Below are 60,948 nucleotides of genomic sequence, written 5' to 3' on the forward strand. Positions count from 1 at the left end.
TGGTAAAACCTCACTTTTCCGCTCGGAATGTGTGCGTATATTCTTTTTCCAATGTTGATTCACAATAAAGTTGGGCTTCTCAAGGCCAAAGCCAAGTCTGTTAGCATACATGCACTTTTTCTTCCCCAGACTTTGATCCCTGTTCCTCTCCATGGCTCCTTCTCCTTCCTGTGGGCTGGGCAGGTGGCAAAGACACCCAGGTGAGGCTGCGGTCCAGTGGATACACATCTCGTGCAGGCTCGTGCTGTCCAAAGTCTCTGAAAGTCCAGTTCACTCAAGCGTTGAGGACGCTTCGGGGAGCGGTGGGCACAGAGGGATGTGAGACCAGTTGTTTGCAAAATTCAGATGTGAGTGGGCTGGCAGAGAGGCGGCCTGGCAAGGGTTAACTACAGCAGCCCCTGGGCAGCTCAGCGGGTGCTCCCCTGCCCTAGGCAGCGGAGATCTTCATTGAGGTTTGGAGTACAGGGTGTCTGGAGATCCTGGTCAAAGCAGAGTTCCCTGGTGCTGCCGCAGTGCGGACACGGCGCTGCCGGGCTGATGCTGCTGGAGCCCACGCGCCATCGGCCTCGTGCGTCTGTACGTTGAGGTGCAGTGATTCTGCCTGGCCACCCTCGGCCCCCCATACCACTGGGCGTCTAGTTGGTGGGTCTCAATCTCCACCACACTGGCCCTGGGCATTTCTTGCCCCCTGCCTCTGGCTGTGGCCTCGAGGACAGGATGTCCCACGGGATGCGCCGCGGTGCCCCGCGGGTCAGGACCACTCAGCCCACACCTCAGCTTCACCCAAAGAGGTGGCAGGGACAGCCCTCGGTGCCAGGCACGGGGACACTGATGCAGCAGAGAACTATTGTTTGGGCTGTGACTTTTGTCTTGAAGTTTACTCCCCAAATCAAGCACACATCCTTCAAAGGGCACTGCCCAGTCCTGGTTATTTTTATGGCAGACAGCCTCCATCGTGCCAATGTCCTTTACAAGCCAAATGATTTCAGTCTTTTCCACTTAGTGTTTTTGACAGGAATTTCGAATAGATTGGAACGAATACGATGAACGCTGCGTGTGAACAAGTGTCAGCTCTAGCCGAGCTAAACGATCGCGTGTAAGTATTTGCTCCGTTGCATCCCTTCGTGTGGAAGCAGTCTGGGAAACTTAATTTATTTTACTTCTTATTGATTAGTTTAAAAGGTTTTTGCTTACCCTGTGATCGGGAAGAGAGATAAACCTAGTTATTTTGAAAAGCTAATGGCATTTTTCAAATTGTAATGGACACGTCTATTGCCATCGTGTTTGAGGAGTGTTTGTCTCCCATCAAATTGTCCAAGTAATCACCACCCAGAGCACCCGCACTTTGATATGTTTATTATTCCAGAGGAGAGGGAAATAAAAAATGACCTCCTGCTGCCTTTTAATTACTCATTTCCTGTTTAAGACAGCAAATGCCATTTTGCTGCTATAGGCTAGATAAATGGGGGGGACTTTTTTGCACTTCATTAAGACGGCAGTGCTTTGATAATTATTGCAGAAGCAAACTGAAAAAATAATTATTAGGAAAATAAGCTAGAGGTAATATTCTTTTCTTAAGCAAGTAATAAATGCAGATGATTTCCTCCAAATGCATAGAGGTTCCAAAGTCACGTAATGTGGCACTAATTGATTCGATTCTTACGTGCTGCCTGCTGAGCAGATGGTTTATACTCGTGCTCCAGACCAGAGCCTGGTGACTAAGTGGATAAAAGCTCTGGCCTTTCACCTCAGGTGCAGCTTTGGTTTAGCAGCGACGCGGGGCTTGTCTTTCTCAACAGTTCTCCTGACTCTTTATGGATGGAAGTTCATTCCTGGCTTGTTATTTACATTTTGTCTATTCTAAACTCGCTTTAAAAAAAATTGTTTCTCTACAGTTTTCACGGGCTTGTTAAATGCCTGAGATTTGACTGAGGGCAACACATCAAATCTCGACTCTTTGCGAGATTTCAGCTCCAGGAGGGTGCAAACACCACGTAGAAAGACCGGTGATGTGGCACAGCTGCGAGAGCAGAATCCTCTCGCCGGGGCAGACGGAGGCTGGAGCAGTGGAGGAGCAGGACCGTGGATCCCAGCGGGACCTGTTGTGGAAGGAGCTGCGGTGGTGCTCGGGGAGCCAGCACCCAGGAGCACCCAGCACTGCAGATTCACCTGCTGGGCATGGATCCGAGTGTGTCAGAGCAGGAGGCGTGGGGAGGGGGTGTCTGCGGTGTGTGGTCCCCCAGTGATGGAGCCCCGCTGCTGCGCAGGGGGTGGGGCAGGGGTGCAGCCCCCCTTTCCCACCTGGGAGAAGAGCAGACACCAGTGTCTGCATCAGCGAGAACAAACCTATCTGGGAATTTCCCTATCAAAGGTGAAACTCAACTTTGAACAGCTAAGCCACCCCTTCCCGGGGAGGGAGAAGCAAAGAAACCCAATTTTCACTGACCTGTGACCTGTAGGTATCTATGCAAAGCTCCAGCTGCAGAACTGCTGTGGTGTAAATGGTTCTCAGAGTGAAGGCGTTTGGCTCAGTTCAGCTCCTTGGCACCGAGGCGGGCGGCCGTCGGGAGGGCGCATCAGCGAGCGCTTGCGGAGCAGCGGCACCCGGCTCTGCTTACAGCTCCAGTCGTGGTCCGCCTGGAGACCGATGAACATTTTTAGGTCTCCCCGTGCTGTTTGCGGATTAGGTCACACGCACGAGAAAAATAAGGGAAGTTCTTAAAATTAATTAACGGCTGCCATTTATAAAAGTTCTTTGGGTATTAGTAAAAACTGCTGCCCCACCGGTCTCGGGGTGTAGCATTTTCACACTGCTGGGACATGTCCTGCAGGGACATTTCACTGTCAGGGCGGAGGGTGAAGCGAGTGGGAGTCGGGGGGGGAAGCTCCATCCGTGACCGCGAGCTGAACGCGGGGCTCAGCGCAGCGCTGGGTCTCACGCTCAATAAATAATTGTGACAGATGCTGAGAAATCGAAAAGCTCGTATTTTAATGCGGTGCTAAATTCACGTAGGCATGTCTGCAGAATGAAAAACGAGAGTGCGCTGACTGAGCCACTAAATGTACTGAAATTTCATGATTAAGCGGCTGTTTAGGCACCTTGGAATTAATGCTTTTGGGATAAGAAGTCAGAGCTGCGTGTGTTTGGTGCTTGCACAGGCGCTGGGATGGGGTGCAATTCCATGGGATGTGGCAAGAGGCCACTGGTACCGAGCTGCTCCGAGTCCCAGGGGAAAAGGCAGAGTCTGAAACACCTCCAGCCTAACTCAGCTGCCCTTTGTCTTTTTTCTCTGCCATTATAATACCCGAGCACCGAGCTTTGTGCTTAAGCAAAGCTTATGGCTGGTGGTGTATAAGAAAAGCCAGACTCATCAGCTGTTTGCATGACAGGTCTCCTGGGATTGCGCATCCCAGCGGAGAAAGACCTGGAAGGTGCCCTGGCCCTGCAGATCGCGGGTCTCTCCTGGGGGGAGTGCTCAGCAGAGAAGGGCGGGTTGTTTCCATCACCTTCCCCGAGCAGCCGTCGTGGTTAGAGCGGGGGCACCATCCCTCGCCAGCACCCCTCGTCTCCCGTGGAGAAGATAATTAGAAAGGCAATTATTTAAATTGTTTGGAGACCTTCCAGCTCAAATACCTACCTCCGGAGAAGAGCGGAGGTGAGGGAATGTTTTCAGAAAACCAACTTCCACACTTCACACATCCAGGGGATGCAGAAGGTGTTTGCCTGAGGGCTGCTGCCTGCGGAGCCTGGTTCATGTAAGCTGCACGGCCCGGAGTCGGCGCGGTCGCTGTAACCTCAGCCCGCCAGGGGCTGGGGGACAAGAAACTTCAGATTTAGGTGAGTAAGCCAGAAGTGTAGGTAAGGTCTCAGACTGCGCTCCATTTCCCATTTCCAGCGTTAGCACAGCAGCAGTCTCCCCTCCAGAGATGTTTGGTTTTGCACTGTCTTGTCCTTGCATTTCTGGGATTGCTCAATCATGTGGAGCTAAATTTTATTTTAGTGGAAAAAGGCTCTCATTAGCTCCAGTGAATGCCTTACAAATCCAGCCCAGCTTTATTTTTGGTTTTCTTGTGCTGGGGTAAGTTCCGTGCTGATCAGCTCCTGTACAGTCACAAATACTTGAGGGGCTGCACGACAACTCCGTACGCAACTCGATCCAGTGATTTTAGCCAAAATCAAGCCAGTCTCTAGGGAGGGCAGTTGAGAGCTTGTGCAGAAGCCAATTTAAGATTCCTTGTGCTATCGTAATAGAAAAGTGTCAAAGTTCCTTGAAATCTTAAATAATTGTTTACCCCCCGCGGACAGTCGTGGGAATTTATAGTTGTTTTCCCTGGTTTTTCAGCCTCTTTCCTCCGGACCCAGGCCGGCACGGAACTGGAAAGGAGGGGGATTTCCGAGGGGGATTGAGGAGCTGCTGCTTGCCGTGCGGCGAGTGAGCCAGCCGCATCCATCCCTCCTGGGAAATGAGAATCACTTATACAGGGTATAATGGCATGAGAATCCTTAACATCTTATAAACATTTTATTCAAATGTGTGGGCCATTTTAGTGGTTTGTTAGTATCAAGCTGAGCTCCGCACGTGTTCTGTGTTTGAAGCCTCAGTGTGAACACTGATCCCCCCCCGGCCCCTCCTTAGCAGACCGGACTGCTGACAGCTCAGGACAAAGTTAAGGGAATTGCCCTAAGAGGGGTTATCCAGGGAGCGGAGCAGGAAGGCCAAATTCGGGCGGAGGTTTTACATCTCTAAACAAAAGGCTCCCCCAGCCCGGAGGGTTTGGAGCTGGGAAGGTCTGACACGTGCAGCCCTAATTCCAGCCGCTGCTTCCCAAATCGCTGCGAACACTGAGGCTCAACAGCCCATCGGGAGGTTTCAAGCACCATTTGCTACTCTTGTTTACAGTCTTGTCTGGTTTAAAATCAGTCCTCTTAGCCAAACAAGGTGACAGAAAGAGTTGGATTAACCAACAGGATTAGCCTTCGGGCACGGACGTGAGCACAGTCTGTCAAACAAAAAAAAAAGATGTCGAACATTCAAACTGGAGAACATCCAAAGAGGTGAGCCCATGCCTGCTTGCCTTCATGAGCACTGCGTTTATAGGAGGTACCTAAAACTTTCCAACCGCTACGGCAAGAGGAAAGATCACGGCTGAGAGTAGCCAAAGCGACGGCGCGGACACAGTTGGAGACCATGGAGCTGACGAGGGGCTTTAGGAGAGGCTCCCCTCTGCCATCACGCAAGGGAGCTCACATAAGGATACAACACAGACAGCTTTTCCCCTGTGCTCCTCTCCCGGGCCACCAGCCCCTACGGAGCGGGGCAGAGCGGGACAGACAGATCTGGCACAGACAGATCTGGCACAGAGCCCGGCTGCTGTGCTGCCCATGACGGGCATCCTCAGGGGGCCAAAATGCTGCAAATGGCAACATGTGAAGAAAAATATGCTACTTCTAACCACCAACGTGGGCACAAAGGAAACCTCGTACCTACTGCTGTATGTGAAATATCTCCAAGGCAACGGCGCGCGGCGCGAGGAGCTGCGTTATAGGCAGCGATACCGGTTGAACGGGCTCTCGGTGATGCGGGTACCTGGCAGGATGCTCTGGCAGGTCAGTGCTAACAGCCTGCCTAGCGCCCGCTGAATATTTTCAGCACTGCAATGCTAGGAGGGTATTTGTCTCTATTTTATACATCTCTGCCTTTCTCAAATTCAGGTTGGGTGTGGAAGTGGTTTCGGATTCAGTTATATTTAAAAATGAAAACTGCAAGGCCCCACAAAACCAGCTGCGGCTCTTCACTCAGAGCTGGAAGTTGGTGAATCAAAAATTAAGGTCCATTAAATTAAATTAAACAATATTCAAGACTCTCTGTACTCAGGAGCATAATCTGAAACAGAAAATAATTATGGTACTTTGATTACAGCTTATGAATACCTGTAAGGAGGACAATAACGTGCTGGTTTTAGGTCTCTCTACCCTACCATGCAGACATGTTTTAAGATCCAGTGACTGCAGGTTGAAGCTCTGTACTGGCAGACTGGGGCAAACGTGAAGAGCCAGGACAATCACAGTGTGGAATAGTTTCCTGAAGACTAGAAGGAGCCTTCTACCACTAGTGGGTTTTTTAAGACAAGATAATTTGTTCCTCTAGGAGATGCTGCAGCCAGGCAGGAAGGTGGCTGGGAGAGTGCTGCAGTTTATAGTATGGAGAAGGTTCTACTGGAAAATTACAGTGATTTTTTCCGGCTTTGGAGTCTTTAAGTGTAAACTGTAAGTCTACAGCAAGTAGAGCAAGTAGAGCAAGTCCAGTGGAGGGTGTCCCTGCCCATGGCAGGGGGCTGGAACCAGATGATCTTTAAGGTCCCTTCCAACCCAAACCATTCTGTGATTCTAAGCAAAGCTTGTGAAGAGCAAAACGGAATATCTGACGTATCATAGGAAAAATAAACCGAGTAGTTATTGAAAATTACAGCACAGAGTGTCATATGCTGTTTGTTGTAGCGATGAGCCATTTAACAACTTGCACCCTGCGCGGATGCGGGTGCCTTGGATCAATGTCGCTGCATCTTGTGCAAGACGTACCGAATCGTGTCCTTGGCCAGGAAGATGGTTCACCATCCTGGCAGAGAAGGCACGCTTCGGCTGGCAACGCATCCTCGAGGTGCCCAGCGACGGGTCAGAAGGGCCCATTCAGACCCAGGGAGGTGAAAAGCCTTCACCCCACCACGCTTCCCCCCCCCCCCCGCCCGACCTCCGTGCCGCCGTTTCCGTTTATCTCGGCCGGGAGGGACGATCCGGGCACCGCGGGCGCCATCTGGTGCCATCCCCGCGGTTCTGCGGCCGCCGGGGCCGCCCCGTCTGGCGGGGCCGCGGGGGGAGCCCGGGGCCGGGGGGGACCCGGGGCGGGGGGAGCCGGGACACACCGCGTGGGGCCGGGGACGACACGGGGACGCGCGGAGCGAGCTGGTGCTACACTTGGGTTGTTGGGTGTTTTTTTTGTGGTTTTTGTTGTTTTTTTTTTTTTTTGGAGGGGGGGGGAGGTAAGAGCTGTACGTGCAGCTCCGGGTGGCCTTGACTGCCCGCGGAGCCCGGGGCTGAACGGGCGTCCCACGGGGAACCATCCCACGGGGAACCGTCCCACGGTGGAACTGTCCCATGGGAACCGTCCCACGGGGAACCATCCCACGGGAATCGACCCCCTCAGGCCGGGAGCAGCCAGGTTGCTCCAAAGGCAGATGAGGAACTTGAGAAGTTTGGGGTTTTTTTGGTCTTAATCCTGCCAAGCCAATGCCGTTTAACTCCTCCATGCTGAACGTTTCCTGCTAAGCATCAGGAAGCTGAAGATGGGAAGAGCTTTTTGTTGGTGGCTTTTCCTCCCCTTCGGTGCTGCAATGACCGAAATCGCTGCCAGAGTCATGGACCTCAGTGGACTTTGCAGTGCTGATGGACCTGGGGCGGTGGGCATCGTGGCCATGTCCTCACCCAGGGACAAGCCCTGCAGGGATTTCCTGCCAGGGTTTCCTGGCTACACTGAGAGGAACATGAAAACCAGCTCCCTCTTGGAAGGGCAGAGACCCTCGTGTCCCTTTATCCTTGGCCCTGTGCTGCAATTGCCACCACGGTCTCAATAACACTAATTGTCACAGCCGGTCCTGCACCATGCCCGTTCCTCGCTGGCAGGGGACGTCTGTGACACTGTGGTCACCATCCAGCCCTGGGAGTGGGATGTCACCTCCGGGGCTGGGAAGGAGCAGAGTGAGAAAGCAGATGGGCGCCGTGTCCTGGATGGCAGCTGAGCATCGCTGTGGTCGTTGCCCCTTGTGGGTACAACTGTCCGTCCGGTGGCTGCGCACGTGCCAGCCTGTCACTTCCCGTGGGCCACCCGTCCAGTGGTGGCAGTTTCAGGATTGGCATGGTGACCTACTCCCAGCTCAGTCTTCTGCTTGCAGTTTTATTAATTATCACCAGGAGGGATGTAGGATAACGACTCAAAAAATAAAATGTCTTTCATGTAAAAGGAAAGCCGAAAACCGAGCGCAGCCCCTTGGCTTCCAGTCTGGTTTCCGATTCATCACAGTGATATGTCAGCTCATTCCTGTTCCATCATTTCCACGGGGGGCTTTGGCTTGGGCTTCGTGTGTTTCCTGAAGTCTTTTAGAAAATGTGCTCTTTCAGGCTTCCTCAGTCACCCCGCGTGCGCAGGGCCTGTAGCAAAGGCTCCCACTGGTGTTTGCTGGAGAAACTTGGTGGGGCTGGGGGGGGGGATGACATTTGAGCACGGGAACAGAGCCGATGCTCCCCTCCGCCCAGCACAGCCTGGGCTTTCCGAAACATAAAGGGGCATGAGGAGCCGCTGCACCCACGTGTGCAGGCACCGATCCCTGCCCGGCTGCCCTCCGGAGAGGGTGCTGGGAAGCAGGATTTGGCTCCAGTGGTGGGAGATGGAGGGTTCTGCACCACTAGTGCTGAGGGAGCGTGTTAATTGTCTGGAAAATGCTCTGTAGAGGCGGATTGATTGGCGTGAGCAGCACGGAGCAGCTCCAGCTCCCAAGGGGGGTCCAACAGGACCGGGTGTGGTGCCCACCAGCTGCCCGGGAAGCTTCTCCGGGGGGAACAGGGACAAGGGGCAGCGAGGCAGGTAGGTTATGGGCAGGGCTGGGCAGGATGGCTCAGCTCCTGTGGGGTGCGCAGGGCCGTGCGGACGGGGCAGCTGGGGAGGTCAGCGCCACGCAGCTGGCAGTGCCGCACCAATCCCTCAGACCTGGGACCTCCTTGCAAATGCAAAAGGTCTTGCGGACCCATCTGCACCAGAATCTCCTCCCGTGGTCCATGGGCTGCCCACGTGGAGATAAGGTCCCTCCAGAGCTGCTTCTGCACGGGGTGCTGAGCGCATCCCCCCCATCACCGCCGTGCCGCGTTGCCGGCTTACCCGTGAGCACGGCCCTTTCTGCCACGTGTCTTCCCAGGATGCGACAAGCGACAGTTTGGGTGTTCGGTGTTTTTTATCTCATCTTCCACCCCACAGCACCGCGTTTGCAGCTTTCTCGGAGCTCGGCCACGTGCTGCTTTGCCGTGGCTCCTCGCCAAACGTTACTCACCACACGGCACAAGGCACATATATTTAGCCGGTGCGGAGACGGTGTCACCGATGCAAAAAGAGGCATAGATGAGCCTGCAGCTACTGCGAACAGCACCCTGGTGTACCAGCGGGGCTGGAGCCGTGGGTGGCCGTGGGGCAGGACAGCAGTGGGTGTATCACCCATTATTGCGGAACGGTGCAGCGCTGGCACCAAAGCCACCTCTGCCCTCGCACGTCTCTGCTTGTGCGGAGCTTTCTGGGGCACCGAGACGTGGCTGTGCCCAGCACTGGCCCTGAGAGGGCTCTGCATGGCAGCCCTTAGCCGAACGTAACCCTGTCCTTCTGTGCCCTCCCTCCCGCTCCTGCCCGGCTCCCTGAGCCCAACTGAGCTGCTGGTGCTGCCTGAGCACCCTGCAGGAGATGGCACCGAGCAGTAACCATGGAGATGCCTGCTGCTCCTGGTGCGTCCTTCAGTGGATCTGCAGAGGAGAAGAAAGGCTGCTTTGCAGAAAAGCAGACTACTATTTGCAATCGTGCCCTTCCTGTTCGCCATACACGTCGGTGAATATCCGCGCCGGTGCTCGGCTGACCCTGGGTCTGCAGCAGCTGGGCCGCTCTGCCCGGCACAAACCCAACAGTTTGTCAGCCACGGAGCTGCCACTCGCCTCCACCATGCGGACTGTTGCCAGGCCTGTGCCGGGGACAAACCCACCCCATCCTTCAGACCCTCCTCGCCCCCTCGGAGGCAGCGGTTCCACAAGCAGCGAGCAGACGTTGGCAGCGGGGGAACACGGGGCGTCGCGGGGCTGCTCAGGAGGGGAACAGCCAAGTCCAGCAATAACTTGTTCCTGGGCACTGCACGTTTGTGGTTGCCAAAAAGGGGGTGAATCTCTTAAAACAGGTTTTGCAGCAATTTCCTCTGTTTGGGAAGAGCTTCGATAGGGGCTTTTGACGTCCCTACCTGCACTGCCCCCATCCAAAGGCACCGCAACGAGGCAGCTCGTCTTGGGGATGGTATCCAGCTCACCGGTACCATGATACCTAAACACTTTTCATCAAACTACAGCGGATCTAGGAGGAGAATAAACAAGCATATGCTTTGCTAAACACAGCTAAAATCTGGGTCGGGATGAGACGAGCTCCATATAACCATGAGAGGTGTTGTCGTTCCCTGTCCATCCTTTGGTGAAGAGACAACGCTGCCTGAGTCTGCCCGAGCTGGTCCCTGACCTGCTCCTGGCATTTCCGAGAAGCACGAGAGTACAAGTGGCACTGGGGAAACACAAGTTGTTCTCACAGATCACACCGTGCAGAGACAGGTCAGCAAGCTCTGCGAGACACGGGCCCGCTGCAAACAACGAGCCCCACTGATGCCAAGCAGCCTGCACGCGGGGGCAGAGACACGCAGATGCTCGCCGTGCCTAAGGAGGTGCGATCCAACTGGTCCATTATGGTACCCAAAGGGAATAAAAAACCTTCAGTGCTGAACAAGGCTTGCTAGTGTATTTCTGAATTGACCTGTGATACATTATTTAGGAGCTCACATTATAGGACCATCGTTCTTTTAGTGGCATTAGGACACTGTTAAGTTCAAGACAAGAGGTACGTCAGCTTTCCAAAAATAAAACACTTGATGACTTTAATGCAACTTCTTGTTCCTGACACATTTGGTCGTACCGTAATGCCAGGGCTCCTCCTTTAAACGGCCGACGCTGTGGGAAGAGCGTTTCGTTCACCCTGCTTCCATCCTGAGACGTTTGCTTTCGCATCCGGATCGCCGTTTGCCGAGCGCGCTGCTCGAGCTCTCATTTACATTTTACCAAAACATCACGACTCCGTTCTCAGCCTCTCTACACCCACCTTGTTTTGCTCCAGCCCCGGTGGCGGCGTTCCGCGTGTCTGTGTGATGGCAGGGTTGTGCTCGTGCCAGGCGAGGAATAGAGAAGCGCTTTTCATTTTGGCACCCCCCGTCACTCGGACGCACCTTTTCCGTCCCTTCCCTCTCTGGTCAGATGGTGTTATCCCCAACACGCCCAAGGTTTTCTCCCCGCCGCCCTGCCGGGTCCCGCGGTGCTGAGCCTCTCGGGAAAGCCCTTCCACGGGTGCTCCCCCGTGGCTCGTGCAAGGGGAGCATCCTTTGGAAGGGGCACAGCGCTTCGGGGGTCTTGTGCTGTGATGGGCACTAAATGGGCACGCGGCTGTAATTGCCTTCTCGAACGAGAGAGAATAACTTGCTGCCTCCGCAGGGCTGGGGAAAGTTCCCCGCTTAGGAGCAGCAGGAAAAGCCCTTGTCCCCTCTTCCCGAAACTGGGAACATTCACCCTGTGGCACTCAGGACCTGGCCCTGGGGCTTAGATGCCCCAGCACTGCACCAACAGGGATGCTTAACGTGAAACTGCCCGTTTTGGGCATCCCTTCATGCATGACGACTTAGGAATCCCGGTTCTCGCAGGCCGAAGGCTGTCACCACTGGCTTTCTATCCGCACCTTCAGGGCATGACCCCAGCTAATCACATCTGACTTTTCCCATCCGCAGTTTTACCGTAGCCCTATGGAAAATATAAGTATCCCTTGGGAAACTGCTGGTGCCACGTCCCAGACTCCGCTCCATCCAGCCTCCCGCACAGCCCAGCACTTTATGACAATTTCTCCTGTGGATCCAACGAGCCGGAGATGGGACAGCGTGGCCGGAGGGTTGGCACGCTCACTGCCAGGGGCCGGGGCGGGCAGTGGGCACTGTTCGCCAACTGTGTTTGAGGTAGTTGGTAGCCGCCATCCGAGCTTCAGAAGGGCAGAGGTGGCAGGAGAAGGCTCAGTCCCCGGTGCGGGTCGGCGAGCGGCGGGGAGCGCTGCCGCCAGGACGTGGGGATGCGCCTGGATCTCGAGCACGTCTCCAAGCCCCAGCACGCCGCGACAAACGGCAGGCTGGTGATAAAAGTGTGACTGGCAGAAAACAGCCGCTTTCTGGCTCTAAGCACAAAACGACTTCCTAAATCAACAGCAGTTTTTCCCCTCGTTTACTCTGGGAAGCCCGCTGCCTTCCGAACTGGGCAGCCTGCTGTGAGCCATGGCTGAAGTGAAGGAGCATCCCCTGCCCTGGCATGGCCCGACCCCAGCGGCGCGGTGCAGCCGGGCACAAACCACGCTGGGTCCCGCCGGGCTGGCAGGGCAGGTTTTGCTCCTTTTCTTGGTGCACAGCTTGATTTTTTTTTAAATTACAAGAAAGCTGCTTTCTGCCCCCTGAGGCCAACCTCCACACAGGGTCCCAGCAGCCCGGGCTGGGGGCTGCAGCCCTGGTCTGATCCTGCTCAGCGCTGCGGGCAGGTGGGCAGCAGCCTCTCTTCCCATTCCCAGTGCCCAGAGAGGCTGTGGGAAGCCGAGCTTAAATGGGATCAGCCCCGGACAGCCAAAACCAAGTAGTATAAAACGTTTTTTTTCCCCTATGTGCTCCTTCTTCAGGCGCTGGAAGGGGAGGATGGAGCCCAGGCTGCAGGCAGGGCAGGCAGGATGGGCTGGGCGGGCAGGGTGGGCAGCAGGGGGTCACCGTGCCCATGCCACAGGCCCAGCTGTGGCTACATAGGCAGCAGGCAAGCGGCAGATCCGGCCCATGCCATCGGCGAGGCTTGGCACGGCCACTTGCGACTCCGGCACAGAAGCCCGAGCCCCGGCTGGCAGCAGCCTGGCAGGAGGGGGCTGAGGCTGCCGCAGCGTGGGGGCTGAACGGGAGCCAGAGATGTGATGTTATTGCAAGAAAAGGAGCTGTGGGAGTGTGGGATCCCTCGGATAACATTTTTCCCTGTCTACCGTGCAATCACAAATGTTAGCTGAAGTGCAGCCGGAGCCCGAAGCGCAGCCGGAGCCCGAAGCGCAGCCATGGGAGATGCAAACCCGCTGCCGAGAGTCCGGGGGGCGAAGTGAGAGTGACAGGGAGCGCGGAAAGGCTGGTTTGGGAAGAAATGCTGGGAGAAGAGGAGCTGGGAAGAGAAGGGAAGGCTGAGGGAAGGATCGGGAATAGCAGGAGCATGCTGAAGAGCTGGAGCCTGGCACAGGGCTTTGTTCCATGCCTGCTTGGCCAGGCTGACCCTCTTTGCAACTGGTGCCAGCGACGGCCAGGCTGCCTGCACCGGCATGGGTCACTCGCCCGGCAGGTGCCATGGGGTCTGGTGTGGGGCTGAGCTGCTTCCTGCTGCCAGCAGAACGGGGCAGGAGCTGCTCTGCTCCTGACAGCAGCGCTGCTTGCTCCCAGTGCTCCCTGTGTTCCCAGTGCTTCCATTGCTCCCAGTGCTCCCAGCCACACTCGGTGCTCCAACACCGGCAGAATAATTGGTCTCTAATAGTTTGTTTCGTTACTTATTTTCAGCTTTTGTGGCCCTTGGCTGAAAGCACAGCCTGTGCAAGGGCAGAAGTACCAGAAATGGGATCCTGCAGTGGGGTTTTATTTCCCGCTGAGGTTTTGGTGCAAGACACAGGACACGGCTCACAGCTCACGGAGGTGCTGCCTGGCTGCGTGCCGGTGAATGGTGTGTGATGGTCCATGGAGGGCTTCCTGAGCCTCCCGGGAGGCTGCAGTGTTGATTCAGATGTTGTGGGTTATAATCAAGTGCTTACCTCTAGGAAATCATGTAAGCCTCTAATAATTTGCTTAATTACGTTGCAGCAGTGGTCTGGCATGGGAGTGCTTGGGAAGAGCCAGAGAGCTCTTCCGTCCAGCACCGGTGTGGATCCAGCTGCTAGGAATTGTGAATCAATTAATCAATTACCTTGAAGTTAAGGCCCTTCCTACAAAAGGTGGGCCATTTCCTCCTGGCTGTGAGAGAAGTGGCAATCTACTTTAGAGCTGCAGCTTGAAGTCTTGTTCTGGTGAGTGACACACTGGTGCCCAGTGGGTCCTGGTGAGCACTGGGGTTGCTCATGGCAGATGAAGTCTGGCACCCAGGAGAGGTTTAATTCCAGCACAGAGATGCTGCTTCTCACAGGGTCTGAGCAGAGGTTGGTGGAAGTCAGGAGGTTTTTCTGAGCAGGAGGGATTCAAAAAGCTTTAGTTATGCTAAGTGGGACTTGCCCAAACCAACAGTGGGTTTGTGGCTGGTGGAGGTGACACAGGACTTGTTTGATGTTTTCTTACTTCAGCCTGTTCATAAATAAAAAGTGAAATGAAAACTGGGACAGACAGATGTCTGTAAGGAGCTGGGCAGGGGATGGGCTCCTTCAGCAAATCCCTCCTAATAGTTTCTGGTCCTCTGAAAAGAGGTGTCTTTCTCCTGAAGCATTTGCAAAAGCAGCTTTGCTAAAATACAGAATTAAGCTACTCTTCTTTTCTTTTTAAATGCTGATAATCAGCTTAACACAGCAAAAGGTGCAGTGGAGAAGTTTGTAGTCTTCCCTAGATGAGGGATGTGGGGAGCCCAAGTCAGCACCCAGTTCCTGGAGGTGCCACCCCCACCCAGCACCCTCCCCTGCACAGGGTCTGTGACCAGAGCTGAGTTTGGTGCTCCAGGCCAAGAGGAAATCTTTCACTATTGGGTTTTTTTTTTTTTTAATTAACAGATTCTATGGTAAAGGTATGGCAGTGCCAGAGAAGTTTCCTGGTTCTGTTCGATGCTGGTATAATATGAGATAATCTGTCTCATTTTAAAAAAAGCTTTGTTCAGGATTATTCCAGTCTGGAGGTGACCTTTCGTACTCCTTGTATGCTTCAAATCCCTGTCTCTTCAACCGTAGCATCACTCTCTTGAAAATCCGTGCACTGATTTGCTTTTAACCCCCATTAGATTGGGCGCTCAGCTCCTCGGTGGCCAGCAGGGTGAAAAAACCCCGATTCTTAAATAAACCCTGTGTATGAGATGTGTGCCTGCAGGGGAGCCCAGTGGCCGGCGGAGCCAGCCCCTCTCCCTTCCGTGCTGCCGCAGCCCCTGCATGCCCATACCTGCTGGGGGCCATCCCACCCTGGGCACCCTGGACCGGGTAAGGAGAGGTGAGGGGTCTGCTCTGGAGAAACCCCTGTGGGATGCTGGCAGCCCCCTCAGGAGCAGCTTGCTCCCAAAAGTGTAAAATCACGTTTCCAGAAAAAAACGAACATGCTGCAGGTGGCTGGGAAACACGAGTGGCAGGAGGTGGCTCTGAGCAGCTATTTTGGGGTTTTATTTCAGAGGCACAGGCAGCGAGTGCCCCTGGCAGAGCCAGAGATACCAGCCTTCCAGAGACACGTGTTGAAGAAAAAGAGAGGAAAAAAGCCAGGAAGATTTCTGCTTCCTTCGGAGGTTTGCAAATGTGGTCGCTGGAGGACGGAGGATGCTGATTAACTTGAACAAGCAGACAAAGACCCTGACACCAATTAAACACTGCTGATGAGGTGAGGTCACCAGTAATTATAACCTGCTCATATCTTCCCGCATTATAGACCTGTTTAATCTTTTTACTGAAAAGCTTTTTGCTGAAATTATGTGGTATGATAATTCCCTACAGTGTCCTGTTTCTAATTAAGTAGTTGGAAATGCAGTGGGTCGCGCTTCATCGTCTCTTCTTCAGTTAAGTCCTTGCTAAAAAAACACCTTTAGGTTTATCTTTTTTTTTTAACTGCAGCCTTTTAAGTGGCTTTGAAAATGGAAATCACACTTACATCGGTATTTATCTACTCTTTCCAGACGTGAATCTTAGAGTCAGTGACCGTGGGACAGCCATACCTTTGTCTTTTGCAGGGAAATCCCGATTTCTGTGCATTTCTGGCTCTGTCGGCGCTCACCGAGTGCCAGGTGAGCGCTACATGCTCAAAGCGCGAAGGACGTTTGCTTGGCAGCAGGTTGTCACCCGCGCGGTGCTGGCAGGTGGCGGTGCTCTGGCGTGGTGACCTCCTGTGCCAGGCACCGCTGTGGGGGTCCTGCTGCCGACTCGCCCCGAACCCACCTGGGGGGCACTCGGTGGGGTATCTCGGGGAACCTGGCAGCGCGAAGCCGGCGATGCCCCAGTCTGTGTGTCACGTTCCCAGGAGCAGAGAGCCACGTCTGTGCTGGGCTGGCGGGGCTGGGGATGGGGGTGGCCGCAGAGTGTCTGCATGACACCCGCGGCTCCGTAACCCGGTGGTGAGTCCGGGGGTGCCTGGTGCTGCCGGAGCACCGTGGCGGTGGTGGAACGGACAGGCTGGCACAGGAGAAGTGTCATGTCTTGCAGCTGCAGAGGAGCTCTGGCTTCCACCTGCACCAGCCTTCTTTGACTCCATAGGGCCTCGTACGAAGCAGCTTTGACTCAGGGGCTGTCCAGGTCAGTTTTCAGCCGTGTAGAGCTTCCACCGGTACTAAGCTCACTAAGAAAGACCGCAAGATTTGTGTTTTTCCCCACTCAGCCAGGGAGGTGCTGCCTGCAGCAGAGGGAGCCCAGGGAACCGCAGCCCCCAGCAGCCAGGGGTGATGAAAGCATCAGGGGCTACTCGGGGACAGGGAGGGCACACACGTGCCAGCCTTTGCTGCGGCTGGTGGACATCTCTAATGATGGCCATGCAAAAGGTTTTAACCAAATTTTTCAAACCTAGCTCTGAAATCTTACTGAACGTTTTAACCCGGACAATTAGGAGAGATGTGGCAGCTGCTAATATAGCTCTGGGGTGGTGGCAGCAGCGGGGTTGGGAAGGCATTCCAAAGGGAGGCTGGAAACTGGAGAGTGCTGGGGGTGGGGGGTGTCTGCTGGTTCCTGCTTCGCTGCTTGAGCTGAAAGTGCAGCCAGGAAAGGTACTGCAGCTCCTCCGTCGCGCTGCTGGCTGGGAATATGCTGCGGCACATCTTTCACTGAACCGAAGTCTCTATGGAGAGGTTATGGATAAGGAGAATGGTGTTGGGAGCAAAGTGGTGCGGAGGGGAAGGGGCTGGACCGCAGCGCCGTGGGCAGCACCATATGCCAGCTGGGCACAGGGCCGCTCTTCCAGCAGTTCTCCTGGAACATGCTGACCACTCTTGCTTCTCATCCTACACTCCTCTCTTGCTTATTTTCCTGAAGCTGTGAAAGGATTTGTCCAAAGCATCTGTCACCTTTCACAGTGGCAGCAGTTGTCTATCGACATTGCCTTGAGCATCGCTGCTGGTGCCAGGGGTACTAGCGAATGCGGGGCTGTGCCGGTGCCCTGGGCTTTGGGACCGCTGCCAGGACAGATCCAGCCTTGTCTCAGTGGTCTTGAAGCTGCTGGTTGTGAGACCAAGTCCCGGTTCCCACACGAGGAACCTGGTCTGTCTACCACCAACTTGTGCCTATGTGCCCGAGTGGTGGCCGCTGGAGTGGGCTGGGCTGGAGCGCTGCCCTTCCCTCCGGCTGCCCCCGCGCCCCCAGGGCTCACCAGTCAGGGCGGGCTAATGTGGGTGTTGGACTCTGTTGATTTAATCGTCACTTGGCACCGAGACAAACGTGTCGGATTTGTTGGAGAAAGTTTATCTACCTGTTAAGTGGCTTTTATAGTTCCAGCCCGGCTGAGAGCGCTGGTGCGGCGGTTTGTGCGTTCGGCTCAGCGCTTGGCTGCTCCGCAGGCTCTCCATCCATCGCTCCTCCGCCCCTTCCCGCTCCTGGTGCCAGCATTCCTCTGGCCCGGGCAGGGCTGCGGAAGGAAACAGATGCTCAAGGCACCGAGGCTCAGACACGATGGTGACCAGAGAGGTCGAAATACTCGCGGTGGCTTTGGCGATCAATTAGGAGAGGCAGAAGGTAACGAGCGGGGCCCAGGGCATCCCACAGTACTGAACGCCGGCGCCTTGGCACCGCTCGGGAGGCGTCGCTGCCGCCCGCCCGGCTCTGCCACTTCCCGAATAACCAGCTCCTGGTACGCCAGATGCACAGAGGAGGGTTCACGAAGCACCGTGGATGGTTACATGAGCGAAGGCGGGTGCTGAGGAGTTCTCTTGAAGTTACTCGAACCAAACAATGCCGGCAGCCTCCAGCACTCGCTTCCCTCTCATCACCAGCCAGAACAAAGCTGAAATAACAGCGCACGTCTCTCCCTGCGAGCCACGAGACACCGAGTCACCAGGAGAAGGCTGAGAGCAGCTCGTCAGCGTGTGTGCCGCTCACCTCCCAGCACCACGGCTCTCCGGGAGACCCAGGAATTACAGCACCATGCGCTGGGCTGGAGCAGGGCTGCTCCTGTGCCCAAACAGCTCAGAAGGCTGAGAGGAAATAAAAGCCACGACGCTTCCCTTTGCCAGGCTGGGAAAGCCCCTCACCAGCCCCAGCAAAGCCCATCTGAACCCGCGTGATGTCCCGGCTGTCCCGAGGGCTGTGCCATCCCTGCGCTGCTTCTTCTTGGGCACTTTGGCCGAGCTCCGAGGGCTCCACGGGGGTGACAGGACATATCCTGTCCGTGTCCCTGCTGGCCAGGGCAACCACTAAGTGAGCGGTGGCACCATCACACTCTGGACCCTGTGGGCACTGTGTGTGTTGCTGGGCGAGCTGTGCGCTGAACTCACAGTGTGAGACCTGCAAAATAAAATCCATTCTATGCATCTCTCCATACAGCTGCCCGAAAGCCCCCATGAGCTTCTTTCCCCACTGCCCTTCCCTCCTCATGGAGGTGGTCCCTGTCAACGAGGCCCCACGTGCCCATGGCTGGCATCCAAGGCGAGCCCTCGGCTGGCCGGCTGCCTCTGCCAGCACGAGCATGAAAAGGGACAAAGCCCCATCACACAGTGCAGCTCTCTCCTAAAACAAGGCTGCTTTCTTCTCCGCGAGCCAAGGATAAGCCTGTGCTGGCTGGAAGCAGCTGGCGATCACAGCCGTGGCGAGGGCTGTGCGCCCAGGGGTGCCAGCACAGCTCCACGTGGAGCCACAGCCCTCGTCAGCCCGCTCCGACCCCGGGAGCGCCCACCCGGGCACTGCTGCGTGTTTCGGTGCCAGTGCGTTCCTGGTGGGTTTGCTCCCACCAAGCCCAGCCGTGGGAGTGAGCCAGGATCCGGGCTGTGCCTCCGCGCTGCTGCTGGGCTGCTCCGAGCAGCCGCGGAACAAAACCAGATGGCGCAGGGGCTGGCTTGGCAAACGCCGGCGGAACGGTGCGAAGGCAGCGGAGGGGTCCCGTGTCTGAGCTCCAGGCTGGGAGCCCAGACTTGCTCCGTCCTGTGGCACCCGTGTGCGTGGTGGCAGAGGGGGCTCTGGAGGTGGCACGTGGGTGCCCACCTGCTCCAGGCAGGGCCAGAGGATGACCGTTAGATTGAGCTGCACACCACAAACCCCACGTCCTTCCTCCAAGTGGAACCAAAACGCTGCTCTTCTTCCTCGCCAGAGATTCAAGTTGCTCTCTGGTGCCCATGTGTGATGGCGCACGGCGGTGCCCAATCTGTCACCAGCGCCCCTGCCCGAAGGGTTCTGAGTGACCCTCCTTGCCCAGCACCTGCATCTCTCCAGATTGCACCGATGTGTTTTTGCATTAAATCCTGCACACGACAGCTGGCAGCCTGGAAGGGAGCTGGAGTCTTCAGGATCCGCCGAGAGTTCGCAAGCGACCGCGTCCGAGCGGATCTCCGGGGACGGACGCGGGGCCGTGCGTAAAGCTGAACTGTGCCACAGGGACTTTTTTTTTTTCTTCTGTTGCTGCCGACTCCTCTTTAAATCACAGCACCAGTGCTGGCAGGGGCAGGAGGCATCTGTGAAACGAGCTCCTTCTCCCACAGAGGGCGGTTCAAAAGGTTTCACGACAACTGCATCTGCACTACACCTCATCTTGCTGGATAAAACGTGTTGCCAACTTCAGGGGTTTCAGTCGATGAAAACGAGCATCACGTGCAAATCAGTCCAAAGCAGAGAGCCTGAACACCACTGGCAGCCTGGCACACTTCTCCATATGTTATATAAAGTAACTGTTTACAGTGTGAGCTGGCAAATATCATATAATAGAACTAATAATTAGATGACACCGAAATATGACTCATTTTGAGTGATCTCATGTGCATTTTTGTACCCTTAGAAGTGTTACTAGGAAAGAAGAGCAAAAGCTTCTCAAGGAGCACCAGCCCATCGGGCATGCTGCTGCGGCCCTGGACGGGCATTTCTGAGGGCACAGCCCAGTTCCGCCCCCGTGTCCCGGGGATTTCTGAAGTCGCACAGCCTGGTTCAGCCCTGGTGTCCCATGGGATTCCTGGGGTGCACAGCCTGGTTCAGCCCTGGAGTCCTGTGGGATTTCTGGGGGTGCACAGCTTGGTTCAGCCCTGGTGTCCCATGGGACTTCTGCGGGGCACAGCCTGGTTCAGCCCCAGTGCCCGGGGCCCTTCAGTGCCTGGTGCTGCAGTCGAGGTGCAACACATGCAGCTCCAGAGGCACCACTGTGGGGAAACAGAGGAGCGAGCTGCTGCTTTGGCACCAGTGGGTGGGATGAGAAGAAGACAGAGACAAACTGTAGAAAATTAGTGATTCCCTGCACTTGCCGTGGCGTAATGGACCTACTGGCCTCATTCTGGCTAAAGCCATCTGACTTGTACCTGGTGAGTTCTTTTCCCTCCCAGCTCCAGGCTGGGTCTCCGAGGTGGGAGGAGCGGAGCTGGCGGCTGTGGCTGAGGGCACCCTGGCTCCGAAATCCGGCTGGGAAACACCGCGCCCCAGCAAGGCTCCACCGGTAGCCTCTGCTCCTGCCGTGCCACCCGCTCAGCTTCAAATCTTGCGTCTGGTGGTTAATTACAGGTAGCGATGACAGAGAGGTTAATCATAAGGCACTAGTTAAGCCCAAGGTTTGTGCTCGAGAGCTGCCACCAGGCCCGACGCGGCGGTGAGGGGCGGGCGAGGCGGCAGCACAGCCCGCGCCGCTGCCCATGCCCGGGAGCTCCGCCAGCATTTTGCAATGTGTGCATCATTCCTGGGCTGTGCTGGGGCAGACCCTGTCCCAATGTAATTGAAGTTTATCTCAGCCTAAGAGGCAAATTCTTTCGTTTGATATTTTAAGCAGAGCCGGAGCGCGGCCCCTCGCCTGCTTGGCGTCGGCTGGGGCTGAGTGGCTCCGGCTCCTCTGTTCCCTCCTGGAGATTTCCCACCAGTGTGAACTTACTGGTGCTTCCAGATCTGCTCCCAACTCTTACGGGCACGGGGGGCGTCATGGTGTGCTGGGCGAGTTACCAAAGCACCATTTGTCCATTGCCTGTGCATCGTGTTTTCTGCCTTCCTGCCCTTTCCAGCAAAGTAGTGGGAATTTCCAGCTTTGAAATCCTGAAATGTTTGCAGCAACTGCTGCGAGGGTCGTATCAAAGCAGGTTGGTCCCTGGGATAGGGGCCCTGTGGGGAAAGGGGCTGCTCTGTGCTGGGGCTGCCTCCGCTGCCGCGTGCTCTCAGCCACTGTGAATTCCGGGGCCGCAGCTCCGAGCCCTGGACAGCGCGCGGGGCTGCGGTGCAGCGTGCTGACACCGGTGGTAGCTCCTGTTTCTTCAGCCCCTGTGAAACGAGGATGGTGGAAACCATCTCAGACAGAAGCTGTAAAAGTTCTCTCCCTGCAAGGCTGAGTATTGCAGGGAGCAACTTCAATGTGTCGTTCAAAGTGGAAAAAAATAGTATAAATTACACTTGGATCTCAGCATTCCATGTACGCACGCACACACACGTGCTTATACACACACATCCCCTTGGATATGTATGGATGGAGTCGACGGGGTATTTTTAGACGCAGTGTAAATTGATCCTATTCCTAAACTCTCTGGTGAGCATAAATTGCTCAAGAAAAGCAGCAACCCAAAGCTTTTGTTCCTATAAAAATCGAAAGTAGCCGTGCAACCCTGGGAAGGAAAGGGAACACATCTCCCAGGGTTCACCTCGAAGCCCCCTCCCACATGGCTGGTGACTTTTCCTCAGCAGGTGAAAAGCCGGCGCTGCCGGTGAGCTGCCGCTCCGCCTCGCACCATCGCTCCCGCGGATTTCGGGATCGTTAGGAGGCCGACACGCACCCCGCGAGCCAGGCGAGCTCCCAGCGCTCGGCTCTATTCCGGGTGCGGATCACTATACTTAGGGCTGAGTCATCCCTTCCACTAGCAGTTGCAGAAGAGCTTAAACAAGCAGAGCTGGTGGCCAAACCCTCTGGCCAAGGTTGGGGGCCGCGTGCCGGAGCCACGAAGCCAACCTGGAGCCTCTCCGCCGGCATCAGCAGCCACGAATCCGGCACATGGGTGAACCATGGCTACCAGCTCCAGCCCATGGGTGACACCGTTGCTACCAGCTCCAGCCCATGGGTGACACAGTGGCTACCAGCTCCAGCCCATGGGTGACACCGTGGCTACCAGCTCCGGCCCCTTCTCGCTGTCTGAGCCCGGCACGGGGAGATGGGAGGAATTTCGGCTGGCAGCTGGGAGCAGGGAGGTGGGTGTTGCTTCTGCGCTGGCTCCATCCCCGGCTGCGGACAGGGCTACCGTGAGCCCCGGGGGACTTTTAAAGGCAGGAGTCCACGCTCCATGGAGTTGTCCGTTAGGGCAACTGCTCACACAGCCATTTACTGGGGAATGGTATTCCCTGGTGTTCCCTGATATTTAACCTCTGCATTTGAGCAGCCTGTTGACGATCCCAGAGGCAGCCAAAGACGCTTTCCAGTGCACTTATTACGAAACACGTGCGAAGCCGGCCGCAGCGGTGCCGGATATCGCCAGTGTGACACCAGTCCTGCCAGCAAACGGCAGAGAGGAATGTTTTTCTTTGCAGATTCATTCCCCATGCAGAAAGGGAAGGCTGGAGAACATTCTCATTGAATCGCATCCAAACAGTCATCAGCCTTCTCCATCTGCTTGAAGTGGAGGTTTAGTTGTTAATTTGCCTCCGTGGGTCTCTCCGTACCTATTTTCTGCCGTGTTACATTGGACACCTGCGGGTCATTTTTCTTCTGCTTTTTGCTGTGCCCAGTTGTCACTGTCAAGTGACATTTTGCCCAGTGTCCAGAGGAGAGGGAATGACTCAGAAATAAAAGACCATTTTGGTGAAAAGCCATTCTGATGGCAGCACGAGCGGCTTACAGAACCAGAGCTTCTACTCTGAATCGAGTCCCTTGATACATGAATATTGGCAGAATTTTTTTTAAAAGCCTTTAACATTGGAAACTTTATTTTTAGCGTGTAAATGTCAAGGTGAATGGCAGCCTTTCCATCTTCCCCCAATTCCTCCTGCTCCGTGCCCCAAGCTCCCGCTCCCCTCCAGCACCCACCTGCAGGGGTGGGAGCCCCGTCCATGAGGGGGGAAGGAGGATGCACCCGCCTGGACTGGGGGGGATGGGGATGGGGGTGTCAGGGATGGGGGTTGATGGGGATGGGGGTGATGGGGATGGGGGGTTGATGGGATTGGGGTGATGGGATTGGGGTGATGAGATGGGGGTGATGGGATTGGGGTGATGGGATGGGAGGTGATGGGGATGGGAGTGTCAGGGATGAGGGTGATGGGGTGGGGGTGTCGGGGTTGGGGGGTGATGTGATGAGGGTGATGGGATGGGGGGTGATGGAATGGGGGGGGATGGGGGTGTTGGGGATGGGGTGATGGGATGGGGGTGATGGGATGGGGGGTGATGGGGCCCGGAGGTGTTGGGGCCAGTGGGTGATGGGGCAGGCAGGGAGAGGAAGCAATCCTTCTCCCAGCTCTCTCCCTTCCCCAAAGGACTTTGTTTTAAAACAAGTAGTCTTTTAAAAATCTAGGGCAACTCAGGCTCTTGCCAAAATTAGTCTTTGTGCAAGAGCATGAGAAGGAATTTTAATGGGTAGCTGGTATGTGGGGATGGAGGGAAATGACTGCTTTTACTATCTAAATGCTGTTTGAAACAAGGCTGTAATATCCGACAGCCCCGCCGCGCTCGCAGAGATGCTTTACAGGAATCATCACTGCCACCGCTCAGCGACACGCAGGAATGTTAAACAGCAACTTACTTTCTCGTTGGTGCCAAACGTGCCCTGACACATTGCTGAGGCAGAGGAGAGCTGCAGCTCGGAAGAAAGCGCAGGCAGAGCCCGGGCACTGCTGTGATCCCGCCTGGTGGCTGTTGCCGCGTTGGTATCGGCTGCAAACCCCTGCGAGGGCATTTCTCATGTCGTGTTTGCCAAACTGTGGCAGGGGAGAGGGGAGAGGCAAAACCTGCACTGGGGTGGGGATGGGGATGGGGACAGGGATAGGGACTGGGGCAGGGATGGGGATGGGGATGGGGTGGGAATGGGGATGGGGACAGGGACAGGGATAGGGACTGGGGCAGGGATGGGGATGGGGATGGGGATGGGGTGGGAATGGGGATGGGGACAGGGACAGGGATGGGCTGGTTCAGCAGCTGAGATCCAGCCAGTGGTCCCCGGCTGGCACCGCCACGCCAAGTGGCTGCCGCGGAGGTGTGCAGCAGAGGACAACGTCACCAATTATGGAATGAATTACGGCCTATAAATACTTGAGAAAAGATGGTGGGGAGGTAGGGGAAGGGCTCTTTACATTAGTGACGGGTGATAGAACAAGAGGAAATGGGCATAAGCTTAGTCAGGGGAGATTCAGGTTGGATGTTAGGAAGTATTTCTTCTCTGAAAGGGTTGTCAGCCGCTGGAATAGGCTGCCCAGGGAGGTGGTTGAGTCCCCATCCCTGGATGTGTTTAAGAATAGGGTGGATGAGCTACTTGAGGATATGGTTTAATGGGGATTAGGAATGGTTGGACTCGATGATCTCTAAGGTCTTTTCCAACCTAGAAATTCTATGAATTCTATGAATTCTATGAATATAATAGAAAAGAGGGACATAGGAGTTGTCAGGGAAAAAATAATGAGACGTTGGTAAGCTCAGCTCCGTCCTGGCCCCTGCTCCTTGTCAGCACAACCCAGGCCCTTTGCGGTGGCACCGGCCTGCCCTGCTGCCTGCCCTGCTTGTGGCTCCACCAGCTCCTCCAGCTGCCGAACAGCACCTACAAAGTTATCCAAAGGGGCTGATCATTCGTGAGTTCTTCTTGCAAAAATTATGTTTGACTTCGTGAAATAAAATTCACAGGTACAGTCCCCTCCCTGTAGCAAAGTGGTTTATTGTTTTTAACTGGGATTTTATAATCTCTGCCTGGCTTTTCCCAAGTTTCCTGCCGAAGCCACCTGTGTCCCCTGGAATGTGCTGTGCCACTAATTCACAACTTTCCTGGAGCAGGAACATCCACACACTGTACTGCTCGTACTGGTTACATGGGATGTACCGGTCTGTCCGTACGCTCAGACAGCATCTGCATGACTTCATTTGGCATTAATCTCTGTTTCCGATGGCATGGAGCTCTGCAGTGAGAGCGGCCGGGCTCTTGCCGACGGATTTCAGGCTGTCCCGGAGTCGCTGCGGCCGCGCGCGGGAGGAGCGTGCAGGGCGGCTGCTGGTGCTGCTGCGTGAAGAGTCATAACCTGAGCGGGGAAGACTTTTATGAATTATTTACATAAATAGCTCTGCTATTCCTCGGCTAGATGGGAATGCCGGGAAGGGTAAATGGTGTTTTGAGCACTTTAAATCCATGGATCTTCAAGTGGTCACTCGGGGACCCAGGGATGCTCCCACGGGTGGATGCAGCCGCTCAGGACCCCGATAATGGGTTTCCCCGTGGGAGTCGCTGCCCCATGCTCTGTTGGGAAGCCCAGGGTATGCCCAGGGTATGCCTGAGTTTCAGCACAGCTGCCCGCGGGCTGCAGCCCAGCGCCGCTGCTGTGGGCTTGGCTGGGGAGAGAGACCCTGGAGAGGGTGGGGGTGTCGTAAGCGCAGAGAGCCGTCCTGTTCTGGCACGTCTGCTCCAGCCCTGCCAGGGAGAGGAGCTGTTCCTGCAGCCTGGCCACTGACCAGGAGCAGTGGATGAGTGGGCAGGAGGGGCATCTGCCCCCCTCCCCAGGCACCCAGCACCCGGAGCAGGGCTGGGGAGGGCGGTGGGTCACTGCCACCTGGCAGGCCAGTGACACTGTTCCCGAAGGAGCAGTGCTGGCACGTGTGCCCCAGGGGCTATAAATACAGCCTGAGCTTCACTGTCCTCTTGGTACCTCCTGCAGCAGCACTGCTGCCTTCTGCAGCACCCACGCTCCGCTGCCGTGTCACGCGTGACGTCTCCGGGTATTTATATTTGTGCCAGCAGACGCAGTTGGTTTGGGGGGCAGTGGCACCGAACAGCTCCACATAACCCCGGGCAGGCGTGACCCAACGGGGCAGGGACCAGGACCCCGTTGGGGCCCCTGGGGCTGGGCACCGGCCACCTGCCTTGCTGCCAGCGACGGTCTGGGGTAAATCCCATGGGAATGTGTCACGTCTCCCGGTAGCCTCCCAAATCGAGTGGCTCCCAGCCCAGCCCAGCCCGCCCCAGTTCAGCCCGAAGCGTTCAGCTGCGTTCCCGGCATTACCCTCCCACTCCCGTCGGAGTGGGAGCCTGGCGCTGGCAGCAGAAACCTGAGCTGCACGGGTCGAAAACTCCCAGTGATTTAATTATTTATCTGTTCAGCCCATCGGCACGGCCTCGTCTTCCATTTTCTAATGCTGCAAGATAACTTTTTAAAAGTGTTTAAACAAATATTCCCTATGTTCCCGCGATGCCTCCCATCTGCCGGGGTGCACACTTAGGCCGAGGTTAAAGGGCGGCAGAAATAAATGCACGATCAGGTCAAGAATTAAAATACAGATTTGCATACAAATGCCATCAGCAAGAGCAGAGCTTCACACACCGCCCCGTTCCCAGACCTGCTCACCTCTGCGTATTTAAAGGTTTCTGTGCTGGGGGTGGGAGATGCCGTCGGGTCTCCGTGGGTGTCGGATGGGAAAGGGAACTTCGGAAAGGTGTGGACCAGCACCATTTGTTGCACATGGAATCCATTTACTGATAAGAAAACGTCATTACAGTTCAAGGGATAGTGCAGCAAAGCTAAAAAGTTTTCGTGAAGCGCAGAGATAAACCAAGGCTGGGAAAAAGAAACGTGAATAAAATAGCTAAATAAATTTTAAAATAAAACAGGTGAAAAATGAAATACAGACATGTTGCATCCCACGTACCTGTGGTTTGCACCGCAATATCACTGCCAGTGCCCCACACCTGTACGTCAGCTTGCAGGACCAAAAAGTCTCCAAAAGCAGAAATTTGTGCCTCGCCTCACAATGCCAGCGGTGAGCCTAGGTGGCTGGGTCCCGTGGTCCCTGGGTCCCTGAGTCACTGTGTCCCTGGGTCCATAGGTGCCCGGGTCCCTAGGTGTCCGGGTGCCTGGGTCCCTGGGTGCCTGGGTCGTTGTGTCCCTGGGTGCCTGGGTCCCTAGGTGCCCGGGTGCCTGGGTCCCTGGGTGCCTTCCATTTGGGAAGGAACAGTCATTCTGCATCCTGCAACAAAACCAGCATGCAGCAGCCGTTGCCAAATAGAAAAAAAGAAAGTTTCCGTAAAGGCAGATTTAGCTTTTGATCTGTACGGCCCAGGTGATGCGCTCCAGGCTGTCGGATTACGGCTGCACACGCTGGACAGTAACTGCAGGAATAAATATCCAAGGGAGAAAGGGGCTGGGAGCAGGTGGTTCTCCAGCCGAATGCTGGAAATGGGAGAGGTGCTGGGAGCGGGTGGGGAGGGGGTGCTGGATCAGCCCTCCGCCCGCCAAATCACACGTGTGTCACCCCGATGGTTGCTGGGAGGGGGGTCCATCACCTGCGGACATGCTTCCCCTAAATCCGAGAAGACGAAGCATCATTCATTTACTCACTTATTTTTGATCCTGAGCCCGGTTGTGCTCGAGGTTTTCAATTTTATATATTTCGCAAACCTTCTATTGTCTGTTTTTAAGCATGTATCGCTGCCTGAAGAGTCACCTGGAAACATGAATTAACTGCAATAGCACGAAAGGCAGAAAAAGTGTTTCATAATTTTATTGGAGCGGTTTCAGAGTGAGGTTGCTAGGTACAGTGCCAGTAACTCTGCGGCTGCAGTTCTGCTGCCACTAAAAATAGTTACAACTTCAAAAGCCATGCCTCACAGTAAATGTACATGCAAACAACCTCGTGCTTTATTAAAAACCAAAACCTTTTTATTCGTTAAAATTATGGACAAATAAGGGGATTTTTTTACTACAATTTAATTAAAGCCGTTACATAGCCTGAGCTTAAATACCAAGTAGCACTGTCTCTGCGGGTATTGCAGTCTCATTTCACCAGTATTTACACAAAGATTGAACTTACTCAACAATAATAAAATCACAGTACAATAGAAAAATAAATATCCTTGAAACACACCGTAATTCACAGCCACAAAAATCAGTAGTGGTTTTAATTCACAAGTCGCACGTCTTCGAAGGATTCGGAATGCTTGTGCCAACACAGTCAGGCTCCAGAAATGCTGTTGGGCAGTAGATTCCGACTCAGTGCAAAGCACGTGAAGTTAGAAATAATACAGCAAATGTAAACAGGCCTGTTGGAGCAGCTACAGTTGCTGTGGGGTTTTAGAATTTAAGGGCTTTCAGTGCTGGTCTGAGCCCGGTCGGAGCTGAGGGCTGGCACCCCCCTGGTTTGCAGCTGGCAGCTGTCAGACACGGCTGCTCAGGAGCTCGGAATACATGTTCCATGTTCAAGTTCATGCCTAGAGCGTCCTTCAGACACGTTACCGAGGTGGAGGCTAACCACTGCGGGTAACCAGCATGACCGTACAGCCGTGAAAAATAACGAGCTTATCGCTGAAATAACTCCTACCTGCGGTAAGGCATACCGCTCGTTGGTCATGTTTTCATTCTGGTCCAATCTGAAGACAAAAACTAGTAACAAGGGGAAAAAAGAATCCTGGAAAGGGAAACAGCAGCTTTTGTCTCCCAGCACAGCGTATCCAGCTGCTACAGATCCGACTCTCCAGGTGGGACCTTCTGCGGGGGCAGCGGGGAAGAACAGCCCCTTTCCGCACCGCGCTCTGCCCCGCTCCCGGCGTGCCCGCAGCTGGCAGGGCACGCGCACTGCGCTCAGTGGGCTCATCGGACACGGCCCCACGGCAGGAGCAGCCACGGAGGTGGCACCTGCTCCCTGGAGCCTTGTGCCCCCCAACTTTGTCCTTCCTCATGGAGAAGAAGAGGAGGATGCCAGGCCCGCACCACGGAAATGAATCCTCAGCTCCTGTCCTGGGGCATCGAGGAGGGCAGCCGACGCTCCCTGGCATTCCCTTGTGGGCCATCAGCCACGGAAACGGCCCTGCAGCTTCCCGCTGCCACCTCCCAGGCTCACGGGGGAATCCGGCTCGGGAGGCAGTTTTCCCGGGCATCTAGTGCAACCTCCTGCCGAACGCAGGGTCAGGGAGAACACTGCTGGTGCCCGTGTCTGATCATTATCTCATTAACTTGGTGTCACATGAACGGGATTAAAGCAAAAATATCCTACGTGCTAGGTTATGAAAACGTACAAACTGACAGCAGATCATGTGTAGGCTTCATACCGACTTCATTTTGTGTTACAGATTACCACATGTGGGAGCTAATGGGCATAAATGAGAAAAAAAAATTAACCCTGTGAGCTGGAGGAAGCAAAATACAGCTCGTGAATAATCATTGGATTCAGCGTGGATTATCGTAGAACGCTTTGGCAAAACCTGAGCTCTAGAAAACTATTTACCTCTAACCTTTGGGTGTCTTCGGTGCACGACCTGTAGTTATTAAAAGATTCCCAAATATACCCAGAGGAAAAATAGGTTAAAGGTATGATTGCGAAATCGTAAAGCATCTAATCTCGTTCGCTAGCCAAAGGCTAGTACAGGATGAGGGAAGGTGGAACTTCTAGGTGGCCTTCCTGTAGTGAGCCCACGAGCTGAATCCCATTCCTAATAAACACAACCCACCGTCCTCGTTGCTTGGTAATTAACAGCCCAACGGCTGCAGCTGGGATGATTGCACTCTCCTTGCCTACGGGACAGGTCGGAAAGAAACTCCAGCTGAGTGGCTCAGGGAGAGGCTTCTTCGCCTGTCCCCGTCACAGAGCTTTGGGTACAAGCACAGGGACCACCTCGGGCCTCTCAGCCTGCCGGACTGATTGTCTTCCACAAACACATTATTGCAGGTAAGTGCCGAAAGGCAAATATTTAACAACGGACGTGCCGAGCTCCCCAGGAGCCAATGGCCCCAGCCATCACCCTGCCTGGAGACCCGCTCGGTGTTTGCCCCGGTGGTGTCCGATCCCCCCATCTGAGCAGCTCCCTCTCCGACGGAACGGCCCAACAGACGCCACTCCATCGCGCTGCAGGCAAAAGGAACCGTGCGGGAGGAGATAGGAATTTGGTGACATTTTGCACTGGTTCTGACTACCCCACGTCAAATATAGCAATGCTTAAAAAAAGAGCAGGAGCTTTGCACAAGATTGTGAGGCTCAGCTTCGAGTTCCAGCTGGATTCAGAGCAGCCCATGATGTCTCGGTACATCGACAGCGAGGAGTCACATCGGAGCAGGATGCGGTTTGAGGTGTTAGCTCTGCACGTCATGGGACCTGAAAGATGGAAAACAAACTGTGTAAAACGTGTTTAATGATCCTCCTCGGTGCTCGGCAGGAGGCTCCGTACGCTTCCCCGAGGTGAGATGCTGAGTGCAGTTGCCTGCCATGGCTGGTCATCAGAAGCGGTCTTCGTTAAATCATCACAACGGGCCTCAGTAAGGAACTGGGTGGACAATCCAGCCAGTTGCAGAGTTCTCTTGGGCGAGGCAAGATGAAACGGAGAGAGCTTCCAACGGTCCTCGAGGAAGGCAGGAAAACACTGCCGGTGTCCAAGACCCAGCAGACTGCAGGGAAGACGACCCAACAGAGGCATGGCTGTGCCGAGCTCCAGCAGGTCCATCCCCCCGGCGGGGCATCGATCCAGCCGGCGGCCTCTCCTGCAGCGTTCCCAGCTACAGCTGGGCCCGCGGAACTCCGCTGCACTGGGATTTCATACCCGCTGTGAGCCAGCCAACTTTGCCATATTAGAGAGACATATTGCAAAAAAGACTGTAAGTAACTACATAAGGCCCAACCTGGGCGTGCGGTTTTACATTCTGCTGCGTCTGTTTAGGATCTTTTTTCAGACATGGATTGGTGGAACATTTTATTTCCTAACTGAAAGAGAGAAACAGACCACGAAACGCCAGGAAATGAACACGATTTTGAACCTCCAGAAGCAGATTCGGAGAATATCCTATTTTTACGCTCTCTCTCTCCATTTAATTCATCTGCTGTTCCCAACAAGACATGCCCCAGTTGAATGAAGTCTCCAATAATCACATAATAGGAGAAGTCATTTATTGTGAATCAGGCTCCTTCTCCGGCGATATAAATAGGCTGTGCTGTTCCACAGCCTTTTGTCGGTCGGGATTAATTAGCAATTGACCCTTGGTTGGGATTTCTTCACTACTTCTACATTTTTCATCTTATAGGGCTAAATGAGATCTTAACATCGCTCTGAGAAGCTATGCTTCCTAAGCAGCAGTTTAATTTATCCCTAGGCTACAGATCAGTAGCTTAAATTATCACTAGGTTACATATCAACAGTGAACAGTCAGGGTGGAACTGAGTTTATTATAAAGATGTTCTGTTAGAAGACACAGTATTACAGTGACTGAAACATGCTGTTAAATTTCCCGTTAATGCCCAATTCTGAAGATGAACACAGAGAACCACACTTTACATACTTTACATTTCGCTTTCTAATAAATAAGTTCAATAAATAGGGATTTTGCAGATCAAGAAGCTGTACGTGTGAACAGAAGCTGCTTTACAATGTTGTCAAAAAATAACTAAAGCTATTCTTGTTTGTTACCAATCACTGGAAATCAGTAAGTAAAATATAAATATTTTACTCTTACTATGAAGACCGGAGGAACGAAGATCTGTTAAAATCACCCTTAGGATTACATAGAACTTAATTTTGTACACTAAATTTAAAATTTAGAGCATGCTTTCATACCATTTTTAGCACACAATATTTTCAAATACATTTCTTAAAAATACGAGAAACGAGTAAGACTGCCCATGTAAGATTTCGTCTCTGCTCTGATCACTACCTCTTGTGTTACACAATATTGCAGTTTGGCTAATTTTGGACGACCTATCCTACATTTGGAGAAGATACATAATAAAGGGCCGGATTTAGTCTGTAGTATATTGCAACATCCTGTTAATACAGTAATTTATTTGTCACAGTATGAAAAAACTAATTCCCCCAATTATTTTTTTATATATATAAGATATATTTTCACTATCCACTTCAATAACTATTTTCTTGGGAAACAACTCTTACGTTCCCTCGAAAGACTGCCAGGACCAGAAACATTCTCGTACCAAACGAAAACGCAAGCAGCTCGAGCCACCGCAGCTCTACACGTCCGAAAGGCGCGCTCATTTTCGGCACACGCGTTTCTCACGTTTTACCCGTAAAGATCTCCAGCAAAGCCCCCAGCAGCGGCGGGCGAGCGACGCCGGCCAGCCTTGGGGAAGGGCGGCTCGGCCCCGTCCCGCGGCTCCTCCGGCTGACAAGGCGCCCCATTCCCTCCGCACGGAAGGCAGGATCGGACCGTCGGCCGCGCAGAACCAAGTCGCCTCCGCAGGCGCTGGCACGCCGACATCCGTCCGCGGGACGCGCCGCTGCGGGCACGTGCAGGGCGGGCGCTGGCACGCGCCGGATCCCAGAGAGACCGGCTCATCTGCCTGCCAGCGGCCGCGGGGTCAGTCCGCCCGGAAGCCAATCTGCCTTTAAGGGGGTCCAGGTTTTGAATGAACAACCATCGTAATCTGAGAGCATAATCATGCACACGTCGGCAAGCCGACCTTTTGTACGACACCGGCACTCTGAGAAGACTGAATCATAACTGCTACCGAGCTATCAAATAATTATCAACACGAGAAGCAGATGAAGAAATAATGAAACTATAAAGGTGAGACAACCGCATCGTGACCTTGATTTAAATACCTGTTTACAACGGCAAGTGAGCGAAAGGCTAGGTATGTGGACTGAGCCTCAGAAGAGAAGACACCGCTCTTTCTCATTTTTATTTCCTATTTTTAAAGAGAGGCCGATCGAGAACATTTTTGAAGGTGGGAGACTAAGCCATTAAAAGAGAAGCACGTGGATTGCTTTCTTCCTTTAGGGGATTTACTTCATTTTACTTTATCTGACACAAGTCAGAAAGAAATGAGAATATTGTCAGGAGGAGGAAAGCTGAACTTTGACACGTTATTTGCCATTAAAATTCTTCCACTTACTCTGCTAAGCTTTTTCTAAAATCAGAAAACGAGGCTTTACCCAAAACGAATTCGAGAGACTGCTAGATTTTCCTCACACACTTGTAGCACTACGGTGTCCCACTGCCTCAAAGCGGAGGATTTTTTCAAACCGTTCCCAAATCTTGCGCATTCGTTCACAAACTCGTATCTCCATTCTGTTTATACTCAGCCAGAATATTGAGAGTCATTTCCTCGCTTTTGGACTGCACGTTGTGCTCGCTTCTTCTGGACGATTTCCTGGTCGCCCTGGAAAGCCGCCTCCGAAAGGTATCACCTGCCAGAAAGTAAAGGATAGGGTCGACGCAGCTGTTGAGGCTGGCCAGACCCCTCGTCACTTGGTAAGTGGCATAAACCTTATCGTTGAAGGCACACATCTGTGGAGTCTGAAAATCCACCCTGGCTCTTAGATTTAAGGTCTTCATCACGTGGAAGGGAAGGTAAGACACAGCAAAGACCGTCAACACGATAATAACCAGGTAAATCGACTTTCTCCTGAGAGGAGAATTGTCCAAATCTTTGTAAATCAAAGCTTTCACAATTAGCCCATAGCAACCAAGGATCAGTATGAACGGGATGCAGAACATAAGCACTGTGGTGCACATGCTGTAAACGAAGTAACTTCTCAGGTAGTCATCGGTCGTTGTGTCGTAGCACGTCGTGGTTTTATTCCTCCTGATCCCCGTTCCCGAGTAGAAGAGTATGGGAGAAATCACGGCCACCACAACGACCCAGACCAGGGTGCTGATGTACACCGCGTTCTTCTTCTTCAGCCTCCCCAGGGACTTCAAGGGGTGCACCACTCCCGTGTACCTGTGCACGCTTATGCAAGTTAGAAACAAAATACTGCCGTACAGGTTCACGTGGAAGATGAACCTCTGCAGCTTGCACATGATATCTCCGAAGATCCAGTCTGTTTTATTGAAGTAGTAGAAGATGAGGGCAGGCAGAGTCAAGACGTACAGGAAATCAGCCAGCGCCAAGTTGAACATGTAAACTGAGATGCCGCTCCAAGGCCTCATGTGGAAGACGAACATCCAGATGGCCACGCTGTTGCCCAAAAACCCAGTGATGAAGACCAGAATGTAGACGGTGGGCAGGTAATAGAACTGGAAGCCAGTTTTGGTCAGGGAGCACTTGGTGGTGGCGTTTCCCACAGACCAGCCGCTGCTGGATAACAGATTGGGTTCAGTTCCATTCAAAGCAGCAGAGAAGAGGACTTCGGTCATGATCCTTCCACCAGAGTCACATAGGTCCGAGGCGAAGCAACAGTGTCTCTACAGGAACAGGAACGCATCTAAAAAAAAAAAAAAAAAGAAAAGAGCAAAGAAAACCTAACTGGAAGGTAAAACCCGCCCTGCTTTTCTCCAGAGGGTTTCCAAGCGGGCGTACGCTGCGGAGCATCTCCCACCCGCGCGGCTCGGCGGGGCGCGGGGCGCGGACCGTCCCCCCCGCAGCGCGCCGGGGGCCAGCGGGCACCTCGGCGGGTCGCTGCCCGCCGCCGGCGGCCCCTCTCCCGCGCCCGGGCACAGGGCAGGGCAGGCGGGCGGGGGCGAGAGCGGCGGCGGGCTGACCCGGCCCGGGGACGCGCCGGCGGGGACCGGGAAAGGGCGAGCGCCGCGAAGGGGCGGCGGGAGCGCGGCCGGCCGGGGAGCAGCCGCTCCGCCCGCGCTCCTCGGCGAGCCCCACCGCCCCGGCCGGCTCCGGTCCCGCCGCCGCCGCCGCTCCCCGCGGGTCCGCCCGCTCCCCTCAGCCCGCCCGGCCCCGCTCCCCGCGTCGCCCGCGGCCGCCGCCGCCGCCGCGCCCCAGCCCGGCTCCGAGCAGCGCCGGGGCCGCCCCCACCTGTCTCCCGCAGCGCCCGTCGCAGCCCGCGCTCGCCTCTCCGCGCCGCCCGCAGCGCCCGCCCGGCGGGGGGCGGCGTCCCGCCCGCAGCTGCCCCGGCCGAGCCGGCTCCCATGGCCGGGCAGGGCGCCGGGGGCAGCGGCTCTAGGGCACGGCGGGCGCGGGGCGCCCCTCCATGGCGGCGCCGCCGCCGCGGGGAGAGCGGCCGCAGCCCCTCTGCTGCGGGAGGCAGCGCGCCGGCCCCGGGCGGACTGCGGGCGGGCGGGACGAGGCGCCGACTCGGCCCAGGGGCGCGCCGCCCGCCCCCCGCACCGCCCCCGCAGGCGGGCGGTGCCGCCGCTCCCCGCCCGCGCCACATGGCGGGCGGAGCGGGCCGGGGGCTGCGGGGGTTTCGGCGGCCGGGGCCGCTGCCGCCTCGCCCGGGGCAGCGCCCCGCGACCCCCCGCCCGCACACAGCGCGCTCGGGGCTCGGGGAGGGGGCGCCGCCGCCCGCACCGGCCCCCGCGGAGCGGAGTGTGCCCACGCCGCAGCGGCCCTCGCCGGGACGGTCCGGCACAGCCGCGGGTGCCAGCGCTGGCCCCGGCCCGGCTGCGGCGTGCCCGGCCCTTGCGGGCAGCGGGGGGGGGAAGGAGGGCAGGGGGTCCCCTCCGGCCGTCCGCAGCGATGGAGGAGGGGGACCGTGCGCCCCGGCAGGCAGGGGGGTGCAGGCAGCAGGGTGCTGGGCGTGCTCCTCCTGAGCTGCTGCAAGCGGCTGAGCAACACTTTCCTGATTTTCCTTTCACTCAACCCTTTGAAATCTGCTCTGCAACCCGGTTTAAGCGACACGAACACGTTAATTGCTGTAAATGGAACAGCTGAGCAGAAATATGCTCTACTGACCTCTAATTAAGCGCTATACATTTGGCGCTTGAGTCAGAATATGATTATTATTTATTGTCTTAGCAAAACACAATCTGCTGGTTTCAGCCATTTCTTCCTTGTTCACATTTTAGCGAGGATGTGTGGTGAGTGAGACATGAGCTAGTCATATCTGCTCTCAGCGAAAAGCTGCCTTCTAGACGGAGGATTATTAGTACTTCATGAATATGTATTCATTTTTCAAACTTTTGAGTCTGTCTAAATTATAAAACTACTTTGTTGGGAAAGCTTAATTGGGAAATCAGCTGCATATTGTACCCCTGTAGGAATATGCAAGCGGATGCAGATGGAGCTGCCAGCCTGGCATCTCTTTTTGGGGCAAGTTACACAGGCTACAACTTTGAAGCAACGGCTCAAATTTTGTAAATATAAGACCCTTCCTTCTGGTGTATTAGGGGTTTTTTTCCTTTTTGTACTCACGCACTGAGTATTTACAACTTTGAAGATTCTGTTTAATTTTAATACAAATTAAATGTGAAGAGAAAGGAAAGTGAAAAATGAGACAAGAACAGCAACACCTGTAAAATCTGTGTTGCAAAGCAAGCCTGGTTTAGGAAACTGTTCAGTGGTGCCCTCTAGGATTTTGAAGTGCTAGGAAAAATGAATCCTTAGCCTCAGCGTTCCCACAAGAGAAAACACCCAACCCACAAACCAGACGTACAGTGAATACAGTATAATAATATCAGGCCCACCATGGATGAAAAAGCCATCTTGCTCCTCAGAGAATCAGCTGCATGGCCCAAAACCAGAGTCCGTTTTAATAAAGGACTATTGTGTAAAAAAAAAAAAAATTAAAAAACACAAAGTGATGCTATTAGCATATGAGAAGCCTTTTAGTTTATCTTTAGAATCACAGAATCATAGGATGGTTTGGGTTGGAAGGGACCTCAAAGATCATCCAGTTCCAGCCCCCCTGCCATGGGCAGGGACACCCTCCACTACACCAGGTTGCCCAAAGCCCCATCCAACCTGGCCTTGAACACTGCCAGGGATGGGGCAGCCACAGCTTCTCTGGGCAACCTGTGCCAGTGCCTCACCACCCTCAGAGGGAAGAATTTCTCCCTGAGATCTAATCAAAATCTTCCCTCTTTCAGTTTCATCTTTCCCTTTATAGTTCTTGTTTTATTAGTGATTTTCTCGCTCCCATTGCGAACACGTAGCTCCTCTTGGCAGCTTCCCTGAATTCCCTGTTTTGAGCACGTTTTGAGCCATACCGACGCGGCGCCAGATAGCATCAGTAAATATGCACTATGAACTACCGCCTGCTTTCCTGTTACCTGAGCAGCGCCGTAAATCCCAACCGTGGAGATGAAAGGTCGGAGCAGTAACTCGGGGAGCCCACAGCTGCCCGGGGAAGGAGCATGTTTCAGGTGCAGGGTCCGGCCGCGGGGGCTTCTCAGCTTCCGCTGGAAAAGGGCTCGTGAGCGCAGCTACGGACAGGGCTGCGGTTCGTTGATGGGGGCTTGGAGAAGTAGGAGACCACCAGCACAGGCGTTAGTGGGAGTGGGCAGGACGCGGCGGCGCATGCCGGGTTTGCCCAGGCACCGTGGCCGCGTTCACACCGGCCTCAGGCTTAACGCCGACATGATGGTGGTGAGGACAGCAGAGACAGCACCTGATCTGGCATGAAGCTGCGGCTCCGTAGGGAGGTGACACCTTGCCTGGCATAACGTTCTGGTGGGACTAGTACGCGGCTGAAGGTTGAATACAAATGTATAAATACAAATGTATAAATGCCCAGTAGCAGAAGCAAATCTGTCCCAAACCCATGCTTCACGTCCTTCAGCTGCGGCACTGCTGATCCGTTACTAAAGACTCCGAGCTCGGCTTTATAATCTGCTCTGAGAAACTTCAGTTTATTTGGTGTGCTGTGCCGGAGCAGGATTTGCCACGATACCTGGCTCATCCCTGCAACTTTTTTCAGAGTGTCATCTCATAATTGAATGGCTTTTTGGAAAGGTGGGCACCCGAGGCAGACACTGTTGTGACCGCGTTGCTCACGTTGATGACAAGCATCAGGCCAGCACGTTCTGATGATGGCCGTCGAGGTGTAACATCACACTCGTGCGTCGTCTCCCGGCTTCTCCTGGGGAAGATCCTCTACCATGAGAAGATCAGGTGCTACCACACACTGCCAACGGCAGCATCTCTCCAGAACTGCCCTCACCTTTCCTCATGAGTGGAAAAGAATGTTTCCCTTTTTTAGGCACATTTTCTAAATCCCTGGCATTCTTGCCTCCTTTCGACTCCTGCCTCGCATACCTCACTTCATCCAGCCATCCCTTTTCCTTTTTTATACCCCAGTTACTGCGGCTGCTCAATATCCACCCTCTCCCTGGCCTTGCAAGCCTCCTCTGATATCTCTGCCTACCCTATGCTTCCCCTCTCGGTACACCCTGGGCTCAGCCGGGCGCTGCTGATGCAGAGCGGAGGGGGTGCCAGTGGAGGGACCCTCGCTCCCGCCTGCCTTAGTGGCCCTTTGGACCCACCGAGGAAACCACCTGCCCGCAGCAGCCGGGCACAGGCAGCCTGTGCCATGCAAGCAGCTACATCCCTGCAGCTCCACGGGCAGCCCGCAGACCCCTGGAGATGGAGATCACACATGCTGGTTTTAAGTTTGCCCGTTCTGACTGCAGTGCTTCAGCTGCTCAAGGTCCAAGTGCTTCCATGGGTAAAGAACGAGGCATATTTTTTAGCAGCCGTACTGTGACATGCCTTCATACACAGCCAGCAAATTAGTGTCTTCCTGCTCGTTCCACTGATCTGTTCTTATTTTGGACCACAACCATAAAGCATGTTGCATTAGCACCTTCTCCTCCATAGCTCCAGCATATGCCTTGTAGCTGAACGGGCTTCTGGTATAGCTGAAACTGAATTCTTTCCAGCTTTGCCTCTTAATGCACTTTCTGCAAAATCTGGGATTTTATACCACTGATTTCCATTAAACCGAATGTTTTGTTCTGTTAACAGCTGATTTAGCTAACTCAGACGGATGATAAATCCCTAACGAGAAAAGAAAGTGTACTCGAGAGCAAATGGAATTTCCCAGTCAGTCCAATTAGCGCTGAACTATCGCGGTGTGTGGGTGTGCAAAGGGAACGGTCTGGACATAAATCCAGCTGTTTCTACCTGTTGGTTTTGGTTATCGAGAAGCCTTAGATGCAGATTTCAGTATTTCAAAGGGTGCTGATATGAACAATGGGCCTAAACCGGCCGCAGACAGAGAGGTTGGTAGACAGGACCCCCGTAAATCATCATCACAATATAGATATATATATATTGACTCACACACGCACACGTATGTCAGGCCCTTCATGTCTCACCTGGGACTCCCGTGGGAAGGGGTGAGCAGAGGCCTCGGCGGCTGAGCTGCTCTCCACTCCCTGCTGCAGGACATCCTACCTGCTGCGAAAACGCCTATTTCACACGTTACCTGAATTGGCTTGTGACCTACCTATTGGCTCCCGGTGAGCCTCATTCCCCTTCCCGTTACGGACCTCTGTAGGTCAAATAATGCTCTGTCACTCTCTGTTTTCCTTCTCCAGTCTCTGCGGTTTCATAACTTCCTTTTTCAGCTGTCACAGAAGACAGCATCTCTTCCCAGCACCCCTTACAGGGCGTGCAGACCTTCCACGGTGAGCCTGAAATACTGAGTTATTTTATTTTAAAATACCACTGTGTACAATACACCTTTGAAGCTGGATGAGGTCCCTCGGCTGGACTTCCAACAGTCACCTGCACATAGGTGAGAACTGAGGATATTCTGGTTCGAAGGATTCGAGCAAACACTTTTTTGTACAACAAAAGCAAAGCTCATCCTTGTGCATCTAAAAATACTTAAAAATATATAATAGACTGTTAGCAAAGGCTATTTACCCCAGGTTTTGTTTCCTTCCAGCCTCAGCTTCACACGCTGAAATGCCCAGGTTTGGCCTCGACTTGTGAGTAAATGTGGTTGGGAGGTTTGAGGGTGAGCAGACGGGTATGTGGAAAGTTGCTTTTGTGCAACAAGCAATTTCTGTCACCTTCTTGCAAGAACTCGCGGCCCGTCGCAACTGAGGCGGGAGGCTGGACGCTGGCAAGGAAACCATGTGCAAGACAGAAACATCCGTAACAGTAAAAATCAGGAAGGTGTGCAAAACTTCCCACGGGAGATGCCCAGTATTCCCTTTTCCCACTTCCAAGGGCTGACGGGTGGGTTTCTGGTCTGCGGCTCGGCACCAGCCCCAGGGACCCTGCTGAGCAGGGCACGGCGCGAGCCCCTCGGCTGCACTAAAGGAGTGCGTGTCTCCCCGGGAAGCTGGGAGGGGGGTGGCGGGAGGTGCAGGGAGCAGAAGACCCCCACCCCAGCACGGTGGCCCTGGCACACCACCCCGCTGCAGCACTCCAGCGAGCCTGGCATGGCATGGGACCCACTCACCGCTGCAAGCCTTGGCTGCCTCTGCCTTTCCTCGGAAAAGAAACTTGGGAAATGACAGTTCAAGAGCTGAGAAAAACGAGATGTGCCACTGGTGGAAAGCAAGTCTCGACTGAGTTCCCAGCCTGCTCACAAAAGCCGCCAGCAGAATACGTGCCCGGAGCTCCGCCGGTGCCGCTGCCCGCGGAGTCTCTGCTCCGCCAAAGCCTCGCGCTCTCCTGCTCACCATCCCTGCAGAGCAGAAGCTGCCATCCTTACTGCTGCTCCTGGAGATGTCACCCTGCTCTTCAGGGGCTGAAAGATCTCGCTGTGCCGCGGTCCTCAAGGAGACCCCCGGTGCCTGTGTCTCGGCGGGGGAAGCCGCTGCCCCCCACCGCGGTGCGAGAGCAGCCCGCGCCTCTCTGCGTTTTTACTGCCGGAGCTGACATTTTGCTGTCTTGAAAACAAAAGCTGTTCACGGGCTAATTGAATAGATCCGCACACGGCAAAATCGTGAGCCCGAGGAGTGACAGAGGCCCAACAGGGTGTGAACTCTGGAAGACAGAAGGACACAGTGTTGTGCATGCAAAACTTAACAGTTTTATCATCAAGAGTGGGTGATGCGGTGCGTGGGTAACGTGGGTGCACTCCATCCATAAGGGCCTGGTGAGTCTCCGGTACGACTGCCATGTATTCCCACAGGGATGAATACCAGACGTCTTGTCTTCTCCCTCTTTGCCTTTATTAATATTAAAACCCAACAAGAATAACAAAAGTGCTGTTTCAGGGTGCCTTCCGTATTTCAGAATATGCAAATGGTTTCTGATCAGCGCTGCCGCTGCGATGCCCCGGTGGTACCAGCACAGCAATAGAGTTAATGGAGGTGACTTATTAATCCTGGTGGAGCAACTACACTTCCAGAGCCTAAAGATAACGCAGAACACTGGAAAACTTGTTCTAATTACAGCAGGGAGCACCTTGCCTCCTTCCTATATCGCCATTTTAAATTGAAATTACTATTCTCAGTAGAAAAGATCTTTTGTTCAGCTACCAGCCAAAAAAACCTATTCTACTGAGAAGGTTTAATAGCGCGTTAATACTCACATTACACGGTTTCCTCAAATGGCCAAGAAGACAAATGGTCAGGAAACGGTGAAGACGGCATACCAAGGGAGCCAAAATTAAGTTTTTCAATTAAGTACGTACTACCTAATGGACCAAGGGGAATGAACACCGCACTCCCTCCCAGGAGCTCTAACTGGAGCACTCCACTGGAGCATCCCACGCCCGTACCTCGGTGGGGTACAGGGACATGTTTTCTGGGTGTCTCCACCCAGCTGGTGGGGGGCCCCGCGGGTGCCTGGTGCCTCCCCCAGCCCTGCCTGGCTCCTCTTGTCCCCCTAAAGCCTTTGGCACCCCCGGAGCCACGCTGCCACTGCAGCAAAGCCGGATTTCCCCAGACGGCCGAGGACACGACAGCAGCACCACGTCTCGCCCTACGCTGTTTCCAGACCCAACTCTGATTTTCGCTGGCGCTGGCTCGCGCCGCGACGTCCCGTCGTGTGCGTCTGCGTCACAGGTGGGCTGTTTTTTTCAGCCCTCTCTCTGTCCTTGTCTCTGTTTCCTGGACCAAAGTTAGTCGCAGGGAAGGCGGGTGGGTTTTCCCAGCCTGGCGAGGACGCGGGGGTCGGATGGAGCGGAGGGAGCTGGCGCTGGGGGAGCCGCGTGGCACCGCTCGTGCGCAGCCCGGCTGCTGCGGGGAGGTTTCGGGGGGCTGCAAAAGCATCGTTAACTCTGCGCCCGGCGTTAGCGATCCCCGCGGCGATCTCGTCTGAGGTGGTGGAGGTGGGTGCGAGAGGCACCGTTCCTCAGGGCAGCTCTTCGGGAGTCGGGAGGTTGGCATACGTCCTCCCTCCTCGCCTCCCGGACAGGTCTCGGCTCTGTCTTACGGATGGCTTACAGGTGCGGTGAGGCACCCCGACCCACAGCAGGGGTTTGGTCACCAGCAAGGTGGACCCCGGCTTCGTGGTGGTTTGCAGGGAAATCACTCGACTGCACTTCCTGAGCTCACGAGGCTGAGGGGGGAGCGATCCTGCTGCGGGCCCAGCGGGTGCAGCTGGAGGCAGCATCCAGTTCTGGAACAGAGGAAGTCAAATATTAGTTGGAAAATACCTGCAATTGCATCACCGGCAAATCATATCGATGGTAAACATTGCCTGCTAGCATTTAGCAGATGTTAGAAAATATGGTAGCATTGATTTTCAATTAAATTTCCCTTTCAATATTTCTTTATAAAAGCGTTTAAATGTAGGCAAAGTTGTTTCTTGATGTTTTAATACAGTATTTGATCAGGTCATCTATTAGGTTGATTTTGTCAGCACTAAAATTATGGGAAAGCTAGAATCAGACAATGTTTTCAGGTGCTAAACTTTCCTACTGTGTAGGAAGCACTGGAAAGAAGATGTTAAAACTGATGTGCAACAGTTTTTTAAAAGCTGAGGGTAAGAAATGAGAGACCAGCAATGTGGCAGTAGGTGAAAGCCTGGCACGTTGCCTTCCTCTGGACTGGAGGTAGCAACAACCCCTGTTTAAAAGTTGTGGAGGTGACCTCTTGCTGCTGGTAGCAAAACCCTCTTACTGAAGCCCTTCTGATCTTTTATCTTTCTGCTTTTCTTTATCCTGTACCCACGTTTCCTTTCCCGATCGGTTCCGCACGAGTCGATGCAGATAAAAGGAGGAACATGCCATATACCCACGCACGGTATTATACTTCCTGCAGAAATCTCACCCTGTGCTATTATCCTGATGGAGCTCAAGGGGGTGACTCATCATTTTCCGTACAGCGGCATCGCGCCTGCCACGGCGCGGAGCACCCCGCGGCTCCCCGGGCACCCAGCTGGAACTGCTCACCAGCCCTGTCCTGTCCCATGGGAGCTGCTGGGTTGGCTGCAGCGGTGCTGCCAGTGTCCATTCCCCGAGGAGTGCCGTGCCACGGGCGAACACCATCCCTGCAGCTGCCAGCAGCCGTGCAGCTGCTCCCCTGGTGCCGCTGCACCATGACCGGCACCTCCTGCCTGCCCCTGGATGGAACTGACACCCCTTATTCACTGGAGAACAGGTAACTTCAAAATCCTGTTGGGTTGTGAGTTCCACGTGGGTAAAAATAAACATCCACATACCCTTTTGCTGTGCTTTGCAGCAGCGGCTGCGTGCTTATGCATTCACACACGGAAATATCGAATATCTAACCCTGGAACTGCATCCTCAAAGACTGTTTGGGTGACTTGATGTTATTCACCAGGCCCCTGCTAATGGCACAGGCTCTGATTAACTGTGGGCCGCGTTAGCGTTGGGATGTCTTAGTTGTTCTTGAATTCGAGGGTCCAAAGCGACCAGTAACGATCAGTCAATGGTTTTTCTAATGGATCCTAAGGATCCTTTGGCACAGGTCATACAACAAGAATAAATTAAGGCGCAATCATAGAATCATGAATGGTTTGGGTTGGAAGGGACCTCAAAGATCATCCAGTTCCAACCCCCCTGCCATGGGCAGGGACACCCTCCACTACACCAGGTTGCCCAAAGCCCCATCCAACCTGGCCTTGAACACTTCCAGGGATGGGGCAGCCACAGCTTCTCTGGGCAACCTGTGCCAGTGCCTCACCACCCTCAGAGGGAAGAATTTCTCCCTTAGATCTCACCGCAATCCTCGCCTGAGTACCACTGCTGATGATGAAACCCCAGTGGCCCTGGGGGGTGGTGGTCCCCCTTGCCCTGCCTGCCCGTGGCACCAGCCCTGCCCATCCCCTCCTCCCGGCACAGATCAGGGCCATTTCGCAACCTGCCTTCCCTCACATTCCTGCACGCAGGGTTTAATCTGGGGAAGGAAGGGCCTCGAAAATATGGAAACGGAAACTGAATTATTCAGTTTAGTGCTGCCACATAATGAATCCCAGATTTTTAGCTGTCCTGATGTCAACACTCTATTTTATTTTATTTTGGGAATATCTGAAAAATACAGTAATGACAAAAAAGTGACAGGAGTTCAAATTAATGTTAGAAGTCCCTTTTTTTTTGGGCTGTCTTCTGATGGGTTTGGAGCTGGTGGGGTAGGAGCACCCTGAACAATCCCTCTGCACTGATGCCTCCGCAGCCAGACCCTTCCCTTCCCTTCCTCCTCCAGCTCTTGCTCCCTTTCTCATCATCCCACAGCTCTTCCTCTCCAGGGGCCGCTCTGGCCTCCTTCCTCCCGGAGCCATTCCTCCTGGGAGCTGCTGCGGGGCTGGCAGTCCCCTCTCCTTGCTGGGTGCCCACAGGTGCTGGCTGCCCTGCGGCCGGGCTGAAGCCGAGCGCGGTGCGTGGACCGTTCCCTGGCCGCCCCTCGGACCACCCGGGCATCCCTCGGTTTGCCATAACTCCGTGAAACTTCAACGCACATTCGACAGCTCAAGGTGAAGTTCGACAGCTCCCACTGGCAGCTAGGGAGGAGGTGATGCTAAGGAATAAACAGATACGTCAGTACCTGAAATAATAAAGCTTAATGAAGAGTTAATCATGTAGCAAACCGAAATGCCAGCTCAGCTCTTACTGGGAACAAATACCCTGGCAATCATTACTAAGGCCGTTCCTAATTTATTGTGCAGTTGCTGAAGCAACAGCTCCAGTTTCAGCTGCAGAAGCCGAAGCACCGCAGCACTGGTGGGCAGCGGCACGGCTGCAGGGACTCTGCTGTCCCCAGGTCCCACCTCCTTAAATTCCAAATACAGAGAGACTCACCTGGTTTGTATCCGAGTCATTATAAAAAAAAATACGATGGGAATGTTGACTGTAGAAAAACCATAAACCCCATAAATATAAACCTATTCTGCGATGTTGTAAAGCAGAGATAGCACATGCTCAGGTGACAGTGTACGTGGGCACAAGGCAGGAACGCTCCCAAGGAGCAGACCTGGGGAAGTCCTGGCTAAACCAGGCGAGCTTCCACTTTCCCTCAGGAAACCCAGTGCCAGTTTCAGAGCAGCTGGTGAGTGTTGGGACGACTCGGTACGATGCCGTTACGGACTGCATCGGTACCGCTCAGCTGTGGCTGCTGTCCCTGCAAACGGCTCATCCCATCAGAACCCCCCTGTTCTCAGGGAATCACGTCGGGATCAGGTCTCATTATATCTGATACATTTGCGCTTCCATTCCTTACGTCCCTGATTTTGTCTCCTGTTTTGTACCATACAAATCACTTTTCTGATGCATCACCCACCGTGTGCTGCCATTCTGCACGGTAATTCCCTCCCAACACTGCCCAGGTGGGTACCGAGCCATGCCCCCGCTGCCCGCTGCTGTTGGCTCTTTCCCAGACAAACCCGGCACAGAGATAAACGAGGCATGGAGCCATCCGAACCGCCAGCGCTCCTCGGAAACGGCTCAGCCAAACCAAACAGACCCTCCTTTCCCGCAGCTGAATTTTACGCTCTCTCCCTCTGTTAGTATTTGGCTTTTTTGCCCAGAAATCAAGTCAGCTCACCCAGGGCATGCTGCACCTGCTGACAGCTGGCAGTGCCCACGGTGCCGTGCCGTGGGGCTGTGCCTGCCCACTACAGCAGCAGGACCCTCTGCTCCCCAGGCCCAGGCACAGCGGGTGGCTGCTGCCCGCTGTGGGCACATCTTTCCCTCCCGCTTTTCAGCCTCTGCTCGCACCACGCTAATGCTTTCCATCCCCTTAATGATTGTTTATTGAGCTCTTAAGGGATTAACCTGGGGCTTTTCAAATGGGAGCTTCAGGAGGTTATTTCAGGAGCCTAGTGTAAAAACGTAATGGAAAAAAAAAAAAATCACTGGCATAGATAATCTTTTTTATAATCTCTAGAATTTACCTAAAACAACCCACCAAAAAGGAAAAATATCTCTGTTAATGTTCAAACACGAGTGAGTATGGTCGTTGTTGTATGAACCTTTTAAAGCCAGTAATGCCTGATTTTAATGTCTGGTACTCAATGGGGGGCAAGACCAGCACCGACTTCACCCTGTGGCAAACTTGTGTGTAGAAAGGCCCGAAGTCCTCTGTGAGCTTCTGTTTGCCACTTTGATTTCTAACATAAGTAAAATCAAGAGCGATTATAAACGGGGGCAGGTAGAAAAGCTGCACCCCCAGAACAGCAGGGATGTCTCAGAAAAGGATCAATGGATCAATACCAAATCACGCTGCTATTTACTATGAGGTTTCTTAAGAGACACCTGCCCTTCACGCCCAGGACCAGCATCATCGCGCGGAGCTGGCTGGGAAGCACTGGTGTGGCAGCTGCGGTGGATCCCATGGGATGGATCCCATGCAATCAACTGTCACTTTGCAAAAACCGTTCCTTAGAATGCCCTTTAAGAGCTCCTTAAAGACTCATTTTGTGCAGTGCTGCGATGGGCAGTGTGACGTTCAGCCCAGTGGCCTGAGTCCAATTCACTCCCGGAACGGCACCAAGGCGGAACTCGCAGCTCTGCCCGTCGCGGTGAACCAGCGGACACCGCGCGGCCCCGGCTTCACCTGCACCACCCCTTCATCTAATTCACCCAACGACACAGAACTCCGCTTTAACACGTGTCTTATCCAATGTGCTTCAGTTCTCACCACGTCTGTCAGTTCTGTTCTACCATTTGTCCACCTTGATGGTTATTTCACCCTGATCTGCTTCAGCCTCTTTCCGTACTGGCTGTGAGAGAGGGGAGCGGGCAGAAGGGAGCGGGCAGAGGGGAGCGGGCAGAGGGGATGTGTTGCCAGCAGCTGAGCCTCCGTAGGGACCCGGGACCACCCCAGTATCCTTCCTGGGCATCGGTCCCGCCACCTGCTCAGGCTGTTTCTGCTCCCGGGAGGATGCATCCAGCTGCCTTGGCTAGGGAAGGGGCAGGGATGGGCTTTCCCTGCTCTCGGGGCATCGCTGACTGGGCACAGGCACCCCGAAGTGCTAGGAGCTGCCTGCCTTCTCCTTTCTCTACCCCTGACCTTTAAGAAATGGCATCACCACACGCAATAATTAATATTTTAAATCTTGATTTGACACAGTTGTAAACGTCAAGGAAAGGGCAGGTCCGTTCCCTAAGACTCCGCATGGTTTTACGGGAAGCGAGATGGGACTGTGGGCAGTAAATACAAAGCGCTGCAGACTTGGAGTGCCCTTTTATGTGCTATCCCATTACTGCGCAACCACGGAGTGATCTACTGAATTCCCAATTGTGGGAGAGGGAACGGCAGTGGGATACCTCTGGTGATTGCTCCACTTTCTACGAGACAGCCTGGGCATTGCTACCGGCCAGTTTCCCCCTTATCTCTAGGTGGGAAGGGACACGGGGACAAAGAGGGGAGGGCAGAGCCCCAGCCCAGTGCGTCTGCAGCCCGCTCGGACTTTGGGAGGCAGCTTAACTGGATGCTCAGGGATGGAGGAGCTCTCGAGGAACAGAGAGCAGGCCTTGGTCTCCCACGGCGTTTGCGCTGTGCCCGGCAGGAAGGCACCCTCCGTGCTGTCTTGATGGAAATAAATACGCCCCTGGTACAGGTGCTAACGAGGCTTCGTGCGTTTGGCGAAGGCGGCTGCCGCAGGAACCCTGCCAAATCCCACCGGGCCCGGCTGCAGCAGAGCAAACAGCAGCCAGGGCAAAGGCTTAGTGCTTTGGTAACGTAATGAGAGAAAAGGGATCACCCTGCCAAGCTTACCGGCCAAATAATGAGATTGAATCTCTGAAGTCATGATTTTGTGGTTAAGTGAATAGAACTAATTCGATGTAAACTGATGGGTCTAATTATTAGACCCATTTATAGAAAAAAAAAATCAGGGAGCAGGTGTCCAGCAGCCCTCTCGCCTTCGGATCGGGCAGGAGAGCGCTTAATTGCCCTCCCTTGCACCCGGCACGCGCCTCGGGATGCCGCGCTGATGCCAAAATCTGCTGCGGGGAAGAGGCTTCACTGCCAGGAGACCAAAAGAAAGACCCCCATGTGTGTGTGGGGGTGCCAGGGAGGGTGTGGGGTCCCCCCCCCCGCACCCTCCACACCCACCCTGCACCCCTCCACGCACAGGGGTCTTTCCCCAGCTCTCCCCCGAGCTCCTGCCCACCTGCCCTGCTGCTGCACGGACCCCGCGTGCCAGGTCCCAAATCGACACGTTTCAACTTCATCTCCTCGCGGTGCTTTTCTCCAGTGGCTAAAATCGGATTTTTTTTTAAATTATTGGGTTTTTTTTTAGCACTGGTTAATGTTAAAGTGCATCTCCTTATGGGTGGCTTAAAAAAAAAAGGCAGAGGCTTTGAAGGGGGGAACACTGGACTGCGCCGAGCCATGTAATTTGATTTCTGTTATCTTGCTTAAATTGATGGTGGGTTTTAAAAGGCTGTTTCAAATCAGGACAAGAATCACTGGCAACGTTAACTGTGCCACTTAGAGTAAATAGGCTTTCGCAGAGAAATGTAAAAATAAATCTGCTGTTCTTCTAGCGGCCCCACTGATCGCTTCGCAATGAAAGCAGGCAGATAAATCCCCTTTCAGTGAAAACACAGAAAAATGACAGGCTCGTGGCTATTTACTTTAGGTTTTGAAATGAAATTACGGCAATTATTTTGCTCTTCAGAACACGAAGCGCAGAATTAATAGAATTCGCAGAAGATGAATATTCAATTATCCAGGTTTAGAGGTGGTGTTTTTTTTTGTGGCTGGTGCTGAAGCAATAAACAAACATTCCTTGAGAGCGCCGGCTCCAGCAGCGCTGCCAGCCGGCACATCTCCGCTCGGCAGCGGGGCTCGGAGCAGTGCGGAGCCCCGGGGCCAGGGCCCCCTGCCCACCCACCCAGCCCAGGGGTGCCAGTGTGGGGACAGGCAGCAGTGGGGAAAGGGCCGAATGGGTTTTGGGGGGAGCGCGGCGGAGGCTGGGGGGCAGCTTGTTCCCAAAAGGTCGTGGCCAAAGAGTTGAAGAGTTTGTGATCAAAACCCGCTGCTGTTCGCTGAGAGGTTTTCCCAGGACGGGCAGAGCGCGGGTACGTGACCGGCGTTACCGGCAGCACCCAAAGCACCAGAAACTGCTTAGATGGGACGTTTAGACGGCGGGGCCCGGCCAACGGCTCCGTACGCTCGGCGCGGCTCAAACCCGAGGTATCTTTGCCGTGGAGCGCTGCCACGAGCGATCCTTCTCGCCAACGTCAGCGGCCGGAGGGAGCTGCCGGCCAGACGCCGGCTCTGCCCTGGTCCTTCCCGTGCGCAGCGGCGGGGCTGCAGCCACGGGGCAACACGCGCACGGCAGCTGATGCCACCGGCGTGTCACAAGCCCACTGCCACCAAACGACGCGTTTGCGTTCCACAGACTGAGGCTTCAGAAATCACAGCTTAAATGAGAAATAGTTGCAACGACAAACTGCCTCTCAAACCAAAGCCAAGTGGTGGCCGTGCCTCGGCTCCCGGCACACCGCCGCCCGCGGGGATGGCCGCCTGTCTCCATGCACAAGGACAAGACCAGCATCCCCAGTGCTGATGCTGGTAGAAGCTGAGGAGTCCCATGGGTGTCTTCGGCTGTCACCGGGATCTAATGATGGCAAGTGCTGCCCCGGGGGTCCTGCCCCTGCCCCTGCACAGGGCCAGTGGCTTTGCCCCGGAGCGGGACCATGGGCCCTGCCCACCCTGCCCTGCAGCCCCACAGCATCTCTGCTTAAGGAGCATTAAGGGCAAGAGTTACTTTTCCAGTTCACAGCTATACATTAGAAAACACACAGGTGAAGATTTTTGGAAGTATTTTTCCACTCATAATGGCAAGGCCATCTTTCTGGTTTTGTTTTTGAAAGCAACGAACTACCATATGGCAGTTATTAAAAGAAATGGATGGGGAAAAATGAACTTTGAAACAGTGAAATGCATCGAAACTGGCTTATTCTAGTGCTTGCAGGAAAGCAGGTCCGTCAGCAGCCGCGGCCGGGAGCACCCGCCTGCCTTTTGCCCCCGCGGCCGCACAGGTCTCCGACACCTCTGTGTGTGCCCAGACGTAGGAAGCAAGCACGGAGCCAGGCAATGACGGCTCCAGCTTCCTGCACCAGAGCCAGGAAAACACCTTTCCTGCAGAAATCAAACCTATGGAAGTGTGTTTCCGACCCGAAGCTCTGACCGTAGGTGCGGGGCAGTGCTCCGTCCCCTCGCCCAGGGTGTCCTTCCCCTCCGCGCCCCGTGTCCCGGCTACTCCGGCGCACATCGCTCCGCGATGCCCCTCGTGCACGAGCAGAGGGTTTCTCCAGGGGGAATTAGATCTCCCAAAGGAGACAGGGCAAACCCACACCACCACCATCTGCATCCCACCTGGCACAGCCTCTCCAGTGCCCTCCAAACCAGCTGGCCACTGCCAAAGCTCTGCGGGCACCACTGCTGACGGGGACACCCCGGAGCCACCTCCGAGGCCGCGGGGATCTGCTCTGGGACTGGTTCTGCCCTTTCCACTGTTTAAATTTAAAGTGTTAGAGAAGATTTTCTCCTATTTCCCCATTATAGGGTATTTCTGGAAGGTGCCTTGCCGAAGGAGGCATCAGAAGAGCACAAGCCAACGTGTTTACAGCTTCACGTTTAGATTTGAAAATGTGTTTTATAAACTGACGGCTGTATATTTTCAAACCTTTCCAAAGCGCTTGTTTTTCTTTGTGTAGCTTCTGCTTCATTATTCTAATTTAATAAAACCATAGCTAAGGCAGAGCGCCGACTCTTTCTGGCTAATGACAGACTTTGATTTGTTTGTACTTCTTGTTATGGATTTTTCCTAATTACAAGCATTTTTCAGAGGCAGTTGAAAAAATAAACGAGCAGCTGGTTTGAATGTGCAACCTATTATTGTATTTCCTAGAGCTGTGGAAAAAGTGTCACATTCACAGTAGGACAGTTTTCAACAGAGGAGGGCTGAGAAGGCATTTTCCCGTTGGGAGCCCACCTCACCTCCCTTCCCCTAGTGTTACTGCCAAAAAAAGCTAATTTTTCAGCCTTTCTGGTATCCCTGGAGGTACCCACCCAGCTTGAGGTGTGATGTGTGGGCTCTCCCTGGGACCCTCCCCAGGGCAGCGGGGCAGGGAGGAAGAGGAGCAGCATCCCCGAGGGCAACGATGCTCAGTAAGGGGAAGACGGGTCTCCAGAGCCTGGATGAGCACACAAGGGACAGCAAACGTAGCAGTAGCCTCGCTTGGAAGATGCTTTTCAAAGCGAAGAAAACCAGCCAAGACACAGGGGCACCAACCCTGGAGCCCAGACCGAGAAACGCAGCCAGAGCCGCCCCAGCACCCATCCAGCTCCCACCTTCTTACAGCACAAAGAACATTTTGGCAGCTCACGCTCCTGTCAGGCCACCGGCACCGTTGATGGTGGCTGTGGTGCTCCAGCCCCTGCCCAGTCATGCTCCCCACGGGCACCAGCCGCACAGGACCCCGCTCCCAGCCGGACCAAAGCGCAGCACAAGACACCGTGGGGCAGGGGCTGCAGAAACCAGCCCACCAAACAAAACCCCCTTCACACCAGCCTCAGAGTTGGGCACGGGATGACCCAGTTCAGACGTATCAATACAACACCTTCCCATTAAACACCAACGGGAGTATCTCCAGAGGTACAGATAGACCTTTTTTTGTTCCAAGCAGATGATGTTATTTACTGCACTAACTTACATATTTCAAAGTCATATACAAGCTCTTGCAATCAGCGAGTGAGTTTCTGGTGGTGGGCAGGACGATGGCGAACAGACGGCCCCGCTGCCGCCAGCCCCAGTTTTGGCCACCGCTCGTCATGCCGCTCGTTAGAGATCACACACGCGTTATAAAACCCTATTGCTAAACGCCCGGTTCACTCATCCAAGTCAAAGTCCCTGCATGTTTGATTCGTTCTCCGAACAAAGACTGATTTTCCTATGAAAACAAACCACTGCATGCTTCTCCTCACCCCTTAGGCAAGAGGACTTCTGGAGGTGGTTTTGCTGGGTTTTTTCCCTTAAAGATAGCATGCTTTATTGGAGAAACCATCTTAAGACTTGAATCAAAAGAAAAACTCCGGAGGAAACTGTGTTCTTTTCTAGGGCAAATTTGGACAAAGTCGTGTTTAAATCCAACAGTCCCCGTTCTCCCTTGGCAACGTGTCGCAGAAGGGCTACAACTCCGGAAAAGCCGGCCAACGCTACGCAAGGCTGCCTCTCGGCTGCCCTCATTTTTGCAAAGCAGCAAAGAAATGCAGCAACACGGTCGCTGCGATGGCACTGCCATTGGAATCCCTCTGCTAACTCCCCGGTGCCGCTGCCCGCTGCAGCAAGGTGCGTTAGGTAGCCAACACCCAGGCACCACGGAGCAGGGAATGTGCTGAGCACGACACAGAGGAACCGGCCAGCCTTGCACACATGCATACAGCTGCGAGTCACCTATAGATTCAGAGCAAAACCCCCACCCGTCCATCCCTCCGGATGCCCACCGTCGAGGAGCCACTCCACACATCCCTGCTGAAGCATCTCGGAAGCGCTGTCGGGTGGCACCGGGCTTCCCTCCCCGCGTCCGGGGGCTGACCAAGTCATGAGCCGTTACACCCGAGCGACGCGGCACTCCTGCTGCTACCTGGTTGCTCACTTATGGGACCGCGGCGCAGTGCCAGGGTGCCCCGAGAGCACCAGCTGGGGCGGCTCGCCCACGCTGCCCGAGTCGGCGGGGAAAGGGCAGCAGCGGGCAGGGAGCGCAGACCCCCCGGCGGGGAACACGCTCCACTGCGGGAAGCACAAACGGCTTCTCCAGCCTTCTGCATCGACATGGTGGTTCAAACTGGCACTTTCTGGTTGCGATAAAGCTGCAGGGCCTTTCCGTGAGCACACACGTGCCAGCGGGCGGCGGCGGGAGGGACAAGTGCAGGAGAAGCCTGCTCGGTGCAGGTGAGGACGGGCTGTGGCTTCGGGGCGACGCGGCGCCCGCAGACATGAGGTCAGGGGCGTGGGTAACAGCAGCACCCCTGGGGCTGGCACCACAGGCTCACCAGCTGCCCCGTGGCGTGGCCCTGGCACAGAATGGCCGGTCCTGGTGGGAGGGAGGTCAGTGCCCGGGAGACAGCGTGTCACCAGGAGAAATTTGACGGAGGGAAAGCAGCCGGACACAAGGATTGGCAGGGAATGAGGGGTGCGGGCAGAGGCGGCGGCTGGGGCTGGCAGGTGGGTGAATCTTCCTCTCGGGCCCGCTGTTACAACGATGGGCAATAAAAAAGATGGGTTTTGCTGAACTGATCCTTCCCATCGGGATCACGCCAAGGTGGAAGCGAGGCCACGCTCCGTGCTGAGTGCCCCAGGGTGCGGCACCGGCAGAGCCTCTCGCAGCCCCGGCAGGGGCAATGCCAGCCCTGTGTGGGGTGACAGCCAAGGGGCTTTTCAGGAGGAGGGCGGTTTTTCATTATTCATGGGTTCTGCTACAGGAAGCTGGGAGGATGAAGGTTTACTTTGCCAGGATCTCTGCCTCCTGCAGGCAAGGCTCCTTCCGAAAAATAATCCTTCCACTCCCGCGTCATGAATTTTTTAGCGTGATTCATTTAAAAGAAGAATTAATTCCAGCGTGGTTGGCCATGCAGGGCTTTTCTAATGGTGAAGCGGAGGCAGGATTGCCAGTGGGAGGGCAGGCGGCTGCCCAAGGGGCGCCCAGTGTTTTGCTCCAGCTGTGACCCGCTCCGGAAGGGAACAGGTCCCTTCGTGCCTCAGTGTCCCAGTAGTGAATGAGGGTAATCAGAATTTACCACCCTGGTACAACACTTGGGAATGCAGAAATGCCAAGGGCTGGAAAAGAGCTAAATCTATTGTAGAGGGATAACAGAACTTCAACATTCAACAGTTCTTATTTATGACCCAGGAGTTAAGAGCTACAAACACTGGGATTTGGCAGGGGAGTTTTGCACCTACTGTCCATGCGGTGCCGGTGGCAGGGGGCCTCTCCGGGCCCACGGCACGGGCAGGGGCAACACTCACCCCTCAAACGGGAGCAACAGAGGGAGTCAAAAAGAAGCAGAAAAGAGAAAAAAGCCCTCAGAAGTGCAGTTTGAAAACGATCAAACAGCACTATCAGCTCATTCGAGTGATCCTTGGCCGTCCGCAGAGCGTGTGCAGCCAAATTCTTTGTTTTTTCTCCCTGGAAACCGTGCTTGGGTGTCAGTGCCCTTGGTGCTGGCGCTGGGGGCCAGGGGGGTGAGCGGCAGGACAGGGGCTGCCGGGCACAGCTCCGAGCGGAGCCGTTTCGAGCCCGAGAGAAACCCCCTCCGCTCCTCCGGCCGGAGCCACCGGGCTGCCGCGGTCGCACCAGGCAGGAAACAGGTTTGACTCTGGTGTCTTCTGCGTGGCCTGACCACAGCCGCTCCATGGTCATCTCCTCCTGCCATGGCAGAGCTCCCGAGGAGGGCAGGGGGGTCTCCTCCGGGGAGCCCTGCTCCCTGCAGCATCCCTCTTGTCTGTCCAAGCTGCCACTCAACAAAAACCCCTTGAGAAAAACCCCCCTGGAGTTAGCAGGGGTCTTCAATGCCTGATCTGGGCACAGGAGCACGGCAGTGCTCAGCCCGCTGCAAACGAGCTTTCCACGAGCCCAGTTGTAATTAGACCCCAACCACCCCCCTGGCTCAAAACACAGTTATGACACCAATCATTCTTACCCAGCTGGACTGAGTTGAGATAATGAACTACTAATTAACTACTCAACTCAAGGTACCTATCCTGCCTACAAGAGGCAGGCCATTTTCTCCTGGCTGCGGAGGATGGAACAGCGTCCTTGGTGCTGCAGCCCAGGCTGGTGAGCAGCACACAGTCACCAAAGGCGGGTGCTTTCAGCCCAGTTTGAGCCCAGAGAGGCGAGTGGAGCAGCCCAACGCCAGCCCGGGGCTCTGCGCCCAGCCTGGTGGGCACAGCAGCATCACAGCGGGTCTTACACCTGGTTAACGAGTTTTCGGATGGAAACACAGTGCTCGAGCTGTGAGTCCAACAGACGTGCCTCACTGCTCCGGCCACCCTTCCGCATCTCCCCAGGATCCCAACCACTTGTCTGCTGGACACGGCGGTTCTGATGACGCATAATTAACGCCCCGCGTTACGCACCCGGCTCCGTCTGACCTGTAATTGCAGCCAGGGGAAACCCCCCGGCTGCCGCGGCAGAAGCGCCGGCTGCCCCCCCCCCCCAAGCCTGCAGCCGGAGGGTCGAGCCGAGCGAGGAGCGAAAGCAAAACCGGAGCCTCCGTGGTTTTCTGCTCTTGCTCTCCCTGTTATCCCAGGTGAAGGATTTTAACGGCACCGCTTAGGGTCGTGGCTTGTTTGGGTTTGGTTTTTCAAGCACATAATTTCTGTTATTTAAACAAGGACAGAAAAGCATGCGGCTCTGCACGCAACCGGCAGCCACCCCTGCGCGTGCCCGTCCCCGCAGCCGTGCGGGAAACGGCACCGGGGTTGTCTTGTTTGCAGCTCCCACGCTCCGGGAGCACGTTTCTATGCTAATTCCCGTGGGGCTGCAGCCCCTTTCGTTTCCCCCTGGAAGCTGCTGTCGCGCAGCGGGGCCGGGGCCCCCCGAGCCCTGTGCGGGTGGGTGGGCTGAGCGGGGGCTGTCCCCTCCGCCTGCCCCCGCAGAGCTGCGGCAGGACACGGTGTGTCTGCCGACCCGCAGCAGAGGTGAGGGGTGGGAGCAGAGGCACCAGGGCGAGGGTCTCCCATGGCCCTGGGCACCAGCGGGCAGCTGTCCCGCTCCCTGCCTGCAGCCCCAGTTCCTGCTGGCACTGCCCTCTGCTCCCGCCTTTCCCAGATAACGTGGGGCTTAATTGATGCATTAGGAGCAAAAAGCGAAAGCACAGACGCTTTCCCAGCACAGCTAATTTTGCACAAGCTATTAGGGGTTCAAGTGCCAGCGGGCGATAACAAGTCTGGAAGGTGCAGGGAGCAGCTGCTGCTCTCCTGGCCCAGGATGTGGCTGGAGCGAGGGCACGCGGGGTGGCTGGCCGGGCTCTGCTCCTGCCTTCTCCCTGCCCCATGGGATGGGATGGGATGGGATGGGATGGGAATCAGCCACCCAACTCCCATTCAGCCTCTGGCCCTGGCATGGGGCAGGGATGCAGAGGGCAGAGCCCAGGCACCAGTGGGGCTGCTGCCGGCAGCGGGACCCCAGGGGCTGGGATCACCCTGGGGCTCCACGGGCAGGGCAAACAGTTTTTCCTGCTGAAAACTCCCAGTTGGTTCTCCGAGGCTGAGAACAGCGGTCTGCAAAGGCTCCTGTGTCGCTGGAACATCTGGCTGCCCACACCAGAGCCTTTGTTGACATTCTATAACTATTTTATTTATAAGTTGCCTTCCCTCCGCAGCACGCTGCGCTGCAGAAACAGATGTTCCACACAAATAGCTTTGCAAACAGAGTTATATCTCTTAGGCCGTTATCTCACTGACCCCAGATACATGCCTGCTTAACAATTAATGACTTTTTGAAATTACTGGAATACTGCGCAGATTCCTCCGGTGCACTGAAGGAGGAAACCAGACCCACGCTCAGCATTTTAATGGGAGTTGACAGACACGCGAAGCCGCCCGGCGCGGGGCAGAGCGGGCTCACCCCGCCGCAGGGGCACGCAGGGGACGTTTCTGAAGTTTTTAAAGTCTGCCACTTCCCACCGACCTGGGGACAGCCTGTGGGACACCAGCGTGGGGCTCTGCCCTGGACAACCCCGACGCCTTCCACTGGTCGCGGACAGTCCTGCTGCAAAGACCCGCAGCAGCGCATGGGCAAGGTTAGAGCTGGTCCAAAAAATAAATCCCTATTTCTGCTCCCTGGGAAGTTTTGATATATTTTGAAATGAGCTGCGAATTTTCAACATTCAAAGTTGCTATTCGGTATTTTGAGTCAAAATATTAATTTTTTCACATTGAATGGCGTTAAAACAAAAAAATGCTGGAGCATGGCAGCGTTTCAAGCTGTTAACAACATTTTACTCCGAAATGTTCCCAGAAATAGGAAAGACAAGATAAACTACACCACAGGACTTCGTAAAACTAACATAAACTCATGAACAAGACTAACAGGAAATGAAACCTCTCCTCACCAACGCTCAGTTGTACACAGTAATTCTGATCTCTAAAGTTTTCCTTGTTTAACCCTGTTTTTAAAAGACCTTTGAAAATTCTCATGTTTTGTTTCCCTTTCAAAACCAGATCTGTGCGGTGCTGCAGAGCGAGTCCCAAGGAGCGCTCCTCTCTCCGTGCGGTTCCTCCCCTGCCAGGGGTGGTCCTCAGCAAGTGATGGGGAACCTGGGGTTCAGCCTTGGCGGGGAAAAAGCCGGGGTAAGGCTGAGCATCTCCTGTCCCAGGGAGGGGACATCCTCACACTCCACTTCAAACATCCACGAAGCAGCGACAAGAGTACTGGGAGTACTGGCCTCTCTGGCACCGCGGGTGCGTCGGCCCCTTTTCCTCCTCCAACACAGGCAAGAGGCCATCACAGTAATTCTGCACCAGTTTGACATCAAACACGTGCAGGAACGCGGCTCCGACGGCCACTCGGCCCCACTGCGCACCTCGGCGGATGGTGCCCACCACTCAGGTGCTGCCCCGTCACCCGCGCAGGGACAGAGGGTCCGTCCCTGCTGCCAGGTGCCCGGTGCCCCCAGCACAGCCCGGTGGGGCAGCCTGGGAGGCGCAGCTGGCGTGGTGCCGCGGGCCGCGCCGCTCCGGTGCACCGGCTGGTTTGGTGGGGTTTTTTAATGTCAACTTCCTTGTTTGTCTGCAATAAATTAATCTCCTGTGCTGCCGTACTCCTCCCCCACAAAAATCCAAACTCCGGCCGGTGTCGGTCACCCCCGCGCACATCCCGCGCCGGCCTCTCCCGGCCAGGGGAGATAATCAGCTAATTAAGAGAGAGACTGGGCTCCCCCGGCCTCCGTAACCCAGCGTGCGTCTGACAAGGCGACACTTAATTAAAACAAATCCCCACATGGTTTGCAAACAATCTTTTTTTTTTTCATTTTAATTACGGCACATCGCCCATCAGAATCACATTCGTAATGAGCCGTGCACCGCCGTGCCGTCCCCCAGCCGCTAATTAAACTCAGCAATATACGCTCGTTTTCCCATATCCCTTTCCACCCTGCACAAACATGGAAAGACCAGAACCCGCCTGGAGAAACAACAAGCACCAACACGCCACGGCGATGCCTGCGGAGCAGCTCCGGTGCCACGAGCCCGGCGGTGCCCACGGGACATGGTCCAGCGCCACTCATCCCCGCTGCAGCTGAGGGACCAGGGGCACAGCACGGGCACAATCGCCCAGCCAGCTCCGTGAGGGCACCAAGCCTGCATCCACATTCCCGTTGCTGCAGGTTATGCACGGACGATAAGAGCTGGCATCTTCCCTGCGGCCATGGGTTCAACCGTCTGCATTTCAGCGTGTGAGCTCTACCCGAAGCGGAGCTGGGGGCTGGCGGCGGCTCCGGGGCACGGCCCCACCGCGCTGGATCGGGTCTGGCAGGAGGACGCGCTCCCCATACCAAACCCACCCTGCCCGGGCACTGGAGCGTGCCAGGGAAAAAAGGGGCGCATGGAGCCAACACACCTTGACTGTGCTCCTTGACACGAGCTCCAGCGTGGGCTCAGTGCTCATCGCCGCCTTTTTTCTGGAGCAGAGAGAACACAGCCATGTTTTAGCCCTAATTAAGCCGATCCCAACACGTGGAGTGACCGGCAGGACGCTGCCGGGACGCGCCGTTCTGCCGGAGCAACGACGTTAAGGATGCAGCGGGAAGCCACCGCGCTCGCACGGAGGCTGAAGCCACGCGGCACAGCCGCTCCGTGCCTGGCGGGGAGACAGCTGGGCCTCCCCCGGACCCTTCCCACTGGGATGACTCAGCCTCCCCCTCGGAGCGCTGCAGGAGCGCCGCAAACCATGCGGCTCCTTCCAGCTACGTGGGTCCACGGCCGGGGGTGAGGATGGCGGGTCCGCAGTCTCTAAGCACATCCCCAGGGGTGCTCGTGGCCGTGGTGCAGAGATGCCCTCGGTGGGCAGCGCACCGCGCCGAAAGGCGTCACCGGCTTGGCAGGGGCCGCTGCCTTCCGGGCAAGAAGAGACACGAAGCTGATGACACGTTTCTTCCTGTTCCCGTTCAAAGCTACATCGCGAGCGGCGCTGCGAGAAAGTCACGTGCCGGATTTAACAGATTTCTTCCCAGAATGAGTCTTCAGCTCAGAAGGGGAGGACGTGAGGGATTAAAAAATTAATACAAAATTCTGTTTGCCGAGAGGGCTGTCACGGCATGCTCGAAATCGGGTGCCAAATTCTCCACCGATTTCTGCCCTGTCGTAGCCTGAACTGATGCCACTTGGAAAGCAAAAGGCTTAAGTAGCAATTTGGTTCATACAATTATTAATATCTGCTCTATTGGGAAGGAATTTACAAATAAAGTACACGGTAATATTGCCCATCCATCATGAGTGGGCACCTTCCAACTTCAGCATTACAAACCAGTGTAATTAGGTGGGGGGGCGGAGAAAAAACCAGAAGAGGCGGGTGGAAAAGGAAAGGACTGGAAGCGTGTCCCTTCTCCTGCTGTCTGGCCGGCCGGTGGCAGGCTGGGGGGATGCCGACCCGGCTGGCAGAGCGGAATGCGCGGGCGCTGCCAACCAGGAGCGGGGCTGCGTGGTGCTGGGGAAGGGGAGCGCCTCGATGGGGGGAGACATAAAATGCCAGAAAATAAATCGGGAAGCAGCTATGCCCACGTTCTGGCACTGAATATGAAACGGCACAGCAGAGGCATGTGAGAAGCAGAGTGAGGTTCTGGCAGTTTCTGGCACTGGGCGCTGCCCGTGGGATGTCGCCCCGCGCCTGCGTGTTGGGGCATCCCAGGGCACGGGGCCAGCCCTGTCCTGCCCCATCCCATCCCACCCTGTCCCCAGGGCAGCGGGGCAGCACTCGGCTCTGCAGCGGCCCCCAGGGGCTCACTGCCCCCACCAGCATCCTTCACCCTGGGAGCAACTCGAGGTTGGCCGGACCCCGGGACACGGTGGAGGCTGCAGGAAGGGACTGGAGCAGAGCAGGTCCCAGCCCTGCAAGGTTTGGGGGGGTGCACAGCTGCAGGGGCGCCGGGCACAGCCCCGTCTTGTTCTTATGAAAAACGAGGGCTTTTGCTGGCAGGGGCTGAGCAGGGAGGTGGATGCGTGTGCGGACTAGCAGCTGGATTAGCTTTGGCTGTCCTGAGAGCAAAGCAAGGGCTGAATTCTCGAGAAAGAAAACAGATTGGGAAACAGAAGATTGCCCAATTTACCCACCGGTGAGTCAGAACACGGCGAACCTGGCACGGTTGCTCTGCGGCAGCGAGCGCTTTGCTTGGCTGGAGTACCCGAAGTAATTCCCTGGGGGGCACCAAACCCCTCGCACCGCTGGCAGAGCACTTGCACATCAGCCCTGCGCGGGGCTGGGCCGTGCCGCTGCCCAAGGCTGGGGTTTCCGAGGGACTGGGCTCAGTGTGGCCGCCAGTGCCACGACAGCACTGGGTGAGTCCTGGCCAGCCGCTTGCCGGGACCGGAGAGCCACTGTGCTGCCCTGGCCACCAGCATCCTTGCCCTGCGGTCCCGAGATGCAGCCAG

At 55.0% G+C, this 60,948-nt stretch overlaps 1 protein-coding gene across 2 annotated transcripts; it reads right to left on the bottom strand.

Annotated features, from left to right (window-relative positions):
• Nucleotides 1–32,631: 32,631 nt before the first annotated feature.
• P2RY1 (purinergic receptor P2Y1) lies at nucleotides 32,632–40,716 on the bottom strand. 2 transcript variants are annotated; one of them, XM_086618236.1, is made up of 2 exons: nucleotides 39,847–40,716; nucleotides 32,632–34,507 (listed from the first exon to the last, which is right to left on the bottom strand). In XM_086618236.1, exon 2 carries the CDS (start codon nucleotides 34,437–34,439, stop codon nucleotides 33,348–33,350), a length of 1,092 nt encoding a protein of 363 aa, XP_086474362.1. In that variant the 5' UTR covers nucleotides 34,440–34,507; nucleotides 39,847–40,716; the 3' UTR covers nucleotides 32,632–33,347. The 2 variants fall into 2 exon arrangements, with proteins under 2 accessions (XP_086474362.1, XP_086474363.1); XM_086618237.1 differs by lacking the exon at nucleotides 39,847–40,716 and adding an exon at nucleotides 35,053–35,070.
• Nucleotides 40,717–60,948: the final 20,232 nt, after the last annotated feature.

Source organism: Tauraco erythrolophus, chromosome 11 (genome assembly GCF_009769465.1).
Source record: "Tauraco erythrolophus isolate bTauEry1 chromosome 11, bTauEry1.pri, whole genome shotgun sequence".
Classification (NCBI taxonomy): Eukaryota; Metazoa; Chordata; class Aves; order Musophagiformes; family Musophagidae; genus Tauraco; species Tauraco erythrolophus.

Excerpts from the sequence above, each read along its gene's own strand:
- P2RY1 (XM_086618236.1), bottom strand. The coding sequence starts at position 34,439 with ATGACCGAAGTCCTCTTCTCTGCTGCTTTGAATGGAACTGAACCCAAT.